The sequence below is a fragment of the Aotus nancymaae genome, unplaced genomic scaffold (assembly GCF_030222135.1).
Source record: "Aotus nancymaae isolate 86718 unplaced genomic scaffold, 86718_ANA_hifiasm-v0.15.2.pri h1tg000043l, whole genome shotgun sequence".
Lineage (NCBI taxonomy): Eukaryota > Metazoa > Chordata > Mammalia > Primates > Aotidae > Aotus > Aotus nancymaae.
The window spans coordinates 10,511,920-10,584,008 of NW_026988457.1; the positions used below are offsets into that span (position 1 = coordinate 10,511,920).

General features: G+C 35.4%; 1 protein-coding gene across 1 annotated transcript; it reads left to right on the forward strand.

The window, feature by feature from the left end:
• The first annotated feature begins 30,745 nt into the window (after positions 1 to 30,745).
• Positions 30,746 to 46,029, forward strand: UFM1 (ubiquitin fold modifier 1). Its single transcript, XM_012469836.3, has 6 exons — positions 30,746 to 30,855; positions 30,933 to 30,989; positions 35,862 to 35,919; positions 40,032 to 40,071; positions 41,236 to 41,268; positions 43,293 to 46,029. Coding segments are annotated over exons 1-6 (258 nt in total). The 5' UTR covers positions 30,746 to 30,853; the 3' UTR covers positions 43,361 to 46,029.
• The last annotated feature ends 26,060 nt before the right edge of the window (positions 46,030 to 72,089 follow it).

The window sequence follows — 72,089 nt, forward strand, 5'->3', positions numbered from 1 at the left end:
TTCTCTTGACCTCATGATCCACCCGCCTCAGCCTCCCAAAGTGCTGTGTTTCATAATTCTTACGTAGTTACAGACTTTTTCCATGTGATACTATTAGGCTGGTGCGAAAATAACTCGGTTTTTGTCATTAAAAGTGATGGCAAAACCGCAGTTACTTTTGCACCAACCTAATACTATACTTCACTTTCAACAACATCTAAATTATGTTTTTTAAGATTATATTTTTGATTTTAAATAAAAAATACAAAAGGTCAGCATACTATTTATTTTTAATTTTTAAAAATATTTTTCCTTTCATAGCTAGTCTTAAAGATCAGCATACTATTTAAAGGAGACAGGGAAATGGATGATGGAAAAGAAAGCCTTTCTCTCTCTCCCTCCCCTTTCTATCTCTTTTCCCATCTTTCTTTCCTTCTTTGTTAATCAAAATACTAATCCTCACAGTGCCCTGTAAAGTACATTATTATCTCTCTATGTAGCAATGACAAAATGAAGCACAAAGATATTAAGGCACAAAACATTAAACTGCTAATGCCTTAATTATCAGAGCCAAGATTTATGTGTGTGAGTGTGTAACTCTAAAGCGCATGCTTTTTTTTGCCACAAAAACATACTGCCTCCTACAATTTCAGTGTAAAATCCATTCCCTACAAAAAGGAGGCTTTCTTCCATTAGCTCAAGTTTTTTTTAACATCAATTCTTTATGAGAACTGGACTTATGATAATTAATCCCCTCCTATGCCTACATTTTCATTTCTTTTTTTTATTTTATTCAGCCCTTAAGCAAAGCAATTTACGTTAAAGACAAAAGTAACATTTATCCTTATGATGTTTCAGGACAAAGTAATTTATCTTAGGAAACATGTTAGATAGTGCAAATAGTGGATACTGCAAATGAATTTACAAATACAAATATAAGATAAATTTTAAAGGGAAAAAAATGTGCCTTGACTGTATCCAGCCTTCTTGTGACCCACTTTCTTGCAGAAGGAGGAGGATCCTCCAATTGCTCACACATTCAAGCTCTGCGGCGTTCACCACAAGAGGACTGCTCTGCCTTCCGTATCTCTTATCTCAAAAAGATATGGCTATGTACCCAATAGCAGAGAATATTGGAAATTCAGGTTCCTGTTATAACAGTCAAGTATTAACCCTAATCCAACATCTGTCTAAAACCCAAATGAGACAACAGGCAGGTACATATAGGAATCCCTTTCTCAAGGGTACAATTTCTTAAAGAGTGGGTCATTTGTATTATATTCATACAGAGTACTTCTCAAATTAAGAGGCAGATTCTCTATTCAAATTTACTGAATCAGAATCTCTAGGAACTTGGCCTGAGAATCCACTCTGGAATGAACAAGATCTCTAGGTGATTCTGATGCACATTCACCTACTCTACATTTCTGGTATTTTGTTTGTATATGGTGTTAGAATTTATAGAAACCAATATACCTAGATCATAATAATTCTATAGAAATTGTATCAACTGAGTAATAATTTATTATACAGACTTATTTTATAAATTGTGTAGATTTAGAAAATGTCTCCTAAAAACACTTTTCATTCTATTTTTATGAGCATCCTTATGATAAATTTTCCCTTCATTTCATTTCTTAGAAAGTATCTAAAAGAAAAAATACAGTATATATGAATTACCAAAACATATGTCAACTACTACTCTAGGTATGGGAGATCTAAGACAGGTCCTCTTTTAATAATGTATTAGGCACACACATGGTGCAAAGGAGTTAGAAAGTGTTTCACTTGCTCTTGATCATCAAAAATGTCAAATTAAATTACTGACTTTCAGTTTCATCTTACACATAAAAAATCTTGAAAGCACAATTCCCATCCAAGCAACAAGAAAAGGCTGGACAAGCTTAAAATCAACCATCTTTTTGGACCCCTCAGAGAACTAAGGTTGCAGGACAAATTACTCCCTCAAAATTTAAGGAAGACAAACACATTCAGAGAATCACACATAAGGCCTACTAGAGCAGAGCTTCTGGCACAATAAACTGATAGAATTACTTAAGTGATGATTTAGATAAATTGCTGGAAACTGGATATAGACTAGCTTGAGAGTGAGGAACTTCTTGAGGACACATTGTTAGAGATCTCCTATAATTTTATAGGCTTCTAGGAATCAAATTTTTATGATGAATAACTGATAAAAACAAATCCACAATTATCTCTGGCAGAGGGAGGGGAAGTACAATCATTGTTATATACACTACCAATGACTACTTCATAACAAACACCTGCTCTAAAGGGCAAACGCTTTGACAGAGCCTATTCTAGCTGGAGTAAATGAATTCATCACACTCCAGCTCCTTCTAGCTTTTTGGTTTCACCTAAGTGAGAATTACACTCTAGGGTCAGGGTTTCAAGAAAATAAATGCAGAGCACTGCAGCTGGAAACACCTTTACCACCAGAGAAACACTTATAAACATCACAGGGTTTGGTTGGCCCTGACAAACAGACCCACTAAAAGACATATTTGATTGTAAGATTATAGATTACTTCTATTTCCCACACCTTATGACCAAGCCACCAGGGATCCAGTATAATAACAGTGGATAACAGCTGAAATAACTGCATGAGAGACCCCCTCTGAGAAGGAGTGCTTAGAAAAGCTCAAAGTCAGGATAGAAGACAAAAACAAGGACGATAGAGGAATTTGAAACTTATGGCAACAACAGCCATATTACAGCATCTATTTACAGCAAACATGAAAAATGAACAGCCAGTTCTTAGCAAGAATAACATAAATCCTCACACTAAAAGACCTGTTTATATCAGTTCTTAATATTCAACACCACATATCCAGCATTCAACAAAAAAAAATGATGTCAAAAGGCAACAAAAAACACACGCTGAAGAAACAAAAAAAAAGAAAAATCACACCCAGACTCATATATAATGTGGATATTCGAATTCTCAAACAGAAAATTTAAAATAACTATGATTAATATGTTCAGAAATATCATAGAAAAAGTAGACAACCTATAAGAACTGACAGGTAAAACAAGCAAAGAGATGGAAACTCTAAAATATAGGCAAACAAAACAGTGCAAAACGGAAATGGCCAAAATCAAAAATATTATAATAGATATAAGAAATGTCTTTGATGGGCTTCATAGTAAATTCAACACAGGTAAGGAAAGAATCCACAAACTTGAAGACAGATCAACAGAAACTTCTATGTCAAAATGCAAAGAGGGTGAAAAATAATGAAAACAAAAACAAAAACCAGACCAATAAAGATCTGTGGGACTATTTCAAAAGTTATACCAAATAAGTAATTGGAATACCAGGATACCAGAAGAAGAAAGTGAACATAAAGCAGTGAAAATACTTGAAGCAATGATAGCCATGAATTTTCCAACATTAATGACAGACATTAAACTACAGGTCTAAGAAACTCAGAAAACAGCAATCTAGGTAGATACAAAACAAATTTAAACACCCAAACTTATCATATTTAAACTGAAGAAAACCAAAGACAAGGTAAAATTTTTGAAAGAAACCAAAGGGGGGAAAATATTTCACCTGTGGAAGAACAAGGTAAGAATTACTAACAACTTCTCCTTAGAAACCATACCAACAAAGTAATTTCAAGAACAATAAATGTTAAAATTGGCCAGGCATGGTGGCCCACACCTGTAATTTCAGCACTTTGGATGGCCGAGGCAGCTAGATTGCTTGAGTCCAGGAATTCAAGACTAGCTTGGTCAACATAGGCTAGCTGCCCAGCTGTAAAAAGAAAAAAAAAAAAAAAAAAAAAAAACCTGTCATTTTTTACAAAAGAATATTGTGTTAAAAATTTAAAAAGTAGGGGGAGGATCCAAAATGGCCAAATAGGAACACCTCCGAAGTGCAGTTTCCAGCAAGAGCAATGCAGAGGATGAGTGCCCACTGCATTTCCAAACAAATTTTCACTGCCCACAGACCAAGAGATTCTTGGGCCAAAAAGCACCATGAGTTTTCAGCATGGCCGGTGTCAACTTGGCGCACAGAAACACACACAAATCTGGGCGGCTGTTTCAACTGGCGCCTGGAATGCCAGGGAGACAGAACCACCCATTCAACCGAAAGGGAGGGGGCAGAGACAGGGAGCCAGGTGATCTGGCTCGGCAGGTACCACCCCCACAAAACAAGCAATCTGAAATGCTCTGGATTGAGAGTTTCCCAGCAAGTACAGCTGGACCCAGGAAGGTCCAGCTCAGTGCGGGGAAGGGCGACCACCACTACCCAGGCAGTTCACAGAGCAGCTGGGCAGAGCCTGCGGCAGCTCAACAACACCTCTGCTTGCAGACTGTGACTAGACTACTCTGTGCAGGGCAGGGCATCTATGAAAAAAGGCAGCAGCATGACAGAAACTTATAAATAAAGCCGACCTTCCTAGGACAGATCACCTGGGAAGAGGCAGTTATGAGTTCCACTGCAGCAGACTTAAAAGTACCTGCCCAGCATCTCTGCATGGAACAATGGAGCTCCCAGCACAGTACTTGAGCTCCTATAAGGGACGGACTCCTCAAGCAGCTCCCTGATCCTGGTATACCCAAAGAGACACCTCATAAAGGAGAGCTCAGGCCGACATCTGGCAGATACCCTTCTGGGACGAAGATAACAGAAGAAGAAACCAGCAGTAACCCTTACTGTTCCACAGCGCCTGCGGGTGATACCCAGGCAAGCAGGGTCTGGAATGGACCTCCATCAGTCCTACAGCAGAGGGGCCTGACTGTTAGAAGGAAAACTAAGAAACAGAAAGAAATAACTTCATCATCAACAAAAAGGATGTCCACTAAGAGACCCCATCTGAAAGTCACCAACTACAAAGACCACAGGTAGATAAAGCCACTAAGATGGGAATAAACCAGCACAAAAAGGATGGAAACACCAAAAACCAGAACACCTCTCCTCCTCCAAAGGATCACAACTCCTCACCAGCTAGGAATCAAAGATGGATGGAGAATGAATCTGATGAATTGACAGAAACAGGCTTCAGAAGGTAGGTAATAACAAACTTCTCAGAGCTAAAAGAACATATGCTAACCAGATGCAAAGAAACTAAGAACCTAGAAAAAAGGTTAGATGAGATGCTAACTAGAATAAACAGCTTAGAGAAGAATATAAATGACTTGATGGAGCTGAAAACCACAGCACGAGAATTTAGCGAAGCACACAAAGCTTCAATAGCCGAATTGACCAAGCAGAAGAAAGAATATCAGAGATTGAACATCAACTCAATGAAATAAAATGAGAAGGCAAGAATAGAGAAAAAAGAGTGAAAAGAAATGAACAAAGCCTCCAAGAAATATGGGATTATGTGAAAAGACCTAATCTATGTTTGATAGGTGTACCTGAATGTGACAGAGAGAATGAATCCAAGCTGGAAAACACTCTTCAGGATATTATCCAGGAGAACTTCCCCAACCTAGAAAGCCAAGCCACCATTCAAGTCCAGGAAATAAAGAGAACACCACAAAGATATTCCTCAAGAAGAGCAACCCAAAGGCACATAATCTTCAGATTCACCAGGGTTGAAATGAAGGAAAAAATGCCAAGGGCAGCCAGAGACAAAGGCCGGGTTACCCACAAAGGGAAGCCCATCAGACTCACAGAGGATTTCTCAGCAGAAACCCTACAAGCCAGAAGAGAGTGAGGGCCAACATTCAACATCCTTAAAGAAAAGAACTTCCAACCTAGAATTTCATATCCAGCCAAACTAAGCTTCATAAGTGAAGGAGAAAGAAAATCCTTTATGGACAAGCAATTGCTGAGAGATTTCTTTACCACCAGCCCTGTCTTACAAGAGCTCCTGAAAGAAGCACTAAACAAGGAAAGGTACAACCAGTACCAGCCACTCCAAAAATGTACCAAATTATGGTAAAGACCATCAACACAATGAAAAAAACACATCAACTAATGGGCAAAACATCCAGCTAGCATCAAAATGGCAGGATCAAATTCACACATAACAATATTAACCTTAAATGTAAAAGAGCTAAATGCCCCAATCAAAAGACACAGACTGGCAAATTGGATAAAAAGTCAAGATCCATTGGTATGCTGTATTCAGGCGCAAGGACACACATAGGCTCAAAATAAAGGGATGGAGGAAGATTTATCAAGCAAATTGAGAGCAAAAAAAAGCAGGAATTGCAATCCTAGTCTCTGATAAAACGGACTTTAAACCAACAAAGATCAAAAGAGACAAAGAAGGGCATTACATAATGGTAAAAAGATCAAGGCATCAAGAAGAGCTAATGATTCTAAATATATACCCACCCAATACAGGAGCACTCAGATACATAAAGCAAGTTCTTAATGACCTACAAAGAGACTTAGACTCCCACACAAAAATAGTGGGAGACTTTAACACTCCACTGTCAATATTAGACAGATTAACAAGACAGAAAATTAGCAAGGATATCCAGGACTTGAACTGAGATCTGGACCAAGCAGACATAATAGACATCTACAGAACTCTCCACCCCAAATCCACAGAGTATACATTCTTCTCAGCACCATATCACACCTACCCTAAAATTGACTGCATAATTGGAAGTAAATTACTCCTCAGCAAATTCAAAAGAACAGAAATCATAACAAACAGATTGCCCTCAGACCATAGGGCAATCAAGTTAGAACTCAGAATTAAGAAATTAACTCAGAACCACACAGCTTCTTGGAAACTAAACAACTGGCTTCTGAACGTCCACTGGATAAACAATGAAATGAAGGCAGAAATAAAGATGTCCTTTGAAACCAACGAGAATGAAGTCACAATGTACCAGAATCACTGGGACACATTTAAAGCAGTGTCTAGAGGGAAATATATGGCAATAAATGCCCACATGAGAAGCGAGGAAAGATCTAAAAATCCATACCCTATTATCAACATTGAAATAGCTAGAGGAACAAGATCAAAAAACTGAAAAGCTAGCAGAAGACAAGAAATAACTAAGATCAGAGCAGAACTGAAGGAGATAGAGACACAAAAAACCCTTCAAAAAAATCAATAAATCCAGGAACTGGTTTTTTTAAAAGATCAACAAAATAGACCACTAGCCAGATTGATAAAAAAGAAAAGGGAGAAAAATCAAATAGATGCAATAAAAAATGATAAAGGGGATATCACCACAGATTCCATAGAAATACAAAGTACAATCTGAGATTACTACAAACAACTTTATGCACATAAACAAGTAAACCTGGAAGAAATGGATAAATTCCTGGAAACTTGCACCCTCCCAAGCCTAAACCAGGAAGAAGTTGAAACCTTGAATAGACCAATAACAAGGGCTGAAGTTGAGGCAGCAATGAATAGCCTACCAACCAAAAAAAGTCCAGGTCCAGACAGGTTCACAGGTGAATTCTACCAGATGTACAAAGAGGAGCTGGTACCATTCCTGTTGAAACTATTCCAAACAATACAAAAAGAGAGAATCCTCCCTAAATCTTTCTATGAGACCAACATCATCCTGATACCAAAATCTGGCAGAGATACAACCAAAAAAGAAAACTACAGGCCAATATCCATGATGAACATTGATGCAAAAATCTTCAATAAAATACTGGAAAACAATCCAACAGCACATCAAAAAGCTTATCCACCAAAATCAAGTAGGCTTCATCCCGGAGATGCAAGGCTGGTTCAACATATGCAAATCTATAAACGTAATTCACCACATAAACAGAATCAAAGACAAAAACCACATGATTATTGCAATAGATGCAGAGGTGGCCTTCAACAAAATTCAACAGCCCTTTATGCTAAAAACTCTCAATAAACTAGGTATCCATGGAATGTATCTCAAAGTAATAAAAACTATTTACAACAAACCCACAGCCAATATCATGCTGAATGGGCAAAAAATAGAAGCATTCCCTTTAAAAACTGACACTAGACAAGGATGCCCTCTCTCACCACTCCTATTCCATGTAGTATTGGAAGTTCTAGCCAGAGCAATTAGGCAAGAAAAAGAAATAAAGGGCATTCAATTAGGAAAAGAAGAAGTCAAATTGTCCCTATTTGCAGATGAAATGATTGTATATTTAGAAGACCCCATCGTCTCAGCCCAAAACCTCCTTAAACTGATAAGCAAATTCAGCAAAGTCTCAGGATACAAAATCAATGTGCAGAAATCACAAGCATCCCTTTACACTGATAACAGAAAAACAGAGAGCCAAAAAAGAGCGAACTCCCATTTACAATTGCTACAAAGAAAGTAAAACACCTAGGAATACAACTAACAAGGAGGTAAAAGATCTCTTCAAAGAGTTTACAAACCACTGATCAAGGAAATAAGAGAGGGCACAAACAGATGGAAAAATATTCAATGCTCATGGTTAGGAAGAATCAATATTGTGAAAATGGCCATATTGTCCAAAGTAATTTATAGATTAAATGCTATCCCCATCAAGCTACCATTGAACTTCTTCACAGAACTGGAAAAAACCACTTTAAACTTCATATGGAACCAAAAGAGTGCCCACATAGCCAAGACAACCCTACACAAAAAGAACAAAGCTGGAGGCATCACACTACCTGACTTCAAACTGTACTACAAGGCTACAGTAATCAAAACAGCATAGTACTGGTACCAAAACAGAGATATAGATTAATGGAACAGAACAGAGGCCTCGGAAGCAAGACCAAACACCTACAACCATCTGATCTTTGACAAACTGGACAAAAACAAGCAATGGGGAAAGGATTCCCTGTTTAATAAATGGTGTTGGGAAAACTGGCTAGCCATATGCAGGAAGCTGAAACTGGACCCCATCCATACATCTTATACAAAAGTTAACTCCAGATGGATTAAAGATTTAAACATAAGACCTAACACCATAAAAACCCTAGAAGAAAACCTAGGCAATACCATTCAGGACATAGGCACAGGCGAGAACTTCATGACTAAAACACCAAAAGCAATGGCAACAAAAGCCAAAATAGACAAATGGGATCTAATTAAACTTAAGAGCTTCTGCACAGCAAAAGAAACAATCATTAAAGTAAACTGCCAACCAACAGAATGGGAAAACATTTTCTCAATCTACCCTTCAGATGAAGGACTAATATCCAGAATCTACAAAGAACTAAAGCAGATTTACAAGAAAAAAACAAACCCATTCAGAAGTGGGCAAAGGATATGAACATTTTTCAAAAGAAGACAAATATGCAGCCAACAAACATATGAAAAAATGCTCATCATCACTGGTCACTAGAGAAATGCAAATCAAAACCACATTGAGATACCATCTCATGCCAGTTAGAATGGTGATCATTAGACAATCTGGAGACAACAGATGCTGAAGAGGATGTGGAGAAAAAGGAACACTTTTACACTGTTGGTGGGAGTGTAAATTAGTTCAACCATTGTGGAAGACAGTGTGGCGATTCCTCAAGGACTTAGAAATAGAAATTCCATTTGATCCAGCAATCCCATTACTGGGTATGTACCCAAAGGATTATAAATCATTCTATCATAAAGACATATGCACATGTATGTTCATTGCAGTGCTGTTTACGATAGCAAAGACCTGGGACCAACCCAAATGCCCACTGATGATAAACTGGACAAAAAAAATGTGGCACATATACACCATGGAATACTATGCAGCCATAAAAAACAATGAGTTCGTGTCCTTTGTAGAGACATGGATGAACCTAGAAACCATTATTCTCAGCAAACTGATACAAGAACAGAAAACCAAACACCACATGTTTTCACTCATAGGTGGGTGATGAACAATGAGAACACCTGGGCACAGGGAAGGGAACAACATTCACAGGACTAGGTGGGGGTGTGGAGGGGAGGGGAGATGGGGGACAGGGTGGGGGGTGGGCAGGGAGGATGGGGAGGGATAACACCAGGAGAAATGCCTGATATAGGTGACGGGGTGGGGGGCATGGAGACAGCAAACCACAAGGCATGTATGTACCTATGCAACAATCCTGCAGGATGCAGGATGTGCACATGTACCCCAGAGCCCAAATACAATTAAAAAAAATTTCAAATTGGCTTGCTTCTATACTGTTTACACTTCTGCTCTGTGTGTGTGTGTGGGGGGGTGTGTGTGTGTGTGTGTAGAGAGAGAGATACAGAGAGAGGGTATATGTTTTACATAACCTATTTACCCCTTGTTATTAATATTCTGAATTTATTTCCAGGCTCCTGAATTTTCATTTTGGATCAGAAAAGGTCTATATATATATTTGCTACAAGACAATGTGAATTCAGGAACCTAAAATGCTAGCTCCTGACCTACTTTGTAGCTCAGGTGCTGGAATGGAGAGTACAATGGCATGGGTTCTGGGTTCACAGCAGCAAAGTCCATAAACTCCTGTGTCATTGAATCTTCTCATTCTCTAGCATCTTATCAATCAAATATTACTCTTTTCAAAAAGCTTATATATTAGAGCTTGCATATTAAAAGGCAATCCAAGGCATGCTTTTAGGTAAATCATCATGTTTCACACAGATTTCAAGTATATTTTTATTAGAAAACATATTACCTTCTAACTATTAAAAAGTCTTCTTTTCCTAACACAAAACAATTTTCTTAACATAACTTTGAAAATTGGGATTTTCTTTCTCTAATTTTTATATTAATGTATGGGGTACAGGTACAATTTTGTTACATATGTATTGGTCAAGTCAGAGATTTAGAGTCTCCCTTACATTGTATGCATTAAGTAATTCCTCATCACCCACCCCTTCCCACCTTCTGAGTCTCCAGTGTCTATCATCCCATTCTCTAGGTCCATGTATACACCTTTGTGAGCACTCACCTATGAGTGAAAACATGGGATATGTGTCTTTCTGTATCTGGCTTATTTCACTTAAGATAATGAGTCCCAGTTCCATCCCTGTTGCTGCAAGAGACATTATTTTATTCTTTTTATGACTGAATAGTATTCCATTGTGTATATATACCACAGAAAACAGAGTTATTCAATCTAACCATTAAAACACAAAATCAAATTGAATTGGATGTCCAATATGACATACATGTTGCTTTGTCAAAATCACCTGTGTTTATTTTCATACTCACTTCTCAACTTGTTTTATGTTGTCAGAATAACCTTGCTACCAAAACTTAACGAGAACATTGTAAGAAAGAGATGTTACTGACCAACCTACTTTACGAACAAAGACACAATTATCCTCAAGAAAATGTTACTAAATTGAATTCAGCAAAACACAAAATGAATGTTACACCATGACCAAGTGTAGGTTTTTGCAGGAATTAGATACTGATTTAATATTTAAAAATTAATCAATATAATTCACTACATTTATAGGATAAAATTTATATGATCAGTTCAATGGAGGCAGAAAAAAACATTTGAATAAAATCAACATCTATTTGACTAAAATCAAAATCTATTCCTCTAAAACATTCTCAACAAACCAGAAATTTTTGATTGAGAATAGAAGGGAATGTTATCAATCTGATAAAACGCATCTGTAAAATATTTATAATTAATATCAAAATCAACAGAGCAATATTGAATGTTTTTCCTTCAAAATTGGGAACAAGGTGATAAAGTCCACCATCAACATTTTTATTTAATATAAAATAGGAGGTCCTAGTATAATAAAAAGATTGAATCTCAGGAATCTCAGGAAAGAAATAAAAATAAAGAAAAAGAAATAAAAGTCACAAAGGTCATAAAGGAAGAAGTAAAACTATATTTGTTCCCCAAGAACGTAGTGTTTATATAAATATCCCAAAGAATCTACCAAAAAAATCCCATAAAAGTAATATCTAAATTCAGCTAAATCATGGTATACAGACTCAATATACAGAAAGCAATTATATTCTTATTTTCTAGCAACAAACAATTAAAATTAAATTTAAATAAAATATAAAATAACATCAAAAGCAAAATATTTAGAAGTAAATTTAACAAAAAGATGAAAGATCATCATAATAAAAACTACAAAATAAAAGTTTAAAATAGTTTAAACTTAAACTATTTATTATATTTAAAATACTTAAATATAATACATGGATAAATGTGCCATGTTCACAGACTGGAAGGATGAATTTTATTCATTCATTCATTCATTCGTTTAGAGGCAGAGTCTCACTCTGTCACCCAACATGGAATGCAGTGGCATCATCATAACTCACTGCAGCCTCAAATTTCTGGGCTAAAGGAATTCTCCTGCCTCAGCCTCCCAAATAAATGGGACTACAGGCACACACCACCATACCTGGCTAATTTTTAATTTTTTTGTAGAGACAGGGCCTCACCATCTCGCCCAGGCTGGTCTCAAATTCCTGGGTTCAAGTAATCCTCCTGCCTCAGCCTCCAAAATGCTGGGATTAAAGGTGTAAGTCACCATGCCTGACCTAACTCAGTATTATTAAGATACAATTTCTCCTCCTACATCCCTCTAAATACTACATAATCCCCCTGAAAATGCCAGTTGGATATTTGTTGACATTTCCAAGTTGATTTTAAAATGTACATGGACAGGACTAGGATTCAGAATAGGCAAAGCACTCTTGAAAAATATAAAGAATAAAGCTCCAGTACTTATAACACCTGATATTTGGAATTACTGTAAAGCTAAAATAATCAAGACGATAATAATCAAGACACTGTGTCACCGGCATAGGGAGAGATATATATATATAGCAAAAAAGAATAGGATGGAGCGTCTACAAGAAGAACTAGACATGTACAGTAAATTGGTCTTCAAGCATGTTGCTAACATAATGCAATGGGGAAAGAATAATTTTTTTCTTTTTCTTTTTCACAAATGGTGCTAGAACAATTAGGTCCCTCTTTGAAAAAAACATTAACCTCAACCCTAGCCTTACACCACCTATAAAAATGACTCTGAGATTGATTATGGGACAAAATGCAAAAGCTAAAGCTAAATCTACTAGGCTTCTAAGAGGAAATATAAAAGCATATTTGTAACCTTGGATTACGTAAAGATTTCTTATACTAGATTTAAAAAAGCACTAACCATAAGAAAAATTGGACTTCACAAAATAAGACATACTCTTAAAGACTTAAAAAATAAGCAAGCCCAAAGTATGAAAAAATAATTGTAAAACATGTTATCCATTGAATTCTTACAACTCAATAAAAATACAAATAAATAATAAGAAACTAGGCAAAAGATTTGAACAGACATATCACAAAAATGGATATGTAACTGACCAGCAAGCACATGAAAAAAAATGCTCAATATTATAAGTCATCCTGGAAATGCAAATTAAAACCACGAGTTACAACTACAGAACCAGTACAATGGCTTTTTTTAAATGACCACATTAAGTTTTTACAAAGGAAACAAACAATTAGAACCTCAGACATTGCTGATGGGACTGAAAAATGGCACCACAACTTTGGAAATCTCTGTCACAGTTTCTTTTAAAGTTAAATGTACAACTACCCTGCAATTCCACTACTAAAAATGTATTCAGGTCTGGCACAGTGGCTCATACCTGTAATCCCAGCACATTGGGAGGCCAACGCAGGCAGATCACTTGAGGTCAGAAGTCTGAGACCAGCTCAGTCAACATGCTGGAACCCCATCTCTACTAAAAATGCAAAAGTTAGTCAGGCATGGTGGCTCATGCCTATAATCCCAACTACTCTGTGGCAAAGTGGAAGGATCACTTGAACCTGGGAGAGGAGGTTGCAGTGAGCTGAGATGGTACCACTGCACTCCAGCATGGGTGACACAGTGAGATTCTGTCTCAAGATAAATAAATAAATAATAAAAACCAAAAAAACTATTAATTCAGGATACAGAAAATATATGCATATGTCACCAAAATTACTTCTACAAAAATGTTAATATCAGCCTTAATGATAAGGCTATAAACTAGAAGTATTTCAAATTTTCATTAACATGAGAATAAACAAATTATGTATATTTACACAATGGTATACTACCCAGCAATATGTTCCCAAAATGCAATAACATAGATCAATCATAACACTGAATAAAAGAAGCCAGATACAAAAGATAGTCTACTGTATTATTTCAATTACATAAAGCTTTACAACAAAGCTAAGTCATGGTGAAAGAAATCAGGTAAATGGTTCCTCATGGTTGAGATGAATTGCCTGGAAAAGAACACAAAGGAAGTTTCTAGAGTGATGGAAATATTCTATATCTTTATTCCTTTTGTAGTCTATGTACTTTATTCTAAACATTTAAAAACATTATTCTTAGACAGGTTTTGTGCAATTGCCAGTAAGTTTTAAAAACCTTGTCTAATGGCAGGACTTGAAAACTAGCTGCCTGGCTCTGGAAGTTGTAGTCTTATTTACTAAAGTGTGGAAAACAGCGCCTGGTGCGGTGCCTCAGGCCTGTAATCCCAGCACTTTGGGAGCCCGAGGCAGGCGGATCACAAGGTCAAGATATCAAGACCATCCTGGCCAACATGGTGAAACCCCATCTCTACTAAAAATACAAAAATTAGCTGGGCGCGGTGGTGCGTGCCTGTAGTCCCAGCTACTCGGGAGGCTGAGGCAGGAGAATTGCTTGAACTCAGGAGGTGGAGATTGCAGTGAGCCGAGATTGCGCCACTGCACTCCAGTCTGGCGCCTGGCAACAAAGCGAGACTCTGTCTCAAAAAAAAAAAAAAAAAAAAGTTTTTAAAAATAAAAGTGTGGAAAACAAATTTACAAACTCTATATTCTTCAGTTTAGTCTTAGCTAGGAATTAAACTGAAGCCAGAAACTGCAAGCTACAATTTCCCATTTACTAAGAAAAATAAAAATAGTGTTATTAGAAGATAAGCTTTTTATGCCTTGTTAGCAGTTGGAAAAAAGGTGAGTTCATCATTCCATATCAGTTATCATAAATTTTATGTTAAATCTGTATTTTTGAATCTTATCATCAATGACAACTCTCTCTCGGGTAAAGAATAATCAACACCTACTGTTTAGTTTTTCCTTTTGTAATCTGAATTTATGAGAAATGTTTTAATTAAATTCCCAAGGAGAGACATGAAAAGTCACAGAAGCCATCTTAAAAACATGAGAAGTTTTTCTAGCTTCTTGCAGCTTTTGATGAACAAAAAAAAGAAATAACTACACTGATGATATCGTTTATAATATGACCAAATATAATCAGGTATGAGTTTTATGAACTGTGACTATTTACTTTTTTATATTTTATTATTCCAAACAGTTTGCTCAAATTTGGAGATTAAAAGGTTACATGTCAGGTGCTCATAAATACCTGAGTGAAGGCTTTCAATAATATGTGATCTTTTTAATAGTAAAAATTTTGTCTTCTTTCATTGTTTTCCTTTTGCATTGAATAAAAATAATTCACACAGAAAGGAAAGCTTCACATCTGAAATATTTAAAAAGGACGTACTTAAACTTACTCTTCCAGCAACTTGACTCTCTTGATTAATTAACTTTAAAAACTCTATTTAGTTTTGAGATTTCTTTAAATCAATGCTATGAAAACTGAGACTTGCTTACAGAATTAATTTTTAAAAATTTTTCTCTTGGCAAAGTAGAGGATATATATATATATATATATATATATAGAGAGAGAGAGAGAGAGAGAGAGAGAGAGAGAGATGTAATATACATATATAAACATATATTTGAAGCCCATATATCTAAGTCTGCTTACTAAGAAATCCAAGTTGCTACTTGTAATATCGTTTGTCATAAAAATTCCAAGAACTGCCACTTAAAACTTGTAACTTAAAATATTTATTACAAGAAATAATTGTGTTAAGATGTTTGTTGCAGAAAACTGCTCACCCAAAGTTGAATAGCATATATATTTTTAGAGGTTGTTTTATCCAAAAATCTTGTGATAATTAACTCAGTATGATCTTGCTCTAATTAAATCAAGTATGAATAAAGGAATAAAATAGTTTCCTAAAATTAAAGGCATATTTAAAAGTATTGTAGCAGGCCAGGTCTCACTAACAGAGGCCTCCCTAACAACTGTTTCAGAACTGACTTAGTAGTTAAGTTAAATATTAAAAGCTAATAGAGCCAGTGCCCTTTTACAAAGGCTGAAATGTAACAAAAGCCCACCAAAAGAGTTTTGCCCAGGTCTTTCCTGGGCCTTAAAGCATGACAAAATAAAGAATGAATTCTTGACAAGACCCATTTAGGATTATTCAGGTTTTATTAGGGGTCTGAAGAAACTCCCCAGGCCTCCACAAACAAGTTTATTGGAGGTCCGAAGAACTCCCAAACCTCCATGATTTAGCAGGGGACAAGATAAGGGTAATCACCCCAGCACCTGGACCCATTTAGATTAAGTAAATTTACTGAGGCTCCAGAGGAAGGTCTTCAGGACTCAGATCTTAGTTACAGATGAAGGAAGTTAATCACTTATGTCTTTAGATAAACGCATACTTACACATAGACATATAGCTTAGAAGGTATATAAGCTCGGGAAAACTTGGTAATTTTGAGTTGGTCTGGCAAGAATTTCCAGGTCTTCTCCCTGTAACCAGCTACACAAATAAAAACTCTCTTCTCACCCAGTTCATCTGTACCTTGTTATTGGGCTGTGACAATAAGCAGCCAGACCCTCAGTTTGGTCTGGGAACAGTATCCCTCCAGTAAAATTTACATGTCAAAAAATGACTCAAACCAAAGCATTTTAAAAACTGCAAAGATATTTGCCTATGACAATGGTAAGTTACATTGGCCTATGGAAGTTACTAACGTATATTATCTATGATAGCAGACACCAAGCTTCTTTAATGTGTGATTACCAGTACCTATTTAATTGCTGGCAGGGAATATTAAACATACTTAAAAAGATGTAAAAGGTCAATATGATCGTTCCTAATTAAAGTGAGATAAGTTACTAAAGGTTATGAACAAATCATGATGTAGTCTTATTTCTCTGAACATTGGGAGTTATTTTTAAATTCCAAAATGGAGAGTGATTTTAACAAAATGTTGAGAAAAGAAGATCTAGAATTATAATTAATTTTGTGACATTCAGGGAAGATGAAAGTTAAAAATGCAAACAGGAAAATGTTAGAAGGCAAAGTAATCCATGTTATACATAGCCAGAGAATTTTAATAGTTTTGGCTTACATTCCTAATCTCAGACTGCTAGACCATTCTTCCGTGGCTCCTAGAACATCAAATCAGTTAAAATTCATTTTGTGTCATTTATATTCAGTCTTAACTACCCTGTTTACCCAATGTTTAAATTTGTTTATTTTGCTACCGAAAAAAAAAAAGCCGTTTGCAAAGTCTTTGACTGTATCACCCACTAGCTGCCAAGCAGCTGGTCAAGAGAAGCTCAATAGTCCAAAAAAAATATCAATTTTAGAAGCTATTTCAGTTAAAAGACTGGACTCGAGAATTCAACATATCTGGAAAGTTTCCCAATAATGGAACAGCAGATGAACTGTCTTTTTTCTCCTACTTAGCTACAGGCAAAATCTAAATTATAAAAATAATCATCAACCAAACCTTAGCAGATTATGATGCTGAAAATCAAAACAAGACAAAACAACAATCGTACTCCTTCCAAATTTTCAGATTTCTCATTATCTGGCATTTGTATAAATTCCTCCCGAATTAAAGCTTAAATTATATTCTCGAGTTAAATGGCATTATGTTAGAGGTATATAAACTTACATATGAATTTCTTTCATGAAGAAACCCATACTCTCTTAAGCAGGTTTCCCTACAGTTATCTAATGTTTTTTCCATTTAATACTCAGTGGAGGCCTATAGTAATCTCTGCATTGTTATTGATGTGTTTAGAACATTTACATTCAATCTAAGTATCAACACAGTTGGGCTTAAATCTATCACGTTATTATTGGTTTTCCATTTATCTTTTCTGTTCTTTGTTTCCCTGTTCTTTTTCTGCCTCTTTTGGGACTGATTGAATTTTTTATATTATATTTCCTCTCCATTGTTTATTGGCTATAATTCTTTATGTTTTAGTGACTGCTACAGAGGTTATATCTCTTCTACTTATCACAAGGTACTTTCAAATATTATGTCTTCACTCACATTCAAAGAACTGTACAATATTATACTCCCATTTCTGACCTGCTGTTTTCTGTCCTATTGATATCATATGGTTTGTTTCTACGCCTATTATAAATACCACAACACACATTTATTACTTTACCTAACAGTAAATTAACTTTTAAGTGTTTTTAAAAATTAGACAACCTATCTTTTATATTTATTCACATAGTCACTATGTTTGGCACTTTTTATTCCTATGTGTAGAGGTATATTTGATTCTGTGTATATTTTATTCCTATGTGTAGAGGTATATTTGATATTAATAACCTCCTTTAACATTTCTTGTAATGCAGTACTATAGACCACAAATTTTCCCAGCTTCTTTTTCTGAAAAACTCTTCCTTTTACCTTTATTTTTGACAGATTTTTTCTTGGTGTAGAATTCTAGATACTTTTCTTCTAGTACATTAAAGTTGCAGTTCAATTATTTTTTTGACTAGCAAACTTTCCAACAACAATTCTGCTGTTTCATTCTTCTTGTTATTTTGTACATACTATCTGCTAGGTTTTTTTAGTCTGACTACCTTTAAGATTTTTCTTCCTTATGAGTGGTTTTGAGTAATTTAATTTTTAAGTAACTTGAAGTTTTTTTTTTTTAACTATTTATTTTATGAGAGTAGGTTGAACTTCTTGGATTTCTGGTCTTTTAATTTTTATCAAATTAGGAACTTTTCAGCTATTATTTCTTCAAATGTGTTTCTGATATTCCCCTATTTATTATATATATGTATATGTGTGTGTGTGTGTGTGTGTGTGTGTGTATATATATATATATGTATATGAATGATATTTTTCCATAGATCATTGATGTTCTGTTCTTTTGGGGGGGCTTCATTCTGGATAGTTTTACTGCTAAATAGTCTACAATGTATAATTGATTAATCACAACCAATAAGATTTTTTATTTTAGATATTGTTTGCATCTAGACATTTCATTTGAGTCTTATATATTCCATTTCCCTTCTCATCATGTTCATGTTTTCTCTATCTTGTACTTACGAAGATAATTTCAGTAGCTTTTTAAGATCATCATCTGCCATTTTTATTAGCTCTGTCATTTTGTTCTGTTTTTATTAATTTTTCACCTATTTCTTTGAATGCCTAATAAGTTTTTACTGGATGCTGAACACCTTCAGTGGTTTATGCTTTGAGATGCTGTTGGATGCTGTCATGGCATTTCAAGTTAAGTAACTTGGCATCAGTTTGTTCCTTTTGAGCTTTGCTTTTAAGACGATGTGTTACAACAAAACCACAGCTAAAGATAAAATAAAATTCTAAAAGATTAAAAAAAAGAAAAAAAGAAACTTGATGATGTAGGTAAAGCACATTAGTTAGTCTATAGTTAATTTAAAAACTATTGAGGCCTAATCTTTCTGAAGATTCTACCTGATGGCCTGTGTATTCAGAGGTTTTTCCACTTGGTGGCTGGGAACACACATTATTTCCAGCTCTCTGTGAGTGCTGGCTATTGCTTAGGCTTACTGCTGTCTAATTCCCACCTTCCAGCATTGAGGAATTTCCTTTCATGCATGTGCAGAGCAGTACGCACAGAAAGACCGTATGCAGATCTTAGGGGCTCTGTCTTCTGAGCTCATTGAGACTACTGGGCTATACTCATGTTCCTCTCCACATGCTATGGCCTATAAGCTATAAGCTGCAGCAATTATAGAACTCACTCGTTTTTTCTTCTCTCAGTTTTTCCCATGTCTCAATATCTGAAAGTTGTTGCTTCATGTATTTTATCCAGTTTTATAGTTGTTCAATTCAAGGGAGTAGATCTGGTTCCTGCTATGCATTATGCTCAGAAATAAAAGTTCTAGCTTACTAATTACCTTTTCAACGCATTTTATTAAAGTGTTTCTTTTTGTCCTTTGAAGTTTTACCTTAATTGCTCTGCTTTTTATTTTCAGAATTATTTTTCATAATGCATTACTATTTTATTTAGAGTTAGAATGATTTTTGTTTGTTTAGTCTAACTTTTCAAATTTTTTGGTAGCTAAGTTTGCCTAGTACTATTGACTTTCACTCATAATAGCTTGCTTGCTTCCTTATAATTTTGATTGGCCTGAATTAAGAGTCATTTTTCCAAACAAGATTTGTTTTTACCTAATTTAAGAGTTCTGTGGTCTAGAAGAGAATTCTGGACCATGTGAGTAATGTAAATTTTTTTAAATTCAAGTTTCATTTCTTTGGTTGTTGAGTTTGATGTCTTTCTTTTAGGTCTTTGGTGATTCTTGGTTGTATGTACTAGGATGTTTTTTTTTTTTTTTGGCCGTTTCTGTATACTTTATCTATTTACTATTGCTTTTCTCCAATAATTTGCAGGTTGGGATGGGATGTAACAGATGAGCTGCACCTAGAACAGGGCTTCTGAGCATGGGGTCTTCATTATTGCTTGGTATTCCTAGTCTTTAAGTTAATGACCTTTAGTTTATCCTAACAGCCCATATTCACTTCTCCTTAGGAGGAGGGAGGTATTATTACCTGATGCTCCTTTTGTAGTTCCCCCATCACTGACTCTATCACTGACCCCAGGACCCCACTCCACTTACGCTTATTGTACGCCCCAGCCTTGGAATACTTTTAAAGTATCTCCTTTCACAACAGTATTTCAATGGGCACATTTTGAACCATGGATTCTGTCAAGGCTTTGATCCTTTCTCATATTCAGAGATTTTTAAGAGATTTTAATTGTACTATGAGGACAGCACTATTTGTTTTCTGGGATGGTGTTTATGTGTCTGTACGTTTAAACATGCAAACGTATTTTTAAAAATTATATAATATGAAAACATTGCAAAATATATATGTAATATATATGTGTGTATGCATGTATGTATATTTTTATATTATATAATATGCAAACATTGCAAAATATATATGTAAATTATGTGTGTATGCATGTGTGTAAATATATTTTATATATGTATATTTACACAATTTATTTGTATATATAAATAGGTATAAATATACATATATAAAATCCAAGATCTTTTTTTTTCTTTGAGACAGTCTTGCTCTATTGCCCAGGCTGGAGTGTAGTGGTGCGATCTCAGATCACTGCAACCTCTGCCAGAAGGATTCAAGCAAATCTCCTGCCTTAGCGTCCCAAGTAGGGGGATCACAGGTCCATGCCACCATGCCTGGCTAATTTTTGTATTTTTTTAGTAGAGGCGGGATTTCACCATGTTGGCCAGGCTGGTCCCAAACTCCTGACCTCAAGTGATCCATCCGCCTCAGCCTTTCAAAGTGCTGGGATTACAGGCATGAGCCACCATGCCCAGCCACAGTCCAAGATCTTGATACAGTCTTCCCACAATAATTTTCTATCAAGATATTCAAATGACTCTGGTGACTTGGGCAGTTAGACTTTCTAAAGTGGGAAATGTGTCCCAGTATTTATAAATTTTAATTATGCTTCTATGTTTGGGGCAGGATAGGTTATTGGTTGTTTTTAAGTTCTTTTTTACTTTTCTTCCCCTGTAATTTCCCTCCTTTCTAAGAAGTTAAATAAGAAACTCTGCTCTTTTGCCCTAGGAATGTTTTATACTACAGGACTGAAAACAGAATCTGCCTAGAAACAATGAATCTATATCCTTTGTAAAAGTCTAAATCCATTCTAGGATCAGGCTAACAATATTAGAGAGGTAAGTGAAAGGGGCCAACACCTTTTGAAATCAGAAAGGAGAGAGATATAAGAGAGACTAGCCTAAGGCTAGGGATGGGAGAGGAAATGTGTGGGTTCTGTGTTATCAGAAAGAAAATCCCATCTTAGAAAGCATAGCACCTTTGCAGCAGAGTGGGCAGATGCCCATTTCTCCAGTTGGCACAAATCTTCACCAACTAAGAGCACAGGACCAACCTAATTTCTTAACCAAGAGAGAGTGAGAGGAGTAAGCTAAGCACCCATCCTACTGGTTCTTTTTATGTATCTTGGCTTAGATGTATACCGCATGCAAGTGTAGTAGACTGTGTTTATCACTGCAGTCCCACCAGCTCTGTCATCAAAGAAACTGTCAAGAAAAGTAGAGCATTGATTGTTAAACTCATGTCCAGTGGAACCGCTATGTAGTCACTGTTCATGCTTTTATTGTCTGCATCAGTATTTTAAGAGAGGTCACATTAGAAACTGTTAGTATTATATAATCTTAATCCAGAAATTCATTTTGAAAAATCTTACCATATAATCATTTATGTTATTCCTTTACGAAAAACAACACAAGTTTACTTATTTAGCAAATAGTGCCCCAATTATTGCACCCTGAGGATTTTAATGTGTAGTGGTAACAGTGGTGACACAGAGGAGCTAATGTTATTGAAAAAAAGAGTTTTATTAATTACATTTCCCAAGACAAGCAGGTATGCCGGGCACATGGAAAACACCAGGTTAGAGACAGGAGGCAGAAGCAGAGGCAGAAGCTAGCCTAGGGGAAAACTTAGGCAAGAGCCTGTATTGGAATTTCTACAGAAAGGCAAGGCAGGGCAGGGCAGACTGTTTAGGGCTGGCTACTTTGAGTAGCTCTGGTGTGCTTTGGACTAGAGTAGGGGGAACTCTACCAAAATATCATAGAATACAGAAAATAATATAACTAAGACACATAGAAATAAAAAGGTATATTTATCAGCTCTTGAGACATAACTTGGTTATAAAGAAATATTCCAGAAAGATGGAAAACAGTAGTAAGCTTAGATCATTATAATAATTAGCATCTAAGCTAATACTTTTTTCACCAGCATTACTTAGGTTATAAAGAAAACACTCTATACTATGCTTCCCATAAGAAAGTTTTTACTATACTATGACAGTTTGAATTTTGTGCTATTATAGATATATTAGATATAAATTAAGTCTTTGACTTAGTATTAACACCAGAGAAAAGTAAAATGAAAAGCTAACATGATTATATACTCATGAGCATTCCAGTTGAAGACACCTAGAAATGAGCAGGAAAAAAATTAAATTATGCAAATATTTCTTAGAAAGGCAAATATTTCTTGCAATATTAATAGAAATTTGGTGTTTATAAACACCAAACTTAAAAGGTCCCAAGATAATAAATAAAATAATTGTTAAATAAAAGACCAGAATATACTAAATCTCTCAGGAGATAGTGATAGTTTTTAATGGCAGTAAAATTGAAACTTCATTAGTAAAGTTTTTTTAGTAACTGCAAAATAAGTAGTACATATAAGAACCAACATTTTATTCTCCTATAAATGAAGTAGATTATATTCCTGCTTATTGTTTAAGGAATAAGAGGAAAAAAAGTTCCACCTTTCTGTTACTACTCTGATAGCTTTGGGAAGAAATTCTTATCAATTCTAAGTTTGAGACCTGTTCATTTATCACCGTAAGTTCACGTTTAAACAACTAAGAAAAAAAAAAATTAAAACCTTGTGTAGGATAGAATCTATGTCAGCATTTCAGAAAGCAAGACACACATGGTTGTGAATGCAGAAAAAAGAGGAAGAATTTAAAGGAATTACTAGAGATTTTTGTTAGAATTAACCAAACTGAGGCAAACAGAGCTATTAAAAAGGCAGTCAGACTTGCAGGGGATGTGGTCACAGCAGACAGTTGATTCCCTTTGTAAGATTTACAAATTGTTACTGGAAACATTTAATTCTGTAGCAATTAATAAGTTTAAAATGATCTAGATTAGATCATTTTAATATCTAAAAATAGTTCTTTGAAGCCAAACCTTTCAAGCCATGGGTAAGGTTATCACATAAGTACTTAGATCTTCAAAATCTCTACTTTCTGAATAATAACTTTAAAGCCTACCAAACAATGTAAGTATTCATGTGGTTCTTTTGGCTAATAGAATTGCAACAAAAATGCTATCCCAAAATCACATCATTACACCAAAGAACATAAACTGAAATTTCTGTGGGTCCCCCACAGAAAACAAAAGTATGACTAGGACAACAGCAGCTGAACCATTTGTATCTCTACTAAACATAACATTCACTTAGCTGCACTACACAGCCCAACCCAAAAACTCCCAGGACCACGGGCCATCAGCTCACAACCTCTGCACTGCAAGCAACCACCACCATGGAAGCTACAAGGAAGGTTGATGTCAATGAGCAATCCTTCATCCCCAAGACATAGACAATCTGAAAGAGTCAGTAATGAGATTTCTAATTCAGGGTCTCTGATTCAGAATGTCACATGTCACATAAAGTAATGGTGAAGGAACATGTGAAGATATTCACATATTTTTATTTGATTGGCTTCTTTATTTAATCATATTTGATATGAATCTTTAATTAGCCTTTTCAAACCTCTGCTTTCACCAGTAGCAGTGAATTGAGAGAATCGTATCATCCTTTGAACAGATAAGCCTTAAAACAAGAACAATGCAAAATCGAAAAATATAATCTACTGTATCAAGAGCATTTATGACTGCAGTTAATAAAATGTAAAAACATTACTGCAATTCAAAAGCATCACCAGTCTACAATATTTTTAAGCTACATTAATTCATTCAATAAATTCTATTTTAGTACCTGCTATATGCCAGATGCTTGTTCTGAAAGCTGCAAAATCAAAACTGAGTAAGAACTCCTTGAGAAGCTCACTTGAATGAGTTTATAAATTCAACTATTTGTATTGTAAAAAATACTAGTAAAAATAAGTTCATATGCAATCACATTAGGTAAGTTTTGTGAAGAATCATCAGCAACTGTGCTGCTTTACTATTCTCTCAAACTGTGTGCGTAACCTTAGGTCTACAAAATAAAACAATCCCTTTTTGTTCATTTTCTGATTTTTAAAAGAAACAACAGTACCCATCCTTAAAGCTTTGGATGTGTTATTGTAGCAAATAAAAAAAAAAGTTAGTGAAAGTAATAGCACTTCAAAGGGAACAAAATGCAATCTAAATATAAACATACATTACCATGGCTGCTTCTTACTGTGGTTAGTCATGATGAAGAAATATAAAAAATGTTTTGCATATCTAAGAACAGCAGTATCAAGTTGAAGATAATATTAATATTTGCATAGTAATCTAGAATATATCTCAATTCATAATATGGCAAGTTATGATGCAATTTTTAAATAATTCATTGTCTCATTGGCCTTAATACTTTCTAAATGCCTCAGAGAACAATGACTACTGATGACCTTGTTAATTCTTAGGGCAAAACATAAAAAATTAAACATTGTAGGGATCTAGATGCCTCCTCCAAAAATAAGAATAAAAAAAATTATAGGGAAAATGAGCATTGCATAATTCCACCAGGGAAACAAAAAAAATGTAAAATATTTTTTAGATACAAATATTGTATAATGATTCACAAAATTGATTATAGAACAGTAAAATAAGAAGCTAAAGTGATAATTTTATTCTTTAAATTACATGTTCTACCCTGACGTGACTACTAAGTTTGCAAAAAATTAAGTGAAAATTTTTCAAATAAGTGTAGAAATGATTTTTCTTTTAGTCAGTAAGCATTTTATATTATTGTCTGGAGGCAACATGCTTCAATCTGAAGTATATTTTCCACTCCTCTATTTTTTAACTATATTTTTATCAATTATGTCACCATTTTTCATCTAATTTTTCTAAGCATAATTTATTTTATTTTTAAAATAACATGTTTCTCTATCCACATTTGCATTCCATTTTTTGTTTTTGTTTTTTAAATTATTTTAACTGCCATTTTTATTTTCTTATGTCAGTGTAATTCTATATCTTAAACCTCTTTAATCATTATTTGACTTTATATTAAGAATAGAACTTTAAAGAAAAGCTTTCACAGACTCACTATGTGGATTTATATGCCATTTACTTTTGTAGCAGACAACTTAATGTCTGCTACAAAATGTTTTCCTTATTAAATAACTTGCATAGGTAGATGGGAAAGTAAATCGATAAATTAAGACTCTAAGAACTTTAGACAGAAATGAGAACTTCCACTCCCACCCTCACCCCCAAAGTAGCACATGTTCTCAATGCTCATCAAGTTGCCATTCTTCAGGGGATTAATTACAGGACAGTTCTGAAATGAGAACTATCTTTGCCAAAGTTCATTTACAAATCACCTTTAGGAATATTTTATTCTTCCCATGTCAGTGAAGAATATAGCAAAAGCTAATGGAAAAAACCTGACTGCATATAGTTTTAAATTATACCTTATAGAAAGCATGTGAACATCCCTGAACCCATCTCACCAATAAAGATAGGCAAACTTCCCTGTGGTAGTTCATAATTGAACTTTGTTCATAATTGCCTAAACTTGGAAGTCGCAAAGATGTCCCTTAGTAGGTAAATGGGTCAATAAACTGTGGTTCATTTAGACAATTGACTATTGTTCAGAACTGAAAATAAATAAGCCATCAAGCCATGAAAAAACATGCAGGTGCTTAAACACATATTACTGAGTGAAAGACACCAATCTGAAAAGACTACATAGTTTATGATTCTACAACATTCTGGAAAAGGCAAAACTACAGAGACAATAAAAAGATCAGCGTCGTCAGGGGCTAAGCAGGAGGGAGGGTGAACAGGTGCAGTACAGAGAATTTTTAGGGCAGTGAATTACTCTGTATGATACTATAATGGTAGATACGTGTCAATGTATATTTGTCTAAACCCATAGAATATACAACCCAAGAGTTAACCCTGATGTGAACTGTGGCCAATGGGTGATGATGTGTCAATCAACTGTAATAAATGTACCACTCTGCTGGGGGATGCCGAAAATGTCAGAGACTATGAATATATAGGAGGAGGGAGTATCTTTATCTGCCCAATTTTGCTGTGAACCTAAAACTGCTCTAAAAAATAAGGTCTATTAAAAAAAATACTCTGGGCTGGAGAAAGGAAGAGAAGAAAATGATAGGCATTGTAAGGTCTCCCTGAAAGATGGCCCTATTCCTTCATCCCTAGGGGAAACAACCTCTAGAGAATTTCAGAAGCAGAGAAAATATGTCTAGTTCTTGCTCCCATTGGAGCCCAGGAAGGCAACAAGGTTCCCTCCATTTTGGGAAAAGCATGTTATCATTAGTCAAAGATGTCTAAGCCCTGCTGGGTTCCCTGTAGTCACAGTGATACACGAGAGCACTTTTCTTACATCCCTTAGAGACAACCAAAAGTCCTAAAGTCGTCTTGCCAGCCCACAAAAAGGACTGTTATCACCAGACAAAAATGAGATGACATGTGTCTCAGATGTCTTGAGTGGATACAAGTATTACTGAGAATATGGACAGATGATGACAAAGGACCAGCTGTCACAGCCCTCTGAAGCCTGTGTTCTACATTCAACTGCAAGAAGAGTTGTATGGGGAGAAACTATGAATGGATCTAAAAAATCTCAACTGGACTAAGAAAACCTTGAGTTAATAGAGAAAGGTAAAGATAGAATATTAATATTTGCCTCATTTGGCTGGTAGAAAGATAAAAATATGTAAATGTGGGGAAAAATTCGTGTTCGAAATGGATTTGTCAGAGGCTACTTTAGTTTTTCTAAATGTAATGTTTCCGTTACACAAAGAATTCACACAATGTTTAGAGAGAAAATTTCATTATACAAGACTGTTAAGTTCCTGGTTTTTTTACAGTTCAAAATGCCATTTTGAAATAAATGCATTTTATAAATTCTGTGGTTAAAATATTCCAAGTTTTGTGATTAAGCCTCAAATTTAGAAACATTATAGTCAATGAGCTTCATAGAAAAGTCATTTTTTTCCTCATTGAATTTTGGAAATATTTGGGGAAAATAACCATAACAATCAAATGTAGCACTTTTAGAGCTACAGTCCTCTGTCAGGGCTTGCCTGGACTTGTTGGGCTTCAATCTCAACTTATTTCATTGTTCTTTTTGACTTATAGGAATGTAAACATTCTCTAACCTTCTAGTCCTTACCTTGAAAAATAGCATAGTATTTGCATATTCCAAGTAGTTCTGCAACCAAATCAACTCTCTTCTCTTTGCATAAGGCTTATTGTAAACTATAACTTATAGCCAAGGCATCAAAGTTTGAAGTCTATATTTTGTCATTTGATTTGTAAAAAGTGGTTCATACTAGCACAAAATAAATCTTAACAAATTTTGAGTCATTAATATTATCACTGCTTCAACTATATCATGCCTTTTAGTGAATTTTGAGGGGAGAAAAGGCAATAAAAAAATGAAAAATTTAACTACTATTAAAATATCTGTTTATTACTAGTTGATCAGTCTACAATTTGTTCCCTGTAATATGAAGTATTTGGAATAGAATATCTTAAGGTTTATTCAGGTACAGCTGTTTCAAGATTATATAATTTGACTATCGGATGGTTTTAGTCATAATCATAAATACAATCAAATTAGGGTGAAAATGAAAGACTTTTTTTTGGCATCCAGAGGAATATAAAAAATAAAGTTGGCTATAGAAATAACTAGTCAGAAAAATTTCTATGACTAAATCTTTTTAGTCCTTATGTAAATTTAATTTCCTTCTGGCTTTCTTCTAATAATGGAAAACTTATATGCATTTGCAAATAGAATACTGGTACGCTTCATTGACATTTAATGAGTTCTAATATGGTCACACTGTGCACTTCTACAATCATTTCTGCCTCTACGTGGTACTAATTGGATCTTTTCCAAAATACATTAGGCCATTTAGGATGTTTGTTGTCTTAAAATGTTACATTTGCCAATGATCTCCAAAAATTTGCTTCGGAGTTTGCTTCTGATTATAGTCGTTAAATGTACTTTAACATTTTAACTTTTCAGTAAATGAGAAGGTCCTTGTTTTGCTATAAAAATTTCCAATTGCAAATCCCTTCACAATGTTTAAAAACAAACAAAATATTAAGTATAAATAAATCCATTTATAATTTCTTTCTTATCCTAAGCAAAATAAAACACAGGAGGCTCTACAAATCATGCTGTGACTCTGAGGAGACAAACATATGAGAAGCAGAGTTGGGGAACTGAGGTGAAAAATAATTCTAAACATTTAGAAACAGCTACTTTTTAATATCTCAAGAGATGTCATTTTGATATATTATACAAATGTATTTTCTGAAGCAACAGAATCTGAGTACCAAAGTCACACTGCCTGGGGCTGAATTCTGTTTTCACCACTTTTTATACATACAATAAAAGCTCTCTGATCAAAATACATTTTTCTCTTTAGGATTTTGCCATGTTTTGATACACGAGCAGACACCAAACTATAAATAGCAGGATGCAAATTTTGTTTCAAAATATATATGTAGTCTTACATATATAGACGGTAAATATGTACACTAATCTCTATGATTATTATTTGGCTAGCTGAAAAGGGGTAGACACAATCATAGTTTTATCCTTATTACCATACTCACAAGTTTTAGTCACATCCACTAATTGAATAGTTTCAGCTATTAAGGCTGTAACTATTGATCCCTAAATCAGTCAATCAATATTTGTCTTCATACATATATGGTAAGACCAGCATTTTAAAAAGTGAGGATGACTGTCATGAGAATGTTGGAGTCTTACTTTCCTACAGTCAGAACCAGAACTCTCTCCATTGGGAAATGTCACCACGGAAGATCAGTTGGCCACAAAATTATAGCAAAGATGAATTTGGTCTCCATTATCCCCACTACAGTTCCTTCCTGGTTCCTCTCTTAAATTTCTCTCCTTAAGAATCTGACATATATTCTAAAGATCAACTAGATTGCCCCATTATTTTAATGCCTACCTGCTTCCTCCTTTGTCTATTAATGCCAATATTTTAAAAGAGCATTTCAGTCATTGCGAGAGAGATGCATATTTTCCAAACACAGAGGTTTAGATTTGTAATGAAGTTTAGAGGACAATTTTCTTCGGTCATCACTATAAAGGAACTTCTGACTGTTAGATCCTAGAGAGTTGACACCTATCTGCCTTACTCATCTTGGATTCCCCAGAGTTTAGCTTAGTGCCTGGCACATAGAAAGGGTTCAAAGTTGGTTAAACTGAATAAATGTGGTTAATGATTAGCAACTTAGCGCACTGGTTTAATTCTATTAGACCACATAACAAATTATTGAAATCTGTTCATAGATGAGTCTTCCCAACTACACGCCACGCTCCTGAAATGCAAAAACCTCGTTTTTTTCTCACCAAACCCAGTGGGAGTCTTGGCATAGAGAATTCGCTCTTGATAGCTCTCTTACTTAGTGAAATTAACTAGTTATAAATCAGTATCAGAAAGTAAAGCGTAAAGGAGAAACTATGAGAAATGTAAGGGATACAACAGGATTGGTTTGCTGGAAAGACAGAATAAAACTAATGATAAACCAGTGTTACAATTCCTGTTTCTGGAACACCAATTAAGCTTTCCCGCGCTCAGGTTGCCTTAGCAACTTTGGAGCGTGTCCGGCCAAGCCCCGCCCCATCTCCGCCCCCAGCCCCGCCCCCAGCCTCGCCCTAAGTCTGTCTCGCTCTTCATCTGCCGACCCTATACCCTTACTTCCGCCCCAACCTACCAGCTGGGACCTAGGGTCCTACTCTCTATGCCCACGATTATTGTGCCTGACTAAAAATATGGTAGCAAATTAACAAAGTTAAAAATATATTTTACACACATAATCCATACTTTTTTCTCAGCTATTTATACGCAAAAGAATAAGATATTTGTGATTTAATAGCGCGACGTAGCATGAAATCTTGGGGCCGATATTCAGGCAGTGCGTTGGATAGCAACAATTTCGGAGGTCCCCAGTTTGCCTAGAGAGACGTGGATGTGAGTGGCGCGGGGCGGTCCCCGGCACATTGGAGGAAGTCGTGCTACCCCGCGGGGTTGACTTGTGTTCTAGATTCATCCCGACACCACCATGTAAGTGTTTGCTTACCGACCGCCTTAATCCTTGGTCCTGCTGTCCAACCCTGACTCTCTCCCACTCTTTTCCTCAGGTCGAAGGTTTCTTTTAAGATCACGCTGACGTCGGATCCGCGGCTGCCGTACAAAGTGTGAGTAGCTCGGCCGGGGTGGGCCTTTTGGGGCCGAACAAGACGGGGCTGGGCTGGGGGTGATCCAAGCCTTTTCAACAACTACCCCATGCAGTCTTCATCTCTTCATTTTCTCTACCTTCCTGGCTCGCGCCCTTCCAGGAGCCTCTCCCACTGGAGCCTGTGAGGAGAGGTCCGTACTTGCTCGCTAAGTGTCAGCTTGGCAGCTTGGCCCCGGCACGAGGGTGTGGGTGTGTTTCTGATTAGTAACCTCCCCTCGGAATTCATTTGGTGGTCAGGTGGAGCGGGAGGACAGGTGGACCAGGTTCTGGTAATTTGCTGGGATTCTTAAACAGACCCCATCTCCTGGAGATTAGAAAAACGTTTCACCGCTTTAACCAGCTGTTTGAGGAAGTTAGGGAAAACATTCCATCCTGATAGTCAAACTTTGAAATTACTTGAACGTTTGTTATTCTGCGGCTTGTGAGTTTTGTGTGTATGGGTAACTCAATAATCGGGCATCACAAAGTAATGAGACTCAGATAACACTCTTCCTGTGTTGAGATTTAAACGAGTATTTAGTAGGAATGGGAAAATGCATAAAAGGGGATAGTTTATCCATGTGGGGCCTTTACTTATCCTTCGCAGTTGAATGATAGATTTTAAGTACACACTCTTGAGGTTATTGCAGTTGGAAGTAGCATGAAATGTAGCAAAGAACATAATTACAATAGGATTTTTTGCATAATTAATATACTTAGTACTGTGTCCTACCTAGCCTAACTGATAAATTTCAGTGATTCACCAACCCATGATCCCTACCTCTCAGCCTTTTGCTCCCTTGTTCATTTCATCTCCAAAATATCCTTTTTACGCTTTATCTCAGGTGTTCATGGTTGCAGCCTAGAACCTTAAGATTCCAATAATTGCTCCGTTTCTAAAATGTCGTTTAAAGACACTGTTATGGATAACTACAGTCTCTCCTACCTGATTTACTGTAATTTCTCTTCTACAACGTTTCATTTAGTCCGTTAATCACAGTGATTTTTAATCTATAGCTATTCCCACTCGTTTTCCTTACCTTGCTCCTTAAGAGTCCATTGGTCTATCTTCAAATCATTCTCATGCAAGCATCCTCAACTCTGGTGGCCCTATCTCTCCTCCTAGCATATTTTGGTTAGTGAAACACCAACTCTGTAAACCAGCTATTTGTATTCTCTGTACATAGCTGAATGTCCCTGGAGAAAATAACATACGGGTGGGTTTTACATTAAATTCATTACTATAATCAATAGTAACTAGCACTTTTCTACATTCTTCAAGTTTGCTCATTTTCTTCCTTATTCTCAGAAAGGATTGTTTAAAAATTTCAAACTCTCCCCAGCTTCTCTCTCCCTTGCTCTCAAGCCATCAGAGGGAAATTCTGTCATCTTTCCACCAATATGAACCTACTACTACATCGATAAATCCATTAATTTCAGTCTCCCATCCTGTTAGAATGGAAAAAATGACTTCACTACTATGAAAAACCACTTGAGCTCTGGTTCCCATCTATTTCAGTCTTGTCAAGATTAAAGTAGATGGAGTCCAGTGGCCCCTCTCTCCTCATTATTGGTTTCTCCCTCTATACTGAATTATTCTCATCAGTATGCAAATATACTCTAGAAAGAGATCGTGAGAAGGAAAGAAGAGGATGGAGCAGGACAGTATCATTAAGAGCCTGGAACATTAATTCAGTTAATATGTAGTGACTGAATTTAGTAGGTACAACTGTTGTTGAGTATGTATGAATGATTGTGTGTAGTTGTGTATGTATAAGGATGTGTGTGTGTGTAAAATACACATAACATGTAAATGTGTATACAAGGGTATCTGTGCTATATTTTCTTTTCAAAGTAAATGGTAACTACTTCTTGGGTACTAACAGAAGCAACTCTGAGATTTGTGGGAAAACATGTTTTAGCTTTTTAATATCACTTTTTGCCTGTCAAGCAGGTAAACAAACTTGGATAGAGAAACCTCCCTTAAGTTAAGCATCACCTAATAGTTGAATTCTAGAAAAGCCAGTTTTTACTTTTGGTTTTGATTTTTGTTTGTTAATAGAAGCACTATTGGTATTGACACTAGGTTGCAGAATTTTTATTGAAGTTAAATATTCTATACATGGGATGAATTAAAAACACAGCTTTTGCTTTTTCAGTCTATTTCAAATCTTTCCTGTCTTATTTGGCACATTTTCTTCTCTTTCAGTCCTTAGTACCACAATCACATACATAAAGCTTCAGCCTCGCCATTCTCAAATTGACAAGCTAGCTCTTTTAATCTTTCCTTCCTTTACACTTGTTCTTTTCTGTGCTTAGAATGCAGTCTCATGACCACAACATATTTTATAATAAAAATCTCACCTCTATGAAGATTTTTGTAATTGTCCACAGAGTTAATCTCACCCTTCTTTAGCTACCTGTGGACTTAATCTTTAAGATAATTTCTTGTCAATTTATGTTACTATTTTGTTTATATGAAATATTAAAAGAACAAATGATGCCAGTAATTTAAAAATTCTCATTAATGTAAATTTATTCAAAACACTAGCATAATTTAAGTACTGATTTTATGAAAGGACTAGTAAATACAACTATATTTATTTATTTATTTTCCCACCTGAGACTCCTGAATAGCTGGGACCACAGTTGTGCACCACTAGACCTGGCTAATTTTTTTGGTTTGTTTTTTATAGAGACAGGGTCTCCCTATGTTGCCCAGGCCTGTCTTGAACTCATGGGCTCAAGTGATCCTCCTGCCTCAGCCTCCCAAAGTTCTGGGATTATAGGTGTGAGCCACTGGGCCCAGCCAGAAACTACTTTTTTTTCTTTTCTGGGGTACTTGTACAGAATGTGCAGGTTTGTTATGTAGGTATACATGTGCCATGCTGGTTTGCTGCACCCATCAACCCATCATGTACATGTATTTCTCCTAATACTCTCCCTCCTCTAGGCCCCCACCCATGGACAGGCCCCAGTGTGTGATATTCCCCTCCCTGTGTCCATGTGTTTTCATTGTTCAACTCCTGCTTATGAATGAGAACCTGTGGTGTTTGATTCTCTGTTCTTGTGTTAGTTTGCTGAGAATGATGGTTTTCTAGCTTCATTCATGTCCCTGCAAAGAATATGAACTCATCCTTTTTTTATGGCTGCATAGTATTCCCTGGCGTCTATGTGCCACATTTTCTTTATCCAGTCTATCATTGACTGGCATAGCAAATAGAACTTTAGGGAGGATCTGTGTAGTCACTGTAACTCTCATTTTCTCTAATTTTCTGCCAATTAGAACTTGCATTAAAAGATGTTTTCATTTTTGATTTATTTCATTGGCTTGTCTGTGGATACTCACCAACTTAATATACAGATAGAAACTTATTTTAATGAGCATCAATATGACATCTAGTTACATTGTAAGGACATTTCCAAGTCTCCAATTTAAAAGTGAATTGAATTCCAAGGGTTTAGAAGTTCTCTGATTGATGCAGAGTTCTAGGAAAATGGATCTCAGATTCTAAACTACATATATACTGCAAAAATACTTTGTGAACCTTGTAAATAAATTTACAAAGTTTGTAAACTATCACATTGTCTGCTTTGAAAACTGTCACATTGCCAGTCCATTAGTTTTTAAACAAATGGCTGTCCTTTAGGATTATGTTTTTATATTCTGCACCTCCAAAAATAAGTAAAGAAAGGGTAAAAATGATTACCCATTTCATCCTTTGGAATTGTGGAATGAGGGCAGCCAAGAAGTCTATTCACATTTCTGTTACTGAAAACTGCTACCATATGCTGTTCCTGATATAATGATTCTTACATTCAGAGATCTGTGGACTGAGTGAGGAGCCTGGGCATACACTTGAGAATAATGGTAGATAGTATTAAGACACTTAAGAATAATACAATATGCTATGATGACAAATAGAGGCGTTTCAGTGAGAAATGCTAGCTTGTCAGTCTCCTCTGCTTTGAAAGATTGTTTTCTGTTTTTACTCATTGTAATTTATTTTACCTTAAGAATCATATTTTTAAAAAAATTAAAAACCTCTTACTGTGTCTTTAAGTATTTTCTTAAGGTATAAAGTAAATTTCTGTTTGTTTTTTTTTAATTGGAAAATTAATACAGATTGACCCTGGGACTAAGTAATTAAGAAAAAAAAAATCTATGTATTGGTGATCTTTAAAATACTTGCCATTATACGAGTCAGTTAACAAAGTCACAGATCCCTCTTCAAATGTTATTTGATTTTACTTAGCCCATTTTAAATGATGGTGGAAAAATCAATTTATTATTGGCATTTTGCCTTAATAAAGTTAATGTATTTTTATCAATTTGGTCTACAAATTTTGGACGTGATTATTAAGAGTACACAGAAGGCTCATCAAAAGCTTTATGATCCAGTGATGCTTCCCAAGTAGCCTTCTACTTACATAATGAAAATGATAACATTACTGCATCAAGTGCATAGGTATTTAGATGGGACATAAAGTAGACTGAAGACCAAGGAGAGCTTCCCCTTTTTGAAATCCATCTTTAGAAACAAACAGCAGTCCATATGCTAGACTTAGGTGTATCAAAGTGTTAGAAAATATATAAGTCTACACCTGTAGAGATTAATTCTCGAGTGGAGCTCGGGCATCATCCTAGCTCTAAGGCTATTTGCCATTTGGGTTTTTTAAATTATTATTATTACTTTGACTTAAATAATGTAATATGCAATCAAAATCACTAACTTTGAAACTGAAAAGACAGCTTTGTCCAGATTGGCTACAGTCACAGAAATAAGGAACAAAAAGGCTTTTTTAGAAAATGTTGACTTTAAAAGAAACTGTTTTAAAATTCTTCTTGCAGACTCAGTGTTCCTGAAAGTACACCTTTCACAGCAGTCTTAAAGTTTGCAGCAGAAGAAGTAAGTACAGAAGTTGGGTCAACCTTCATGAAATGCAGTTTGCCAATAGACTTCAAACATCTTTAAGATTTGCCTGCGTGTTGACTCATCATTTCCATGTGTTTCATTACTAGGATAATGTGATCAAAAGTTGTAAGTAGGATGATAGTTAAGACTTACTTTCAGATATAAGAAGCATGAGTTAAACAAATTGACATATCTGATTAATTAAACCATTGAAAATTATAAGGAGAATTTTTATGAAAATTAAAAAGGTACTGATTTGTAAATGTTGTTTAAAATGCAACATCATATCACCTTATATTCTATGTACTTATATTTTACTAGTTTTGATTCCAGAAATACAATTTTGTAAAATCTTTATCATAGTTTTCAAATTTTCTATCTGAATATGTGGAATATCAGTAAAATTTGTTGTTTTGAAAAGTGTCTAGTTTTTTAAAACATGCTTCAGTTTTCTGTTTTATAAGAAATTTTTTCATTCGAAATTTTTTCATTCAAAATTTTTAGAAGCATCTATAATGCAACTTTTTAGACATGACACTTGGAAAAGTAGCTTGATCTGGTAGAAATGGCACCCAAATGTGACTTGGGAGACTTAGAGTTCCTGTTTTGGTGTGTCGTTAGTAAGTTGTATGACATGATGCAAATCCCTCTTTTTCAGTCTGTAAATTGGAAGTAGTTAATGCCTGTCTTTCTCTCTGATCAAGTGATTTTGAGAAAAAACATTATTTACTGAAATTTGGTGAAGCTAAAAGTGCTAAACCAGTACATTGTAACTCAAATCAAAATGTTTTGGTTCAGAATATTTAGAAAAGTTTATAGTCACAGAAAAATAATTTTCATAACTACATTAATAAGGAAATAGCTTAATACAGAATCCTGCCCTGTACTTAAGCGATTTACGGGAAGTCAGCCAATTCATCAGTGGTCAGAGGTCCTTGTATTGTCAGGAATCACTAACATCATTTGTCATTCATTCAGAAGTAAACTGCCAACTAGTAGCATTTGTTTTGTGTCATTGTTGATATATTTTTTATGCCAAAGGAGTAAGAAAAATGTGATGAAACACAAATCTGAATATAGCATTGTCATTATTTTTTGCTGCACAGATTACTTACAAGAAATATTCCTAGTCTGGAGCATAACAGAATCTACAAATTCCAGATTTAAGAAGTAGATCTATACAAGCTTTCATTAATATTTGTTATATTTTGTAGATACTTTATTATGTGTCCTTTATAATGCAAAGGCATTTTTGTTATCCTGCTTTTCTAATAAAAGTAGAAGAAAATCTTAACATACAGTAGTGAATAAACTAAGAAACACCACATAACCATATATATTGATTAATGTAGCTTATAAGTAAAGCTTACAGTAAAGTAAGCTACAGAAAAGAAAATGTTAAGAAAATCCTAAGTGAAAGTATATTTACTATTCATTAGGTCTAAGTGGATCACTGTTATAAATCATAGGTGTTACATATTTAGCAAGGATATGACTTAGAGGTCATTGTGAGAGGGGCTTTCACGAGATGACATTGTAGAATCATTCAGTGCGAACAGAAGTTGACTCAAGAAAGCAAGAGTCTGGATTTAAATCTCTGTTAAAATTGTCTCAGTAAGCAATAATAAAATTTCCCAGCACATGATTGGGGTAAGTAATGACTTGCTGAAACCTTCAAAGAGCCCTTAACAGCCTAAATGATAAGAATTATGGGGGATCTGAGGAGGAAAATAAATGAAAACAGGAGAGCATAAAAGAATAGTTTGCATTCAGTAGAAAACCTGTCAGTATTGTAGGACAAAAAAGGAGTAGATACTACATTTTACATCACTAGTGATGCCTCTTCATATTTTAGTTTAACCATTTCTTCCACATTCTGCCTAAGGGAAAAACTGTCAGCAATTGCTTTTGGTTTTAAAAGTTATAGATTGCTACTACATGGGTGTGACTAAGAAAATACATAGCGTATCTTAAAGTGGACATGATGTAAAAGTAAGACTCAATCACTAGGGTAACTAAAAACTTTGTAGGACTCTATCTTTGGAAATCTGAGAGCACTATAATTATTTTGAGTGTTTGATCAAATTCTTATTGAGATTATGGCCTGTGCAAAATATTTGTGATGCATTTTTAAGTCTACTTAACTACATTTGAAATTCTTTAAAAATTTTTATATCTTTAAAAGGACACAATTATAAGAGTATACCACATTGAAATTAAAATATGTTTATTATTAATTTTTGTTTTGTTTTTTTTGCGATGGAGTCTCACTCTGTTGCCAGGCTGGAGTGCAGTGGCACAATCTCAGCTGTCTGTAACCTCTGCCTCCCAGGTTCAAGCAATTCTCCTGCCTCAGGCTACTGAGTAGCAGGGACTACAGGTGCACACCATCATGCCCAGCTGATTTTGTATTTTTAGTAGAGACAGGGTTTCAATATGTTGGCCATGATGGTCTTGATCTCTTGACCTCATGATCTGCCAGCCTCAGCTTCCCAAAGTGCTAAAATGTATTTATTATTAATAGGTACAGAATACTATAACAAATAATTGTTCTCAGGCATTTTTAAGGCCTTATTTTAAAAGTTTATTCTTCAATTTATAATTTAAAATAAGCTTTTAGTTTTTCTCAACTGTGTATATGTGATGATTATCAATGCCTAAAGTAGAGTTTCCCAGGCAAGTAGAACCATACACAAAATAGTACCACCAAAAAAAAAGCCATGAAGAACAGGGATTACCATATTGAAAGTATGAGAAACAGTTCATTTCTGTTAGCAGTATATGAAAGGCTTTTGAGAAGACCACTAGTTTAATGTGTTTTCCAAACTTACTTGATCACAGAATTCAACTATAATATCTATAAAGTTAATCCATAGCACAAACATACTTAATAAGTATTTGTTGGACCAGTGAATAAACTATGAAGACATAAACACACTTTGGCAATTGCTGGTCTCTTTAAGAGATGGATGCTATAGATGCTTTTAGCTACCAATAAATTCCATACCACATTTCATTGATTTAAAAAACACATCGTTTTAAACATCTCTGAAATGGATCAGGGGAAGCTTGCTATCACTGTTGGCCAGATGGCATTCACATAGTTGTCTAGGTAACATTATCTACAGTTAATTATTATTTCCTAATGACATAATTGGACTATTGCAATCCCTTGAGCTTTAAATCAGCAGATCATTTAAGGAGTATGTAAGGAATACGAGCTTTGGTTGTTACCTGAAAATCTTCTGTAGGCAACACCCATTAAACAGAGCATCTGTTCAGATCTTGCAATTTCTATGGAGAAATTTTAGGAGTAATCTCATCAGTCTATTTTGCATATACTTTTTTGCTATTCAAGAGAATTATAAATGACAAAACTGATGGGTAAGTCTTAAAGAGTAAACATTGATCTGGGCATAAATAGACAATGATTTTTCATTTTTGTAATACATAAAATAAGGTAAACTTTTACAATTAATGGTGTACGAAATACAATAGAAAGCATTGATTATAGTATAGAGTTTCTTTATTTCTTTTTTACAGTAAAGGAAATTATATAGTCCAGTTGACTCTTGAATAACGTGGGGGTTAGGGGTTCTAACCCCCTGTGCAGTTGAAAATCTGCATACAACTTTTTGATTTCTCAAAAACTTTAAATAGTCTACTGTTGACTGGAGGCCTTACTGATAATCAGGCAATTAATATATATTTTGTTATGTGTATTATATACCGTATTCTTAGAATAAAGTAAGCTACAGAAAAGAAATATTAAGAAAATCATAAGAGGATGTTTATTTACTATTCATTAAGTGGAAGTGGACCATCCAAAAGGTCTTCTTAACCCTTGTCTTATGTTGAATAGACTGAGGAGAAGGGAGAGGAAGAGTTGGTCTTGCTTTCTCAGGAGTAGCAGAGGCAGAAGAAAATCTGCACATGTCATTCAAGGGTCAACTGTACTTTCCTCAATGGTTTCACTTATTCTAAAAGATTAATCATATTTTAGAATTATAAAAATGTTATTTGTATCCCATTCTTGCTAATTATCTTTTGTAGTTTTATATATGTATACATATATATATATATGTATTTTTTTTCCTTCCATTTAGTTTAAAGTTCCTGCTGCAACAAGTGCAATTATTACCAATGGTAAGAATTCATTTTAAAATTATGTGTTACCTGAAATTTATCAAAATGATTTAAAAGGAACCAAATTAATAAAAATTAAATACAAAAAGCCCCAAATATATGTATATCGACATAAATGTTATTCTTAATGGTAAACACTAAGTCAGGGTTATTGTTCATAATTAGCTCCTTTCATTTCCTTGTGCTTGTGGTATACTATAGCACTTTATAATATCTTTTATCCTTACCAGTTCATGCCAGATTATAACTGAAAATGACTTTTTCTTTTAAATATAGCAAGTTTTTTAAAATTAAGTAAAGTTGTTTAGTAAATGCTTTAGAATATAGAAAGTTAAGCAAGGATATACCTTTGCTATACCTTTCCTGATAAAAAATGGTTTCTTATAGGCTTGCAATAATGAGAATTTTATTCACTTTTAGGTATATAATTAAAAATCTTAATATCTTGGAACACTGATAATCGATGATGGAATTCGTCTTAATCATTAGTGAAATAAGATGAGGAATAAAGATGGCAGGGAGGGCTTAACTGTGTTTCAGGTATACAATGTGGTATTGATGGGTGCTGATGAGTTGCCCACGTGCAGTTTGGATAGACTAACAGGAGATGGGCTTACTGTGCATGATGTAACTTAGATAAGACAGGATTTCTCACTCTAAAATATTCTGCATTCTGCCACATTAACGTATTTCTCTGTTAGGAAAAAGCTGGCTTAGTTTCTGGAAAGTTTTAGGTTCATAACTTAGTAACGTGCGTTGAAGTACATGCCTTTGTGAGCTCTCCCAGCCTTAAGACAGACCCAGAGCAATACGAAGGTGATTCATGGCATACCTAAGTGCGTTTTAGTTTTTTGGAAGAAATGACAAACATTATTTTTAATTCTATGTGACAAAATAGAATGAATAACCTATATTCCATAGAACTTAGCAAGATCATTGCATTGACAGACGTTTTTGTCTAACCCATCAATGTGTATGAATGCAGAATAGTAGGTTTCAACAGATAATTTACCTGAAAGATTGTCACTCGTGTTCTTGGATTTAAATTGTCTGGCTTGTGTCTGTATACACAGCAGCACTATTTTGGCAAATCTCTCTTCTTGCTACTATGAAACTATTTTAGCTTTAGAAATAATGTATGTGATTTTACAACTTATTTTCTAGATGGAATAGGAATAAATCCTGCACAGACTGCTGGTGAGTATCTATTTGAAAACTCATGGAGGAGTGGGTGGGGTTATAGATGTCAATTGACACTGAATATTTAAGTTATTCTAAGTATACTTGACAGTATTTTAATATAATGGAGCTATTTGTTAGGGATTATATACCAGTCTTTACCTGTGTGTCTAAGTAATAGGTTGTTTCATTATGTATATCGATTATAGATGTTTTTGGCTACAAGTAACAGAAAACCTAATAGTGGCTTAAGAATTAAGGGGATTGCCGGGCGTGGTGGCTCACGCCTGTAATCCCAGCACTTTGGGAGGCCGAGGCGGGTGGATCATGAGGTCATGAGATTGAGACCATCCTGGTCAACATGGTAAAACCCTGTCTCTACTAAAAATACAATAATTAGCTGGGCACGGTGGTGTGTGCCTGTAATCCCAGCTACTCAGGAGGCTGAGGCAAGAGAATTGCCTGAACCCAGGAGGCAGAGGTTGCAGTGAGCCGAGATCGTGCCGTTGCACTCCAGCCTGGGTAACAAGAGCGAAATTCTGTCTCAAAGAAAAAAAAAAAAAAAAAAAAAAGAATTAAGGGGACTTATTATATATAACAAAATGTCTGTAGATAAGATTGCTTTCTCATTGGAATAAGGATTTTTGACCTACCTCTTAAGGTAGTTGTGAGATAGTGAATGTAAACTGCTTAATAACTTGGATTATTTATAGAAAGCATTCATTAAGTGCTATTCTTTTTTTAATACAGTCATCTACATTTCAAGAGGCTGAGTCTAGACTCAGATCTTCAAACCATTAAGTTTATACAGGTGATATATTGGTGTCCTAACCAGGTGGCAGGGTGAAAGTAGTCTCATACTTTATGAAAAGTAGTCTAAAACTTTTTAAAACATAGTTTTATATTTTTTAAATGTAATATCTTGGGCTAATAATCTAAAGTTTTAAAATTAGACATGTTTTAATGTAACCTCATTCTAGAGCAGTATTTTTAAATTATATTCTAAAGTAATTTTTAATTGTAACAAAATTATGTTGTTTTCATAGGCCTTGTGGTTGAAATTCAGCCATAGAGAAAATAAAGAGTGATTTTAAAATTGCAAATTTTTGTTACTTCAGTAGTTTTTAATATAGACTTCTATTAAATTAAAAAGGTTTATTGAAGGCCGGGCGCGGTGGCTCAAGCCTGTAATTCCAGCACTTTCGGAGGCCGAGGCGGGTGGATCACGAGGTCGAGAGATCGAGACCATCCTGGTCAACATTGTGAAACCCCGTCTCTATTAATACAAAAAAATTAGCTGGGCACGGTGGCGCGTGCCTGTAATCCCAGCTACTCAGGAGGCTGAGGCAGGAGAATTGCCTGAACCCAGGAGGCGGAGGTTGCGGTGAGCCGAGATCGCGCCATTGCACTCCAGCCTGGGTAACAAGAGCGAGACTCCGTCTCAAAAAAAAAAAAAAAAAAAAAAAAAAGGTTTATTGAAAATCGTGAGGCACTTTATTGTATGGATGCCATTAAACTTACTAGACAGAGGTTTCTTTTTTCCTTATTTGAGAAACTTTCAGCAGTTTACAGTGGTTTTAATTACGCTAACTCGAACAGATTGCTTGTTATGTTACCTTTAAAAACTGAATGTGCATATCATTGGATATGAAGAAAATCTCAGCAGGCAACTGACCCCAAATATGTCAGGGTATCTAAATTTTTGTCACTTGTAGTAATTTACATTTTTTTCTGTCCTTAGATATATTATTATGTATTGAAGGAAATATTCATGATTAAATTTATTCACATTGTTACTTGCTGAAAGTATTTGTCAGCATTTTTATGGCTGGTGTTATTTTAAATTTTAAGCATTTGTTGGATTGTAAAGATATGAGAATAAGAACAAGATTTAAAAAGCATGGAATTGGGGTTTCATGATGCTTGAGCTTTTGTACCTGTTTTACTGTTTGCTAAATCATTTATTATATGTAGTAATTGTCAGAATATTAAGCTAACTTGATTTTTAGAAACCTAACTTTATGTTTTGTCTGTTTGTATAGGAAATGTTTTTCTAAAACATGGTTCAGAACTGCGGATTATTCCTAGAGATCGTGTTGGAAGTTGTTAATAGCTGCTATTTGGAACATACAATTGCCTTTCAGAATAAATATTGGTAATTTTTGTTGTTGTAAAATTGAAATCAGGCATTTAACATACTATGAAAACACAAGAGTCAATGAGTATTGAAAGGTGACTCATCTGTCCCTTTTTGTCCATACTCTTCATGTGAAGAGGGAATGTGTATGAATTAAGGGTACTACCATCACAGAAGATCATACAGTCTTTGATTGCTACCTCACAACACAAACAGGTAGTTTGTTGGGGGTAAATGAATTAGCTAACTGTTAACTGGAAGCTTCTGATAATTTTTTAGAGAACTATTCGGAACATTAAAATTTACTGAATCTTATATATTCATTTGAGTTAAAAAGATAAAAAGAATTTTGGATTGGGGCCGGGCGCGGTGGCTCATACCTATAATCCCAGCACTTTGGGAGGCTGAGGTGGGTGGATCACTAGGTCAAGAGATCGAGACCATCCTGGTCAACATGGTGAAATCCCATCTCTACTAAAAATACAAAAATTAGCTGGGCATGGTGGCGCAGCCTGTAGTCCCAGCTACTCGGGAGGCTGAGGTAGGAGAATTGCTTGAACCCAGGAGGTGCAGGTTGCGGTGAGCCAAGATCGCACCGTTGCACGCCAGCCTGGGTAATAAGAGCAAAACTCTGTCTCAAAAAAAAAAAAAGAATTTTGGATCATGGATGGCAATTTGCTTGATAGAATCTGATTTGTAGACACAGTTTAATTTTTAATTAAATCTGTAGGTTATGATGAAGTCAGTAGTCATATCAGTGAACAGTTAACTATATTAAATTTTTATCATTTACTTTTTTTAAGATTCACTCATGTACTATATAAATTACGGTTTAGGCCGGGCGCGGTGGCTCACGCCTGTAATCCCAGCACTTTGGGAGGCCGAGGCGGGTGGATCACGAGGTCAAGAGATCGAGACCATCCTGGTCAACAAGGTGAAACCCCGTCTCTACTAAAAAAAATACAAAAAGTTAGCTGGGCATGGTGGCGCGTGCCTGTAATCCCAGCTACTCAGGAGGCTGAGGCAGGAGAATTGCCTGAACCCAGGAGGCGGAGGTTGCGGTGAGCCGAGATCGCGCCATTGCACTCCAGCCTGGGTAACAAGAGTGAAACTCCATCTCAAAAAAAAAAAAAAAAAAAAAAAAATTACGGTTTAATATCAACCAAAAAAATTAAAATTTTAGTCTAACTGTTATGTGTATAAATTGATGTCTCATACTAGGTTTTAATGGTGGACTTGAGGAATCCAGTACTAGTAATGGTGGGAATTCACAATACAGTAGAAGCATCCTTTGCTGAGTTTTACATTCCTTTATCAATCTCTTTTGATACAACTTTTAAAACAAGTGTCTTCAGGAAACCATTGGTGTTTTGAGGGTGATATTTCTAAATAACAGAGTATTATTGCACAGAAGATCTGAAGATCAAAAAAAAAAAAGCTGAAGGAAATGCAGATCAGAAGTGCTGATGAGATCTATTTATTGAAGACCCAACTTTTAAGGCAGTGCTAAGATTAGTCACCTATGTGAATAAGAAGCCAGGAAAAGAAAGATGGGAAGCCCAGATCACCAGGCTTCTGTTAAGCAGCAAAGCAACAGAGGAAAACAGTGAAGGGGAACAGAAAGGTGTAGCAGAGTTTTACAGAAAAGCCTACTGGATAGACAAAACTGCAGAAGGTATATGTTGGGGAGAAACTGAAAGGGAAAATAGTCTTAAGTAGTAGAAGGCAATTAGAGAAAAAGTATCTACTGGCCTTGTCAACATACAGATTTCAAAATACCCCTTATGAGAATCCAAAGAATGATGTGTATATGGGAAGATTTTATTTGCCCTTCCAGAAGAAATCAGTATCAATGCAAATCTTGAAAGATGAAATTAAAGCTCATAATGATTCAGAATCAGTGCTTGACCTGCTGTATTCTGAATGGTGAACTCTGGAAGCAGGGATTGTGTTTGACTCTTTAGAGCTAGAAATGTCGTGGCTTTCGTTAAATATTTGTTGTAAAGTTTCTCTAAGACCAATTATTATCTTGGCATGTTTCAGTATCTTCTGTATCATAGGCCCTAGATTCACTGGGGGAAAACAAAATAGAAGAAAATTCATCAGATTCAGCATTTGAAGTGTGCCATTGGTAGTTTATGAAATTACCAGATATTTGTAAATGTGACGAACAGCAGGATTATGAATTATCCAAGGGAAAAGAAATTGCTGAGGTGAAAAAAATCTGATGTTTGAGGAAGTTACTTTTATAAACAAAATCTGATGTTCAAAGGCCCTTGCTTCTTAAAATAAATAATGAGCCTCAGTTAACCAGAAATTTATGAACATTCATTTCCTGACTTTATGATTTAATTTAGATTTTTCTCCACTCTGTTTCTAGCACAAAAGTTTGCCTGCTGTGTTGCAGAAATAAATTTATGTTGTCCTGTGCCATAAAATTATGTATTTAATATTTTTATTCTTTGGTTTTGAAAATTATATTGTAAGTTCCGAAAAACATTTTATTAAACAACTAAACATTTTGTTATTAAATGTGATCTGTAATTCTTTGTGCAGAATGTGATTTGAAGTATTTAGTTGACATGCATTATTGGTTCATAATTAATATCTAATGAAAATACATTTTGTTATATTGTAAACCATATTGTCTACTCTTATTATTAGAGCTCTTAATCAGCACACCTGTTGAGTCAGTATATAACACATGTAGTAAAGAAACAACAAACAGCAAAGATGATTAATGACCCTAAGTCATAGAAGTCAGTCAATAGTCATCTGCCACATAATGATGTTTCGTCTAACAACAGACTGCATATAACTGTGGTCCAATATTATAATACTGTATTTTACTGTACCTTATCTATGTTTAGATACACAAGTACTTCTATCATCATTTTACAATTGCTTACAGTCTTTGGTACAGTAACATGCTCTACGGGTTTGTAGCCTAGGAGCAATAGGCTGTACCATATAGCCTAAATTTGTAGTAGGCGACATTCAGGTAGGTTTGCATATGTACGTTGTGATGTTCACACAGTGATAAAGTTGCCCAAGGAAGCATTTCTCAGAATCTGTTCCTTTGATTAAGCGATACATCACAGCACTTCCAAATGCCTGTCCATTTTACAGATGGAAAAAAAAAAGTGGAGAAGAGAATGGGGTTATTGTAACTGGCTAGACTGGTAGGTTCCAAACCTAGGTGATATGAGAGTCACCTAGGAAATTGAAAATACAGATTTTTGGAAACCACTTGTTGAATTCTGATTTATTAAGTCTGGGATAATACATAAGAACCTCTGTAAAAAGGAGGCCTGGTGATTTCTCCCATGCATGTGGTTTGAGAATTAATGAGAAGGCTACCTTTTCACTTTGTAGAAGAACAGAATGAGGTCTAAAGGGTCAAAGTAACTAGAGTATGTTCTGGAATCTTGGACAGTGCACTTTCAAATGCTTGGTAAGTAGCCTGAGCATAAAGGTGCTAGCTAACAGTCTCACTCACTATACAACCTTTAAAGTTTTCAAGTCAAACGTTTTTTAATGTTTTTCTTAGAATTCGCTGTTCAAAAGGAAAGTCAGTGGGAAGAAAATGCAATCCTGTTTAATTCCTCTACTCCACTACTAAGATATTAAAACTGTCTACCATGTTTTTTACACAAAGACCTTGAAATCTTCATGAATTGGAAGCATTTATATACTTTAATGGAGTGATTCTAAGTTAACTGATAGTGTTCCTGAGGCCATTTATAAAACCACACAAAAAATAATGATTTATCCAAAAGTAATCTGTTGAACATCTATGTGTCAAATATTTTGACAGATAATTTCACTTTTATTATCTCATTCTTTAAAACAATTCCAGGTTATTTCCCCCATTTTATAGAAGAAGAAAGAGGCTTAAGTTGAGATTTGAAATTTGAACCCATGATTTGACTCAAACTCTCCACTTTATACAGGGAGAATTTTTTAGTATATATTTTCTGTGGTATGCTAGGTGTGTATTGAATCACAAAGATAAGAATATCTAAGGCTTAAATTCCATTTCAGTACTGAGTATGTATGTGTGTAATGATAATGAATGGTGTATATATGGTATAAATATGATAAATTCTAGGATATTATAAACCAACCAGTAGTGGAAGTAGGGACTGTGCTCCCATATTCATTAGCCCTATCAGACATTGTGTTTTTAATTTTAATGTATCTTGAAAGTACAGTTGCAAGATTACTCTTCTAAAAACTTCCTACTAGGCTGCCCATAAACTTCTTTAATACAGAAATTTTGGAACTGACCTCTATTGGTTAGTGCTGGAGATGGGTAAATCATTACTCAAACAAGGCTATTATACCATTAATTGAAATAAATATTCTTTAAAAGTTCTATCTAGCCAATCTATTAACCATATCCTTCAAATTGACTAAGGCTCTTTAACCCTCAAATCTGTTACTCAACCGATTTTCCTTTCTCAAGGTATCAAACCAATCACAAAATTCTCTTGATGCTATTAACAGAGTATCTCATAGTCATCCCTACTGTAACTAAAACCCTAATCTCATTTATACTGTCATAAGAGCCTCTAGTCTCTCCATTTCCTCTTTCCCACTGTTGCTTTAATGAGTTTTTTTTTTTTTTATGTGATTACATTGTTTCATTAGTCAAAATCCTACTGAATAGAAAGTCTGCACTGTTTATGACATACGAGGCCCTCATGAACTGGTCTGTGTTAGAGTCATCTGTTACTACTGCTCTCTTCCATACAGTTTCCTTCCCCAATTTACACTGCCGCCACCCTGAACTACAAATGTTTAGTTGTCTCTGATGTGCCATGTGCTTATGCTTTCATTTCTTTACTTACCCCATTTGTTTGTCCAGAAAACCTAGGACTCATTCTTTAACATCAAAAGCCACTGAGCCTTTCCTCCCTCCTCCAAAGCAGTAGGTATTAACTGTCTGCAAGTATTACATTTTGTATATTCTTCCATTCTAGCAATTATTAAATACAGAATTGTCTCTAAAATATAAATTTTATAAAAGTCTAAGACCATGACTGAAACTGGGTTTCCAAATTATTTTGCCCATAATAAACAGGAAGTACTTTATAATTGAAAGTACTTTATAATTTGAAATATTCTTTCAAATATACTCAGCAATCCACATAAACACTGCATTTACAGACTCCTTTTTAGTAAATACACACATTTATAGCAACAAAGAGAATGGTCAACATTTTAAAAGATTTATGGCCCCATTATCTGCTTTGCTATATAGAGGATGTCGTAATTTTGTTACTAGATGCAAAACACTGGCTAAGGTTGGCAGACAAATTCAGAGAGCCAGTTTTTGGCATAAATCTCTCAATTTTTGGCAAAACTTCTTAGCAATGTAAAAGCTGTTATTGAGAACATATTGTGATGATGCATCATGTCAATATTTGTTTGGCTGAGTAACACTTGGATTTAATAAATTAATTCTTAAATACACAATTTACAACTGATGAGCGGTTTTAGAAATAAACTAATTTTTGTAGTCAGTGCCACAAACATTTTGACAAGTCTCTAGTGAAGATACTGGCTTCTCTGATTTTTTAGATAAATGTATGTATGGATTAGGACTTTCTGAATTATCTTTCGGTGAGCACATTAGGAATGAAACCTAAGAGACAATGAATGACTAAATAAATGAGTCACGTAGGTAAATTAGCCAAAACGACTACAGAAAGGTCACATTGTGTTTGTGGGGAACTACATCCTTGAATAAAGAAATACCTTATTTGTTTCTCAAAGCAATAAAAAATGAAGGCTTCAAGGAGTTGTGGTTACTATGACAGATCTGGTGTATTGCTGTCAATTCCACATACATACTAAATTTCATCTTGAACTTTCATAATCCTGCTGTATGGATTGGAGCAGAAAGCAAAAGAAGTGACAGACTCCCTTCAATAGAAATTACTAAAGGCTTCATTGTAGTTGCTTCCCAACATGGAAATAATTACGTTCCAAATATTTTGATTTAATTTTTAAATTAAACCAGTACCTTGTTACCTATGAAAATATCTGTACTCATAGAACCTTGCATTTGGGAAGATACTTTAAAGTGTAATCCATCTCCCTACTATTTTCTAGTAAGATTATATTTTTGAGACCATTACAAAACTAGTATTTCACAGGAACTGCAGTAACATGAACCAAATTCTAAGGATGCCATCCTCTTGCTGTAAACAAAAAAAGGTAATATTCTAATCTAGTATTCTTTACCTGCTATACTTTCTACAGTTGACCCTTGAAGAATGTGGAGAAACAGACACTGACCCCTTGCACAGTAAACAATCTGCATATAACTTTTGACTCTCCAAAAACTTTACTAATAGCTTACTGTTGACGAGGCCTTAGCAATAACATAAACAGTTGATTAACACAGATTTTCTATGTTATATACTGTATCTTTAAAATAAGCTACAGAAAAGAAAATGTTATGGAAGAAAAAAATATATTTAGTATTCATTAAGTGATGTACATCATCATAAAGGTCTTCATCCTTGTTTTCACATTGAGTAGTCTGAAGAGGAGGAGGGGTTAGCAGAGGCAGAAGAAAATCCATGTATAAATGGACCCATGTGGTTGAAATCTGTTTTTTTCAAGGGTCAACTGTACATCCTACCTTCATGACATATCTTCTGTCTCCACCCACACGTTCATCAAAAAGCACGGCTCTTTGTTCTGAAAAGTTGGAAGTCCCCTGAAGATTTTCCTAAAATGCAGTTCTTCTGCTCCATTTTGAAGCATTCTTTGCAATTGGCCAAGTCGGCATTTAGCTTTGTTGCCTCACCTTGTCCTCAGTCTACCTAGACAGACCTTGCATCTCTTTCCTTTTTGAGTGTGAGATTTTTTTAACCCTAACTAATGCTTTTGCTAATTTCAAACAGTCCCAAACATCATCTCCTATTTTACTTGGCTCTACTATTTAATAGTGAGTTTACATTGACCCTTCCAAACATAGGAATTGAAGAGTAACCTAGGATAGACCAGAATGTTTTCCATGTTGTCAAATGCAACAGGACTTGAATAAACCTATAATTAGTAGATCCTTCCTCTAGATACAATTATAGTTCTGGAGCGGTAGCCAGAATTTAATGTGCCAATGAAATACATACGGTGATGTTCCAAGGGTAATTAATATCCCATTTTAAAATATTTTATATCTTGGGTTAAAATGAGTTATAATTAATTTTTGAGGGTTATATAGTTAGTGCCAAATGAATGTGTCAGATAATGAGTGCTATAGCAAGATATGACTGTTACAGTGCTGTTACCGATGACTTCACAGTGTGGGGGGGGGGTGATTTTAGCAGGAACATGAAGGGAAGACATATAGGAAGACATTTATGAATTCAGTCAGTAAGCATGAAAGCATGAATTTAATCAGTAAGCACTTTTTTTATAAATCCACAACTCTTACTGATACCTAGACAAAGTGCATGGAGCTTATAGCATACTGTGGAAGAAAGGCAGTAAATTAATAAGCAAATATAATGTCAAGTGTTTTTTTTTTTAAGTCAAGCACAGCATTTTAGTTAAGGTGACAAGGAATAAGTGCTATTTTAGATAAGAAGTCAAGGAATACCCTTATGTAATTTAGTGAAAGAACAGTATTCCATATAGTCAGAAAAGAAAAGGTAAACTCCCTTATAGAAAAACTTCAGTTGGCTCATGCATGTATGCTGAGATGTCAAAAAGCTTGTGGAAAAAAAAAAATGGGATTAAAAGATTTTTTTAAGTAAATTCTATTTCCTAATATAAAGCTCTGTCAAGTTCAAGACACTTTTGTAATATAAATTACAGAATTCTACTTCTTAATATAAAGCTCTGTCAAGTTCAAGACACTTTTGTAAGCCATGAGACCAGCCATTTAGTTTATCCCTGAAGAACTGAGAGTCCTGGAAATGCAGCCATGTCAATGTAGTCTTTCTTATTGGTTGAAGAGAAAAAAAAAATGAATGCCTTTTAAAGACTTTTTAAGATTAGGAAACAAAAAGAACGACCTAATCAAGACTGTAAGGTGAATGCCTAATGAGATCCCACCCAAACTCTAGCAGAATTTCCCTTGTTTGATGAGAGTCATCTGCAGCCAGATTTCTTCTTTCTGCTTAGTCTTGCTTTGGCTATGTGGACTCCTTTTTGGAGCCATATAAATTTTAGGATTTTTTTTCTAGTTCTGTGAAGAATGATGTGGTATTTTGATGGGAATTGCATTGAATTCATAGATTGCTTTTGGTAGTACGGTCATTTTCACAATATTGATTCCACCCTTTCATGAGCATGAGATGTGTTTCTATTTGTTTGTGTTGTCTATGATTTCTTTCAGTAGTTTTCCTTGTAGAGGTCTTTTACCCTCTTGGTTAGGCATATTCCTAGGTGTTTTTTTTTTTTTTTTTTTGGCAGCTATCATAAAAGGGATTGAGTTCTTGATTTGATTCTCAGTTTGGTTGCTGTTGGTGTACAGGAGAGCTACTGACTTGGCACATTAATTTTGTATCTGGAAACTTTGGCTGAATTCTTTTATCAGTTCTAGGAGCTTTTTGGAGGAGTCTTTAGGGTTTCCTGGTTTATAATCAATTAATCAGGAAACAGCAGCAGTTTAACTTCCTCTTTACTAATTTGGATGCCCTTTCCTTTTTTTTTCTTGTCTTTTTGCTCTGGCTGGGGCTTCTAGTACTATGTTGAAGAGAACTGGTGAGAGTGGGCATCTTATTCCAGTTCTCAGTTCTTATTCTTATTCCAGTTCTCAGAGGAATGCTTTCAATTTTTCCCCATTCAGTATTATGTTGGCTGTGGGTTTGTCATAGATGGCTTTTATTACATTGAGGTATGTCCCTTGTATGCAGATTTTGCTGGGAGTTTTAATCATAAAGCGATGCTGGATTTTGTCAAATACTTTTTCTGCATCTATTGAGATGATCATGTGATTTTTGTTCTTAATTCTGTTTATGTGGTTTATCAGATGTATTGACTTGTGTATGTTAAACCATCCCTGCATCCCTGGTATGTAACCCACTTTATCATGGTGGATTATCTTTTTGATATGTTGTTGGATTTGGCTAGCTAGTATTTTGTTGAGGATTTTAGCATCTATGTTAATCAGGGATATTGGTCTGTAGTTTTTTAAAAATATATATTTTTTATATTTTTATTTTTTGATTATGCCCTTTCCTAGTTTTGGTATTAGGGTGATATACTGGCTTCATAGAATGATTTAGGGAGGATTCCCTCTTTCTCTATCTTATGGAATAGTGTCAACAGGATTAGTACCAATTCTGCTTTGAATGTTTGTTAGAATTCAGCTGTGAATCCATCTGGTCCTGGACTTTTTTTGTTGTTGGTTTTTTTAATTACCATTTTAATTTTGCTACTTGTTATGTGTCTGTTTTGGGTATCTAATTCTTCCTGATTTAAACTAGCAGAGTTGTATCTTTCCAGAAATGTATCCATCTCCACTGTTTTCTAATTTATACATGTAAAGGTATTCATAGTAACCTTGAATGATCTTTTGTATTTCTGTGGTGTCAGTTGTAATATCTCCTGTTTCGTTCTAATTGAGGTTATTTGAATTTTCTCTCTTCTTTTCTTGGTTGATCTTGCTAATGGTCTATCAATTTTATTTATCTTTTCAAAGAACCAGCTTTTTGTTTCTTTTATCTTTTATAATTTTTTTTGTTTCAGTTTCATTTAGTTCTGCTCTGATCTTGGTTATTTCCTTTAAGGCCATAGTCACCAGAACAGCCTGGTATAAAAACAGGCACATAGACCAATGGAAGAGAATAGAGAACACAGAAACAAACCCAAATGCTTACAGCCACTGATCTTTGAAACAGCAAACAGAACATAAAGTGGGGAAAGGACCTCCTGTTCAGCAAATGGTGCTGGGATAACTGGGAAGCCACATTCAGGAGAATAAAAGTGGGTCCTCATCTCTCATCTCATAAAAAAATCAACGGAAGGTGGATGAGGAACTTAAATCTAAGACTTGAAACTATAAAAATTCTAGAAGATAACATCGGAAAACCCTTGTAGACATTGGCTTAGGCAGGGATTTTATGACCAGAAACCCAAAAGCAAATGCAATAAAAACAAAGATAAATAGCTGGTACTTAATTAAACTAAAGAGCTTTTGCATGGGAAAAGAAACAGTGAGCAGGGTAAACAGAAAACCCACAGAGGGGGAGAAAATCTTCACAAACTATGTGTCTAACAAAGGACTAATATCCAGAATCTATAATGAACTCAAACCAATTAGGAAGAAAAAAACTAATCCTATCAAAAAGTGGGCTAAGGACATGACTAGACAGTTGTTAAAAGAAGATATATAAATGAACAGCGAACTATGAAAAAATGCTCAATATCACTAGTGATCAGGGAAATTCAAATCAAAATCACAATGTGATACCACCTTACTCCTTCAAGAATGGCCATAATCAAAAATTCAAAAAATAATTGATGTTGGCATGGATGCAGTAAACAGAGAACACTTCTACACTGCTGGTGGGAATGTAAACTAGTACAACCACTATGGCAAGCAGTGTGGAGATTTCTTAAAGAACTAAAGTAGAACTACTATTTGAGCCAGCAACCCCGCTATTGAGTATCTACCCAGAGATGAAATCATTATACAAAAGAGATACTTGCACACACGTTTATAGCAGCACAAATTGCAATTGCAAAAATATGAAACCGACCCAAATGTCCTTCAATCCATGACTGGATAAAGAAACTATGATATATGTATACAATGGATTACTACTCAGTCATAAAAAAGAATGAATGGCATTTGCAGCAACCTGGATGAGATTGGAGACTATTATTCTAAGTGAAGTAACTCAGGAATGGAAAACCAAACATTGCATGTTCTGACTCATAAGTGGGAGATAAGCTATGAGCATACAAAGGCATAAGAATGAAACAATGAACTCTGGGGACTCGGGGGAAAGAGTGGGAGGAGGGTGAGGGAGAAAAGACTACAAATTGGGTGCAGTGTATGCTGCTCAGGTGATGGGTGCACCAAAATCTCACAAATCACCACTAAAGAACTTCCTCATGCAACCAAACACCATTTGTTCCCCAATCACCTATGGAAATAAAAAATAATAATAATAAAAGAGTCATCAGCAGCAATACTGTCCTGGTGGAGATGGACTCTCTGGAGAAACATTCCCAGGTATTTTTTTGCTAATGCTTCGGCTAACTTTTTAAAAACACTCTCATAATATGCAGATGTTATCATTCTTTAGCTCTCCAGAAAATCAACAAGTGAAATGCCTGGTGCATCATAAAAACCCATTGCTATGACCTTTGCTACTGACCAGTGCATTTGTGTTTTGACTGGACCACTTCCACCTCTTGGTAGCCATTGTTTTAATTGTGCTTTGTATTCTGGATTGTACTGGTAAAGCCATGTTTCTTCTCCCGTTAAAATTCTTCAAAGAAATGCTTCAGGATCTTTATCCAACTTGTTTAAAGTTTCTATTGAAAGCTCTGATCTTATCTGCAGCCGATCTCGGAGCAACTCTTTAGGCACCCATTGAGAGGAAAGTTTGCTCAACTTTAATTTCCCAGTCAGCATTTTGTAAGCTGAATGAATTGAGATGTTTTTGGTGTTGGCTACCGCTTCTGCGGTTAATGTCAGTCCTTTTTTAATTAGAGCATTAACGAGATTAATTTTTTTTCTCACAAATTAATGTGGATGGTCTGCCACTGCAGGCTTCATCTTCAGCATCATCTCTTCTCTTCTTAAAACAAGTTACCCATTTGTAAACTATTAATTTCTTTGGAGCATTGTCCTCATAAACTTTCTGTAAAGTATCAGTGATTTCACCATTCTTACGCCGAAGCTTCACCATCAATTTGATGTTTCTTCTTGCTTCCATTTTAGCAGAATTTATGTTGCTTTCATATGGGTTCTTTTCAAACTGATGTCTTATTCTTCTTAATGCCTCAGAGTAGATCATGTTCAAACATGTTATAACAAGATAGTACAGTTTTATTTTGGTATGAAAACTGAAATACATGCATAGTGTTTTCATACTATGCATTTTCCCTGAACTTTCTGAACACCCTTCAAATAATCTAAGGTAACTCTCTGCCTCTAAGTTTTTGAGACAGGGTCTCATCTCACTCTGTCACTCAGGATGGAGTGCATTGGCACAATCATGGCTCACTGTAACTTCAAACTCCTGGGCTTAAGCTATCCTCCTGCCTTAGCCTCTTGAGGAGCTAAAACTATACAGACATGTGCTACCACACCCAGGTGCTTTCTAATTTTTTGTAGAGGGGAGTCTTATTATGTTATCCAGGCTGAAAAATTCATTATCTCAGTATTTAGGAAACCCATTTCACAGTATTCAATTACATACTTTCACCTAACAAAATCCCCCTATGTTTGGCTTGTCAGCACTAGCATTTTATTTTTAGACATTTAAATTTCTCAATGCAGAAGCCAGACACATGTTCACTGTGTGCATCACATTGCAAGAATCACAGGTTAGACTTCATTTGTAGTTCCAAAGCTCTGTTCAGTACATGGAGGTGAGGAGAAGAGCTCCTATAGCTTTTTTTTTATAGTAGAGTGAGACCTTTAGACTAGCTCTTCCCAAAGAAAGTCTCTTCACAAATGTCATCCCTTGAATCACCAACTCCAATCATCACCATTGAATGCCATCAATAATCAACTCAATCATGAAACTTGTTTTGGAGTGTTTATTTTGAAAATTTGCAGCTTGATAATTAATATCTGCATACTTAGAGTCTTGACAAAGTTGCCATGTTAATATTCTCTTACATTTTAAATGCATCATCTCATTTAATCTTCACAACAAACCTGACTTTAGGTTTACATTTGTTTTCCAGTTTAACATATGAGGGATTGAGGGTCAGACAGGATAAATGATCTGGCTCTTGTCCCAGAGCTAATAAAAGATGACACAAGGATTTTAATCCATGTTTCTCTAACACCAAAGTCAGTGCTTTCCAGTCTCTCTCCTAGCATGATGCAGGACAAGAACAAAGGGCAATCTTAGCAGAATTAAAATCCTGAAGATCCGGGGGACATGACCTATGACATAACTGTAGAACATAGAAAACCAAAGAAGTGTTTACCTTACTGGAACAAAAGTAATAATAAATTCCTACTTCTTTGTTGATTACAAACTAAACATATTTCCAGCTCTTCTAAATAGTAGGTCTATGTATATAACATGTGTGGGATTGAAACCACCCTTGCAAAATTATGGCAGTAAGAGAAATCTAACTTAGTTGAGTCCATGTTGCTTCTGACCTCCAAGCTGTCCTTGGTCCTGGATGTAGGTCAAGGTAACTTTGCAAGAAATTTAGCTTATAGTTTAACCTTAAAGCAAAGATAATAGCCCTTTTCAAAACTAAAGTGCCTTTGGAAAACTAATGAAAGGTCACAAGGTTAGGATTATGAAAGGGTACTGAATTTGAATAAGATAGGTTCAGGGCTCATGTCACTAGAAATCACAAGAATTGTGACTTTCCTAATTGCTCCTGTAGATAACATCACTATTGTAGAAATTAAGATTGTTTTTGTTTTATTTTTTTTTTTTTAGCTGCCTTGCAGAATGACTGAACCCAGATTCCTGATTCAAGACTCAACTGATCCTGTGCCCTACCCAGCTCCAGAGGCAGGCTCAGGACAGGAGGACTATTTTCCACATAGCTATAATTTTGTCCCCACCAATCAGAGCATCTATCTTATAGCCTCCTACCCACCAAATTGTCCATAAAAACCAGAAGCTCCAAGCCTTTAGGGAAATTGATTTGAGTTACAACTCCAGTTCTTGCACATGGGCTGGCCTCACATCAGTTAAACTCTTTCTCTACTGCAATGCTGTGGTCTCAGTGAATTGATTTGGTCTGTGCAGCAGGTAGGAAGAAGCTGTTAAGTGATTACATAAACTGGAGTGGGAAAAAAACAACTTTGGCATTTTTAAAATTTAGAACAGAGGATATTTACTTTTATCAAACTTAATTACTGATTTTTATTCAATCATTCAATAAATGAGGTTTCTTTTGTGTGCACTCTGCTAGTTTTTTGCATTTCTGGAACTTAAAAAAATTCAATAATTCATCTCTTTATTTTTAAAATTTCATATTTCTAGTGAACAGAAGGGCTAATTTCTTATTTGTTTGTTTGACAAAGTGATGTTAGTTCATCATGGATAATATAATCAGAGAGGAGATTGTAGTTACTGGGCCTCTACTACAAGACAATACTGTTCATGATGGAAAAGAATATACTGATAAACTCTTTAGGTGAAAGGGGATGAGACTTTTAAGAGAGATTTTTGAGTACCAATTAATTATGAAATCTCATTCTAAGTGGGTAGATCTGGTAATCTACAAGGGTCAAGGCTGAATCTCTGAATATTATAGGCAAGAGACTGAGGGTAGTTTTTATTTTCTAAAGAAGAGGAAAAAAGATGAATGAATTATTCCGGTCCTCATCTTAACACATTTTTGGAAACAGAGATACACACATCTTAAAGGAAACTGTTATCCGTGATACCAAAACCAAATACAGCACACACACACAAAATCTACAGACCAATATCACTTAGGAACTTAGGTACAAGCCTCCTCCACAAAATTTAGCAAATTATATCCAGCAATGTGTAAATAAAATTATATACCGTGACCAAGTGGGATTTATTGCATGTATGTAACACTGGTTCAACATTTGAAAATCAATGTAATCACAGCAGACTAAAAAGGAATCATATAATCTTATCAATTGACACATGAAAATATTTGACAAAACACAACACCCATTCACGTTAAAAACTCCCAGCAAACTTAGAATAAAGGAGAACTGCCACAACTTGATATTGAGTAACCACAAAAAACTCTGCAGTTCACATTATACTTAGTAATAAGACACTAGATGCTTTCGGCCTAATACTAGGAAGGATGTTTGCTTTCCCATTCCTATAATACCATAATTTCTAGCCAGTGCAACAAGGCAAGAAAAAGAGATAACAGGCACTCAGATGGAATGGAGGAAACTAGTACAGAGAGAGACAGAAAAAATAGGTAGAGCTTAGAATTCAGAAATTAAGATGGAACTAAAAACCCTAAATTGAAGAATGGGTCAGGAATCAGGAATCCTGTGTGTAATAGAAATGTGAAGTCATGGTACATATTTTGGGATATGAAGTGGCAAGAGAGGTGAGTACATTGGCGTAGGTATGTTGTAGAAATCAATTTAATTTGGCACAACTGCTTTGTCTTATTTAAATAGCAGAAAGAAATCTGAAGTTAAGGACCTGATTTGTTCAGTGCTTTCTGGTAGAAACTGAAGAACCACATTAGGGAGACACTTAATATAGTATAGTATAGTGTCAGTAGTAACAGGTGCAGATGCCGGCAAAATAATCATCGTTTGTAGAGACTTCGCTGAAAATAACCCACAAGTAGAATAACAGTGTCTGAATTAATTTTTCAACTGATACTGCTTTTGCAACAAGTATTTAGAGTGACAAAGTTAGCATCAATGGGATAATTTAACACCTGAAGAAATAAATAATTTTAAAGTATAAGGCTATGTATTAGTGTGCTGGGACTGCCATAACAAAATACCAGAAACTGGGTGACTTAAGCAACTGAATCTTACTGTCTCCCAGTTCTGGAGGCTGGACATCAAAATCAAGGTGTCAGCAAGGCTGGTTCTTCCTGATGGCTCTGAAGGAGGGATCTGCTCCAGATTCTCTTTTTGGTTTATGATCATCTCTGTGTCTATTCACATTATATTTTGTCTCAGTCTGTCTCTGTGTCCAAATTTCCTCTTTTCATAAGGACATCAGTCATATTAGATTAGGACCCACCCTAAAAACCTTATTTTAACTCCACTATCTCTATAAAGACCCTAACTCCAAATAAGATTACACTGTTTTTGAGGGAAGAGAGGAGTAATTCAACCTATAACAGACTAACTCATGCTATTTATCAATTGCAGCTTTCCAGATAAGACTATACACTAAATACATGGATTAAAAAAATGTGTCCTCAAAATTTTTGCATGCATAATTATAATTCACAAATTTAATCAGAAAATTATGAATAAAGTGCCATAATTTTAAAGTGGTTCATTGAATGGATTGGAATCAATAGAGGGGAAAATGAGATGCATCATTTACCCCCAAATTTCGTTTAGCCTCTCAAAGCAATCCATTGCCTAGTGTCACTAAGCAACAAACGGCACTCTGAGTTTCACTTTTGGTAGATCCTTTCCTGGAAACACTAAAGAGTAAAGCAATACTCTAAGGATAAACAGTGGAAAAGAATGAAAGTTTGGGGTAGTAATGCATACATCATAATGATTAGTCCCCAGTCGTCAACTCAAGTTTCCAACAGAGACTGAAAGGTTGTGCTCTGGAGATTTCTTAGCCACGTATGTTCTCTTTACACAAACACACCGTTGAAACAAATGAAAAATTGCTTGCTTACATATTTCTAGTAGCCATATTGCTTTTCATCGCCCACACTACTTAAGAAAGATACAAAGAGTTCTACTCAGCATTCAATAACCCTTTTGATTCAGAAAAGTGTGGGCACCCAAAATACTCTCTAAGAGAACAAACTGTAAGCAGGAAGAAACCATTAACATAGAGGAAAATGGGAAATGGAAGCAGCACAGCCAATTATAGGTAAATTTCTGCTTGTTGAAGAGACCTCAAAATAGAAGATTTAAAAATCTGTCTGTAAAGCCTTTTTTAAAGTAAAAATGTTAAAAAGGCATCATAGGCCATATATAAAAAAGAATATCCAACCTGCCTACCAAAGTAAGTACTTCCTTCCTCTTACCTGATTGAAGGCACAAGATAATTATCTCTCGGTGATGCTTTAAGAATTCTAAATAAACCACTCTCAGGTGGCCCTCTTGAGAGCAGGACCCCCTAGGAACCTGCCATTGAATCTCAAAACTATAATTTTTTCCAGACACCCTGTGCAAAATACATTTCTTTTCCAATCTCTAAACTTGCTAAGTAGATGTGTTTAGTTAGAGTTAAAAATAAAATCAAGTGGAATGTTATCCAGGTGTAAGTTATTAACCTACAGTGATGGCAGAACACAGGGAGACTTCACAAAGTAAACTCACATTTTTGGTGCAAGTCACATGTTTTAGATACTTTGCTAAGCTCTTTATTGAACGTATCTCTTTATTCTTGATGATAATCTATTAACATAATATTTTGATTTTGTGGATGTTGAAAGATAAGAAATGGCTTATATAGAAGTAAATGGTAGAAGTAGATTCAAATCCATGTTTGTTTGACTCCAAAGTTCGTATTTCTTCCTCTTAGTTCCAGAAACTGAGGCATAGGGAGAGAATGCTCAGAGCGTGCCAAACTCATTTCTTAACTTCTCATCATGTGTCTTAGCTTGAGCTGCTATAACAAAATACTATGGGCTGGGTGGCTTAAAAACAAACATTTGTTTCTCATGGTTCAGGAGGCTGGGAAGTCTCAGGTCAAGGAGCCAGCAGATTGGGTTCTGGTAAGGGCCTGCTCCTGGATTACCAGTGGCCATCTTCTTAGTGTGGGTCCTCACACAGAGGAGAGTGAATGAGAGCAAGCTGCCGTCTCTATTTTCATAAGAGCACTAATCGCCTTCATGAAGACCCTATCCTCATGACATAATTGCCTCCAAAAGGCTCCACCTCCTAACGTCATCTCATTGGGAAATTTCAACACATGAATTTTGGGGGAACATAGACATTTCATCTATAACACCAGGATTCTTCAGATTATGGTCTTTGAAGACTTTTGTTTTTTTAATTTTTTAAGTTTTTTAGAGACAGGGTCTCATGCTGTTACCTAGGCTGGAGTGCAGTGCCTCAAACTCCTGGGCTCCAGTGATCCTCCTGCCTCAGTGTCCAAAGTAGTTGGGGCTACAGGTGTGCACCACCATGCTCGGCTAATTTTATTTATTTATTTGTTGGTTGGTTGGTTGAAGACAGGATCTTGCTATGTTGTTTATGCTGGACATGATGTCTTTATCAGAATTATATCTCTGCTATGCTTCTGCCTATATCCTTATCTATCTATAAATGCTTTATGGGCATTTATAGCCAAGCTTTTGGTCATGCTATTTTTCTTGTCTAGAAAGCCCATTTATACTCTTTTTCATGTGCAAGAGGTTCTTCACCAAATGTAATGCCATTCTCCTAGGAGATGTTGGAAATGTGCATGGCATCTACCATTGTCATGATGGGGATGCTACACTAGCACGAAGTGCCCGGGAACCAGGGCTGCTCAGCAGTGTGCAATGTCGTGCTGTCTGGGCAACTCCACACCACAGAGAATTGCTCTGTGCCAGGTGCCCATAGAGCCCCTTTTGAGAACACTGACCCTAATCTCTCAAGCCCGACTACCTCCATTGAAGTGTGATGCCGCTAACCCCGAGCCTGAAATAGTATGCTCCTCTTAAACATTTCAGAAACCCTTCTTATTAATCTGTGTGTTTTGTGTTAATGTATTTTGAATTTAATTATTAGTTATCTTTTTCTGTTACATATAAAATTAGCCTTTCTATTTATTCTGTGTTCCTTGAGAGTAGGTATTATTTGAGAGTACACATTTAATGGTCCTTTATTCGCAACTATAATAGCAAATATTTATATAGCATATGCAATCTACTGTTTTTTGTTGTTGTTCATTTGTTTGTTTGTTTTGAGATGGAGTTTTGCTCTTGTTGCTCAGGCTGGAGTGCAATGGCACGATCTCAGCTCACCACAACCTCCACCTCCTGGGTTCAAGTGATTCTCCTGCCTCAGCCTCCCAAGTAGCTGGGATTACAGGCATGAGCTTCCACGCCCAGCTAATTTTGTACTTTTAGTTGAGACAGGGTTTCTCCATGTTGGTCAGGCTGGTCTTGAACTCCCAATTTCAGGTGATCCTCCTGCCTCGTCCTCCCAAAGTGCTGGGACTACAGATGTGAGCCACCGCACCCAGCCAGCTATCTACTGTTTTAAGCACTTTATGTGTGTTATAACTCATTTAACCCTCCAGACAATCCGAGTATTATTATTCCTATTTCATAGATGGAAAACCTAAGGATCAGAGAAGTTGAATAACTTTCACAAGTATCAGAGCTGTGACTCAAACCCAGAGAGTCTACCTCCAGGGTATGATGCTTTTAACCACTAAATGCAATGGCTTTACCCAACAAACATGTCTCAAGTGCTTACTATAGATTAAACACACAAATAAGTCTGATTTTTTAGTAAAATATTTGTAAAATCTGTCAAGTATAGTAATGGAATAACATACATAGAAGTCCAAAGGTGGGATAGGTGAGTACCTAGCCCAGCTAAAGGGGATATGAGGAGCCTCCTAAAAGGAAGAACTAAACCTGGTGTGTCGAGGATGAGGCAAGGATGGAATGGAGAATGAGGCTGGAGAGTAGGTGAAGAAAGATCACAGAAGAGTCGTGTCAAAAAACTTAAACTCTATCTTGTAGGTAGCAGGTTTTAAATAAGGGATGACTTAGTCAAGTATAAGTTTTTTAAAAAATTACCTTGGCAACTAGGTGAAGAAGATCGAAGGATGAGGCCAACGAAAGCCATCAGAAGGCTGTGATAGCCCAGAGTGAGAGATGTTTTTGAGGATAATGATGACGTAGTCTATCTGCACTACTGTAACAAAATACTATAACCTAGGTAATTTATAGATAACAGAAATGTTTTTCACAGAGTTCTGGAGCCTGGGAAGTCCCAGATCAGGACACTGGCATTGGTGTCTGGTGAGAGCTGCTCCACATTTCCAACATGGCACCTTGCTTCTGTGCCCTCACATGGCAGAAGGCAGGAAGGCAAGAGGATCAAATGCTGCAGGAAGCTTCTTTCATAAAGGCCTTATTATTCCCCAGACAGACTGTATTGTCTTGTCTTGGATGAGTGGATTGTAAAGCAAGCCTATTAGTTCCTACATTCAAATGCTGTGGCAACATCATATGCTGAGATGAGTGCTGGACTAGGGATCTTAATATTTGGATTCAGTCTCAGTGTTGCTTTTTATTACTGTGTTACTTAAATTCTATTAGTATATTTCATTATCTGTACAAATTAGAGAACTGAAAAGGCCAATGTCAGAATAGAACGTGTTTATACCTTTTCTTGGGATAACTGCTGCTTATCTTCTGGACACTAAATGAATATTATAAATCTGGAAAGTATTTAAATATTTTCTTTTTTAGTTTGAAAGAAAGACAGCTGCATTATCATGTTACCTGAAATAAGCTTTGTTTTCATTATTCTTTAATCTGCAAGCTAGCCAGCCAAGCTGTGCCCTTAGTTCACTTCCTTGGAAATCCCATGGAAGTCAGTGGGATGTGGAATGATTAGCTAACAGTTGAGTTTGGCCTGTGTTCCTGTGTGATTAACATGGCAGGGGACCAGATAGAACTTGGGAGGTAAAGTGCTGTATTTGCATGAATAATATCTCCAAAAATTAAATTTGAAAGGGGATATATGAAAGAAATAATTTCTCTAACAGACCTGTCTGACACTGTGTTTTTACCTTCTCCTGCCAAGCAACCTTTTCTGTAGACAATCGGAAGAAAGACATCTGTAAAAAGGATATATTGGGGAGTGTGTGAGTGTGAGCACGTGTGTACTCTTTGTATGTCTGTGTGGCGTGTGTATATCTCCACGTGTGTCCATATTCAGGGAAAAATGAGGATGAGAAAGGAATTTAGTAACAACACAGGTTCCCTTCACCTCCCCAGGGAAGCCATACAATGGGTAAATGTGTCAGGCTTTAGCACATTTTTCCTGCTTCACTGTTATGCACCTGCGTCCCCAGTGTACTGTGTGTGACCAGAGCGCATGGTCTATATATTTTCATTTTGTCTCTAGTGGGATGCTTGGCACACAAGAAGAGATGAAAATGTGTTGAATTATTTTTGATTAAATCAATCCCAACTTTTATAATTAATTTGGAGCAGTTATTTCTGCTCATCTTTGCTGCTCCAGAAATTTCTCTCAAGCAAAGACAAAAGGTTGTTTTTAAATATATGTATGTGCCTGCTACTGTTTTAAGTCCTAATATGCACTGTTAATATATAAGGGTCTTTGCAGTTCAATAAGAAATGAAAAATACTCATTGGTAAATACAAATTCATAAAGAAGAATTTAAGATGGCATATAAGAGTATTGAAACCCTTTTTTCAAAATTTCAGACTCATTAGTGTCAACATAAAATAATCAAAAGACATAGGATCCAGTGCAAAATGTAAGGCTAGCCATCTGGGACCAATATACACCAAAGAATATATATTATTATAATACATATTTTACACAAAAGCTAACACACAGACATGGGGTCACTTAAAGGTAAAGAGGTAACAATCACAAGGGGCTCTATTTCCAATGTCATTTAGTTGAGATTTGAATAAAGACTAAGGAGTCTGTCTAACAAATACTATCTCAACACAAAGGTTAAGAAACAGTAGTCAGGCATGACAGAAGAAAAAACAGCCGTGTTATGTGACTCAGTTTCCAGGGCTTAACTTTTCCCCTTGGCATAGTAAATTAAGAAGGTCCTGAAATTTTCTTTCCTTTTCATTGTGGAAATTTAGAAATTAGGAAAACTAGAAATTCAAAACTTACTAGACACACAAAATAATACAATGAGATGCTATTTTATCCATCAAAATACTGAAGATTAGAATCAAAAAATGATACACAGAGTTGACAAAAGATGCCAGAAACAGACATACTCATACAGGACCGGAGTAAATGTAAAGTGATGCAATCTTTCTGGAGGACTATTGGGCCATATTATCAAAAGTCTTAACTATCTTCTTTTATGCAGTATCTTCATTTTGAGGAATTTAATCAATAGAAGTAATCAGAAATGTGCACAAATGTTTCTGTGTAAGAGTTATTCCACCATTATTTACAAAAGCAAAGAAGAAAACACAAAGGAAATAACAAAAATATTCAGTAATATTCAGTTATGAAAGCATATTATTTTAAAATGCATTAAAAATATTCATAATATAATATTAAGTTAAAATATGATATAAAGCAATATATGATAAAAATTTTATATATGGGTATGGGTGCTTTAGTCTTAACACTGGTAAAGTGATTTTAATTTTAATATTATTCAAATTTTCTATAAAAAATGCATTCCATTTATGTGTGTGTTTTAAGCCTTAATTTAAAAAGAGTTACTGTGCTCACTATAAAACTAGATGAAAAAAAGAGACTTTGATCTGAAAAAAGCTGTTCAAACTTTAATAGGAAATGTTAAATATATTAAAAATGTAAACACTATGGTTTATTTGAGTTTTATTGTGTACTAAATAAAAGCAAATGTTTGCTAGCTCAAAAAAAAAAAAAAAAAAAAAAAAAAAAAGAGTTACTGTTATCAAATACTCAATACCGAAGGAATAAAGACTGTTTAGAAAAAAATTAAGGTTTTGGATGTCCTAAATATTTAATATATTTCCTCTAAGTATTTATTCAGAAGAAAAATGCCATAGGTTCTTTTTTTTACTGCATTGTACATTTCCTAATGTTTTAGTTGACTGCTGGGTAACAAATCAGCTAGTATCTTTCACTATGTTAGAAGCTACTTCTAAATGTGTTTGTCTTTAAACAAGCGATTATTATTATTATATACCAGCACATCCTTATAGCAGTTTTTAAACGCATTGAAAGTGTATAGAACAAAGTTGTTTTGTCTTTTCTTTTCAAACTCTTACTATTTGTTTGCATAAAAACTGATGTTTATTCATTTGTTTAACAAGTATTTATTGAACACTCCTACAGTCTAAGTTCTGTTCTTGGCACTGAGGAAACACTGGTGAATAAATATGTCCCTGACCTTGGATTTCAATAGTGCGTGTAACAAATAAAAATAATTTAAAAATTACATAAAATCATATCAGGAGGTGATAGGTGGTACCAGCCAACAGTATAGCAGGATGGGAAGCTCATAAGTGATGAGAGATGGTGTTCATTAAGTTGGTCAGAGATGACTTCTGGAGGAGGTTCCATTTGAGCAGAAACATGAATAAGATGAAGGAACAACGTGTTTACATTGTAGGAACAACATGAGAGGCAGAGTGAAACAGGTTCAAAGCCCAGGAGACAGAAACGAAGTTGGCATGCTAGAATAGCAAAAGCATACTGAGATCGGAGTGGAGGACATGAGGACAAGAGCGAGAGAAAATCAGGTCAAGGCAGCCAGGTGCGGGTGGCTCATGCCTGTAATCCCAGCACTTTGGGAGGCCAAGGTGGGCAGATCACAAGGTCAGGAGATCGAGATCATCCTGGCTAACATGGTGAGACCACCTCTACTAAAAATACAAAAAACAGCTGGGTGTGGCGGCGTGTGTCTGTAGTCCCAGCTACTCGGGAGGCTGAGGCAGGAGAATCACTTTGAACCACGGAGTAGAAGGTTGCAGTGAGCTGAGATCGCGCCACTGCACTCGAGCCTGGTGACAGAGCGAGATCGCAAAAGAGTTTAAAAAAAAAAAGAAAGAAAGATAGAAAAAGAAATTAGGTCAAGGCATATCCCTATCACAGATTTACTGAGTTCTGTGGCTTTTGCTCTAGTTTTACAGGGGGGTTCCTGGGAGGATTTAGCGAGAGAGTAATGTGATCTGATTTCCATTGTTAAAGAGTATGCTGGTTGCTGGGTAAAAAACTGTAGGCAGGAAAAAGAAGAAAGAAAAATAATACCAGTTTGGAAGGTCTTGCATCAGTACAGGCAAAATGAAGTTGCTTGAACCAAAAATAAAGGTGATGAGAAGTAATTGAACTCTAAATGTATTTTAAATATAGAACCAGCAGAATCTGTTGAGAAAAAGAGATGAATCAATGATGACTTCTAGGTTCTTGACTCAAACAGTTGCCTGAATAGTATTTTCATTTCTTAATGAGGTAAGTGGTCGGAGAAAGTGGATAGCAATAGTTTTGTTTTGGACGTGCTGGTCTTGAGTTGCGTACTTGACATCCAAATTGGGATGTGGAGTAGGCAGTGAGATATATAAGTCTGGAGTTCAGAGAGGAAATATGGTCTGGAGATACAAATGCAGAAATCACATGCATACAAATGGAATTTAGAGTCAAAGAACAGAATAAATACACCTAGGAAGAGAGCGGGGAGAAAAGAAGAATGTGTTCCAATAATTATGTCCTGTAATAATCCAGCATTTCTAAGCAGAAAAGGTAAAGAGTAACTACAAAATGAGACTGAGAAAATATTGTCAATTCAGTAGAAGGAAAACAAAAAGAGTATGGAATACAAATAAAAAATTGAAGACATTTTTCAGCCAAGAAATGATCAGCTATGTCAAATCCTTCTGCTAGTTCTGGAATGAAGATTAAAAATGAAACTCAGATGGAACTTAGCAACATAGAATTTGATGTCAAGCTTAAGAGTAGCTTCAGTGAAGTTGTGGAAAGACTAGTTTCAGTGAAGTTGCTGACTAGGAAAGATTGCAGAGAGGACAAATGGGAAAGCAGTGGAGACAGTGAATGCAGACAATTCTTCTGAAGATGTTTGCCCTTAGGTTTATGCATTGTAAGTATCACATAAATAAAACACACAGTATGTATATTATATATATATAACATTATGTATTATATTTACATGTAGTCAGGATGTTTTAATATATTTAGTGCTATAATTTAAACTCTGATATTTGACAGGTAAGATATTTCATTTTACTTAAAATATTGCTAATTTGTAATTGTGGTAAAATACATAACATAAATTTTGCCACCTTAGCCATTTTTAAGTGTATGGTTCAATAGTGTTAAGTGTATTCACATTGTTGTGCAATCAATCTACAAAACGTTTTCATCTTGCAAAACTGAAACTCTGTATCCTCATTAAAAAGTTCCTCATCACTTCACTCCAAGGGTATCCACAGATCCAAGGAGTGGAGTGACAATCGCTATGCTACTTTCTGTCTGTATGCATCTGACTACTCTAGCTACCTCATATAAATGGAATCATACAGCATTGTTTTCCTGTGACTGGTTTATATCACTTAGCATAATGTCCTCAAGGTTCATCCATGTTGTAACATATGTTCAGCTTCTTCCCCTTTTAAAGCTGAACAATATTCTATTGTGTGTATATACCACATTTTTTAATTTATTCATCTATTAATGAACATGTGGATTACTTGTACCTTTTGGCTATTGTGAATAATGCTGCTGTGACTATGGGTGTACAAATATCTCTTGAAACTCCCCTTTGTGGAAAGTAAAGCCCCATCAGCCAGCTTGTGACCTGTTTTGTCCCTTCAGTGAGGATGCCTAGGAAAGGAAAAACTTACCAAGTCACAATTTCTTGCGAACATGTTAGTAACTAAACGTCCTGATAAACATACAAATGCTATTTATTAGCAAAGATATAAGAGTCTTTATTTATGAAATGTTTTTTAGCAGGGTATATTTGGTCAGTTTGGATTGCTTATTTTAAGGATATGTTGGTATTTATAAACTATCTAGTTAATAGGGCATAAAAATGAGGTGTTTTATAATCAAATGGCTCCTACTATTTATGTTCTTCTTCAAGTTTTGTATAACACCTTATATGTCAATGCTGAACCAGAAGGCATTGCTACATAAGAGACAAAAGACATCTGAGATTCTACCTTGACAGTTTCAGATATCTTCATGGAAAGAATGCTTATCTAGTCTTGCTATTGCCTCTGCATTTTGAATTACTAGTAAAATTGATACTGGTTGCGATTTATTATTTACAGTGTGTCTTGTTTGATTGTCTGACTCTTCGTGTTAGTAGAGTGGATATTATATTTATTTGCAGTCTACAGATAAAAAATTGAAAAACAAAGTTTCCATTTGTTCTCGTTCAGACTTTTTGATGTAGGCATTTTTAATGCTATGAACTTTCCTCTTACCACAACTTTTGCTGTGTCTCAAAGGTTTTGATAAGTAATGTCACTATTATTTTTCAGTTCAAAGAATGTTTAAATTTCCATCTTGATTTCATTGTTGTCCCAAAGATCATTCAGATGTAGATTATTTAATTTCCATGTATTAGTATAGTTTTATAGTTTTGAGGGTTCCTTTTGGAGTTATTTCCAGTATTATTCCACTGTAGTCTGAGAGGGTACTTGATATAATTTTGATTTTCTTACATTTATTGAGATTTGCTTTGTGGCCTATCATATGGTCTATCTTTGATAAATGTTCCATGTGCTGATGAAAATAATGTATATTCTGCAGTTGTTGGCTACAGTGTTCTGCAAATAACTTTAAGTCCATTGTTCTAGGGCATAGTTTAAGTCCATTGTTTGTTGACTTGATGACCTGTCTTGTGCTGTCAGTGAAATATTAAAGTCCCCCCCACCCATTATTGTGTTGCCATATATCTTATTTCTTATGGCTGGTAGTAATTGTTTTAAAATTTGGGAGCTCCCATATTAGGTGTTTATATATTTAGGATTGTGGTATTTTCCTGTTAGACAAGGCCTTTTATTATTGTATAACTTCCCGCTTTGTCTTTTTTAACTGTTGTTGCTTTAAAGCCTGTTTTGGCTGATTTTAGAATAGCTATTCTTGCTTACTTTTCATAGAATACCTTTTTCTATGCCTTTACCTTAAGTTTATTTAAGTTCTTATGCCTTAGGTGAGTCTCTTGAAGACAGCAGATACTTGGTTGGTGGATTTTTATCCATTCTGCCATCATTATTTTTAAATGGAACACGTTGGCTATTTAAATTTACATTACTATTGACATGTGAGGTACTGCTTTATTCATTGTGCTAGTTTGCCTGAATATCTTTTGTTTTATTTCACTGCGTTATTGTTTTATAGGACCTGTGAGATTTATGTTTTAAGGAGGCTCTATTTTGGTGTATTTTGAGGTTTTGTTCCAAGATTTAGAACTTCTGTTAGCATTTTTTGTAGTGCTGGCATGGTAGTGGTAAATTCTCTCAGAATTTCTTTCTCTGAAAAAAGACTTTATCCTCCCTTCATTTATGAAGCTGTTTTGCTGGATAAAAAATTCTTGGCTGACAACTATGTTGTTTAAGCATTCTAAAGATGGGACTCCAAACCTTTCTGGTTTGTAGGGTTTCTGCTGAGAAAGCTGCTATTCATCTGCTAGGTTTTGCTTTATAGATTTTCTGATGCTTTTGCCTTATCTCTCTTAAGATTCTTTCCTTTGTCTTGACTTTAGATAATCTGATGGCTATGTGCTTAGGTGATTATCTTTTTGCAATGAATTTCACAGGTGTTTTCTGAGCTTCTTTTATTTGGATAGCTAGATCTCTAGAGAAGCCAGGGAAGTTTTCCTTAATTATTCCCTCAAATATGTTTTCCAATCTTTTAGATTTCTTCTTCCTCAGGAATACCAATTATTCTTAGGTTTGGCCATTTAAAATTATCTCAAATTTCTTGGAGGCTTGTTCATTTTTTTGATTATTTTTTCTTTCTCTTTGTCTGTTTGGGTTAATTTAAAAGCCTTGTTGTTGACCTCTGTAGTTCCTTCTTCTATTTGTTCTAGTCTATTATTGAAACTTTTCAATGCATTTTGTATTTCTCTAAGTGTGTCTGCCTTTCATTTTCAGAAGCTGTGATTGGTTTTCTTTTTAATATCTATTTCTCTGGAGAATTTTTCATCCATATCCTGTGTTTTTATTTTTGTAAGTTGGTTTTCATCTGTCTCTGGTATCTCTTTGAGTAGCTTAATAATCAACTTTCTGAATTCTTTTCTGGTAATTCAGAAATTTCTTCTTTCTTTGATCCATTGCTGGGGAGCTAGTATGATCTTTTAAGGGTGTTATAGAACCTTGTTTTGTCTTATAACCAGAATTACTTTTCTGATTCCTTCTCATTTGGGTAGAGTATTTCTGTGAAAAAATCAAGAACTAAAAGGCTGCTGTTCAGATTCTTTTGTCCCATGGGGTAATCCTTTGATGTGGTGCACCCCCACTTCCCCTAGGGATGGGGCTTACTCTGAGCCAGACTTCAGTTATTGTTATTGTTCTTCTGGGTCTAACCACCCAACAGGGCTACCAGGCTCTGGCTGGTGCTAGAGTATGTCTGCAGTCTTGTGATACTATTTGTCTTCAGGTTTCTAAGCTATGGATACCAGCACCTGCTCTGGTGGAGGTGGCAGGGGAATGAAGTAGACTATGTGAGAGCTCTTGAATGTAGATATGTTTAGTATGCTGGCTTACTTGAATGCTGCTTATGTGAGCAGTGTAGCTGTCATGTGGACAGACTCAGGACCACAAGCTGGCCAGGATGTTGCAGATAGTGGAATTAGTTGTTGTTTTCTTCTTCCTTGGAGCTGGGTTGTTCTGTCATCAGTTGCTGTGATGTCCTGAGTTGGTTGGCCTCCAACCAGGAGATAACACTTTTGAAAGAGCACTAGTTGCCATAGCTTAAGGGGAATATAAGCTTGCCCTAAGTTGGCCAGGATAACCATTTGGGTTTCTCAGGCAATGGACAGGATTATAAAATTTCCAAGATTTTATATCTTACTGGGGTGGGTAGAGTAATCTCATCAGGTTGGGCAGGGTTAGGCAAGTCTGAGCTCCGACTCTTCTTGTGTTGGGCTTGCCACAGCCACTGTGAGGGATGTGGGGGTGGTTCTCAGGCTAATGGGGCTATGTTCCAGGGGGAGTTATGACTGCCTCT

Bases quoted from the DNA above. Each gene is read 5' to 3' on its own strand.
- UFM1 (XM_012469836.3), top strand. The intron at 30,990-35,861 runs GTGAGTAGCTCG...TTCTTCTTGCAG, and splicing joins CCGCGGCTGCCGTACAAAGT to ACTCAGTGTTCCTGAAAGTA. The intron at 35,920-40,031 runs GTAAGTACAGAA...CCTTCCATTTAG, and splicing joins TAAAGTTTGCAGCAGAAGAA to TTTAAAGTTCCTGCTGCAAC.